The 71,305-nt window shown below is 49.7% G+C and overlaps 2 protein-coding genes across 6 annotated transcripts in view; both read left to right on the forward strand.

The window, feature by feature from the left end:
* Window positions 1–5,226: 5,226 nt before the first annotated feature.
* LOC140736091 (erlin-2-like) lies at window positions 5,227–59,515 on the forward strand. 4 transcript variants are annotated; one of them, XM_073061847.1, is made up of 12 exons: window positions 5,227–5,259; window positions 6,497–6,613; window positions 9,503–9,584; window positions 21,180–21,226; window positions 22,318–22,379; window positions 32,199–32,324; window positions 32,857–32,930; window positions 36,937–36,995; window positions 38,578–38,669; window positions 53,394–53,483; window positions 53,740–53,819; window positions 55,159–59,515. In XM_073061847.1, exons 2-12 carry the CDS (start codon window positions 6,507–6,509, stop codon window positions 55,357–55,359), a joined length of 1,020 nt encoding a protein of 339 aa, XP_072917948.1. In that variant the 5' UTR covers window positions 5,227–5,259; window positions 6,497–6,506; the 3' UTR covers window positions 55,360–59,515. The 4 variants fall into 4 exon arrangements, with proteins under 4 accessions (XP_072917948.1, XP_072917966.1, XP_072917958.1 ...); XM_073061865.1 differs by lacking the exon at window positions 5,227–5,259 and adding an exon at window positions 5,269–5,298; XM_073061857.1 differs by lacking the exon at window positions 5,227–5,259 and adding an exon at window positions 5,273–5,362.
* Window positions 59,516–65,051: 5,536 nt separating this feature from the next.
* The window catches only part of plpbp (pyridoxal phosphate binding protein), a 19,832-nt gene continuing 13,578 nt past the window's right edge, over window positions 65,052–71,305 (forward strand). The window contains exons 1-3 of one of the 2 annotated variants that reach the window (XM_073061888.1): window positions 65,052–65,182; window positions 66,888–66,995; window positions 69,364–69,399. In XM_073061888.1, coding sequence (XP_072917989.1) covers window positions 65,078–65,182; window positions 66,888–66,995; window positions 69,364–69,399 — 249 coding nt within the window. In that variant the 5' untranslated portion in view covers window positions 65,052–65,077. The remainder of the gene's footprint in view (window positions 65,183–66,887; window positions 66,996–69,363; window positions 69,400–71,305) is intronic. The other variant, XM_073061897.1, reaches the window with a different exon arrangement.

The following is a 71,305-nucleotide window of genomic DNA, read 5'->3' on the forward strand; positions in this document are numbered from 1 at the left end:
TCTGGTAAACCTCTTCTGCTCCCTCACCAAACCCTCAACATCCTTCCTATGGTGGGGTGAGGAGAACTATATACAATACTCCAGCTGTATTCAGGCCTAACCTGGCTTTTACACAGCTGCAATGTGACAACTGGAAGGCAGGACTATCAGGATAAAATGTAAATGGCAGGATTCTTAGCGGTTCGGAGGATCGGAAGAACCCAAATCCCCAACATCAAACCTCCTCCACAACCCAAACCCCAAAACCAACATCCTCTCCTCCAGAACACAAACCCAATGGGACATTGGAAAAAAGTTGAATTTCCCCATGGGGATGAATAAAGTATCTATCTATCTATCTATCTATCTATCTATCTATCTATCAAAACCAACATCAACCCTCCTTCACACCCCAAACTCAAAACCCCAACATCAAACCTTCTCCAGACCCCAAACCCCAACATCAACCTTACTCCAGACCCCAAACCCCAACATCAACGCTCCTCCAGACCCCAAATCCCAACATCAACCCTCCTCCAGACCCCAAACCCCAAAACCAACATCCTCTCCTCCAGACCCCAAACCCCAACATCAAACCTCCTCCAGACCCCAAACCCTAACATCAAACCTCCTCCAGACCCCAAACCCCAACATCAACCCTCCTCCAGACCCCAAACCCCAAAACCAACATCCTCTCCTCCAGACCCCAAACCCTAACATCAAACCTCCTCCAGACCCCAAACCCCAACATCAACCCTCCTCCAGACCCCAAACCCCAACATCAACCCTCCTCCACAACCCAAACCCCAACATCAAACCTCCTCCAGACCCCAAACCCCAACATCAAACATCCTCCAGACCCCAAACCCCAACATCAACCCTCCTCCAGACCCCAAACCCCAACATCAAACATCCTCCAGACCCCAAACCCCAACATCAACCCTCCTCCACACCCCAAACCCCAACATCAAACCTCCTCCAGACCCCAAACCCCAACATCAAACATCCTCCAGACCCCAAACCCCAACATCAAACCTCCTCCAGACCCCAAACCCCAATATCAAACCTCCTCCAGACCCCAAACCCCAACATCAAACATCCTCCAGACCCCAAACCCCAACATCAACCCTCCTCCAGACCCCAAACCCCAACATCAACCTTACTCCACACCCCAAACCCCAACATCAAACATCCTCCAGACCCCAAACCCCAACATCAAACATCCTCCAGACCCCAAACCCCAACATCAAACATCCTCCAGACCCCAAACACCAACATCAAACCTCCTCCACACCCCAAACCCCAACATCAACCTTACTCCACACCCCAAACCCCAACATCAAACCTCCTCCACACCCCAAACCCCAACATCAAACATCCTCCAGACCCCAAACCCCAACATCAACCCTCCTCCACACCCCAAACCCCAACATCAAACCTCCTCCAGACCCCAAACCCCAACATCAAACATCCTCCAGACCCCAAACCCCAACATCAACCTTACTCCAGACCCCAAACCCCAACATCAAACCTCCTCCACAACCCAAACCCCAAAACCAACATCCTCTCCTCTAGAACACAAACCCAAAACCAACATCAACCGTCCTCCACATGTCAAACTCAAAACCCCAACATCAACCTTACTCCAGACCCCAAACCCCAACATCAACCCTCCTCCAGACCCCAAACCCCAACATCAAACATCCTCCAGACCCCAAACCCCAACATCAAACATCCTCCAGACCCCAAACCCCAACATCAACGTTACTCCAAACCCCAAACCCCAACATCACTTACTCCAGACCCCAAACCCCAACATCAAACATCCTCCAGACCCCAATCCCCAACATCAAACCTCCTCCAGACCCCAAACCCTAACATCAACCTTACTCCAGACCCCAAACCCCAACATCAAACATCCTCCAGACCCCAAACCCCAACATCAAACCTCCTCCAGACCCCAAACCCCAACAGCAAACATCCTCCAGACCCCAAACCCCAACATCAACCCTCCTCCAGACCCCAAATCCCAACATCAAACCTCCTCCAGACCCCAAACCCCAACATCAACCCTCCTCCAGACCCCAAACCCTAACATCAACCTTACTCCAGACCCCAAACCCCAACATCAAACATCCTCCAGACCCCAAACCCCAACATCAACCCTCCTCCAGACCCCAAACCCCAACAGCAAACATCCTCCAGACCCCAAACCCCAACATCAACCCTCCTCCACACCCCAAACCCCAACATCAAACCTCCTCCACACCCCAAACCCAACATCAACCCTCCTCCAGACCCCAAACCTCAACATCAAACATCCTCCAGACCCCAAACCCTAACATCAAACATCCTCCAGACCCCAAACCCCAACATCAAACCTCCTCCAGACCCCAAACCCCAACATCAACACTCCTCCAGACCCCAAACCTCAACATCAAACATCCTCCAGACCCCAAATCCTAACATCAACCTTACTCCACACCCCAAACCCCAACATCAACCCTCCTCCACACCCCAAACCCCAACATCAACCCTCCTCCACACCCCAAACCCCAACATCAAACCTCCTCCAGACCCCAAACCCCAACATCAAACATCCTCCACACCCCAAACCCCAACATCAACCTTACTCCACACCCCAAACCCCAACATCAAACATCCTCCAGACCCCAAACCCCAACATCAAACATCCTCCAGACCCCAAACCCCAACATCAAACATCCTCCAGACCCCAAACACCAACATCAAACCTCCTCCACACCCCAAACCCCAACATCAACCTTACTCCACACCCCAAACCCCAACATCAAACCTCCTCCACACCCCAAACCCCAACATCAAACATCCTCCAGACCCCAAACCCCAACATCAACCCTCCTCCACACCCCAAACCCCAACATCAAACCTCCTCCAGACCCCAAACCCCAACATCAAACATCCTCCAGACCCCAAACCCCAACATCAACCTTACTCCAGACCCCAAACCCCAACATCAAACATCCTCCAGACCCCAAACCCCAACATCAACCCTCCTCCACACCCCAAACCCCAACATCAAACCTCCTCCAGACCCCAAACCCCAACATCAAACATCCTCCAGACCCCAAACCCCAACATCAACCCTCCTCCAGACCCCAAACCCCAACATCAAACATCCTCCAGACCCCAAACCCCAACATCAACCCTCCTCCACACCCCAAACCCCAACATCAAACCTCCTCCAGACCCCAAACCCTAACATCAAACCTCCTCCAGACCCCAAACCCCAACATCAAACCTCCTCCAGACCCCAAACCCTAACATCAAACCTCCTCCAGACCCCAAACTCCAACATCAAACATCCTCCAGACCCCAAACCCCAACATCAACCTTACTCCAGACCCCAAACCCCAACATCAACCCTCCTCCACACCCCAAACCCCAACATCAAACCTCCTCCAGACCCCAAACCCTAACATCAAACCTCCTCCAGACCCCAAACCCCAACATCAAACCTCCTCCAGACCCCAAACCCCAACATCAACCTTACTCCAAACCCCAAACCCCAACATCAACCCTCCTACAGACCCCAAACCCCAACATCAACCCTCCTCCACACCCCAAACCCCAACATCAAACCTCCTCCAGACCCCAAACCCCAACATCAACCTAACTCCACACCCCAAACCCCAACATCAACCCTCCTCCACACCCCAAACCCCAACATTAAACATCCTCCAGACCCTAAACCCCAACATCAACCCTCCTCCAGACCCCAAACCCTAACATCAAACCTCCTCCACACCCCAAACCCCAACATCAACCCTCCTCCACACCCCAAACCCCAACATCAAACATCCTCCAGACCCCAAACCCCAACATCAACCCTCCTCCACACCCCAAACCCCAACATCAACCCTCCTCCAATCCCCAAACCCTAACATCAACCTTACTCCAGACCCCAAACCCCAACATCAACCCTCCTCCAGACCCCAAACCCCAACATCAACCTTACTCCAAACCCCAAACCTCAACATCAACCCTCCTCCAGACCCCAAACCCCAACATCAACCCTCCTCCACACCCCAAACCCCAAAACCAACATCAACCCTTCTCTACATCCCTAAACCCAAACCTCAACATTAACCCTCCTCCAAATCCTTAACCCTAAAACCAACATCAACCCTCCTCCACACCTATCACCTCAAACCCAACACCAACACTTCCATACCCCAAAACCCCAACATCTACCCTCCTCTATACCCTAAACCCAAACATCAACCTTCCTGCATACCCCAACACCAAACTCTAATATCAACCTTTTTTCACACCCCAAACCCCAACATCAATCCTTCTCCAGACCCTATACCCCCAAACCAATATCAACTCTCCTCCAGACCTCAAAAATTAAATTCCAAACACTAACATCAACCCTCTTCCACACTCCAAACCACAAACCCCGACATCTACCCTTCTCCAGATCACAAACCTCGATATCCACCTTCCTCCACACCCCAAATCCCAACATCAACCCTCCTCCACATACCAAACCCCAAACCCTAAAGTCAGTACTTCTTCACACCCCAAACCCCAACATTTTGAATGTTGAAGGGCATGGACCAAGTGGATGTGGCAAAGCTGTTTCCCATGGTGGGGGAGTCTAGTACGAGAGGACATGACTTAAGGATTGCAGGGCACCCATTCAGAACAGAGATGTGAAGAATTGTTTAAGCCAGAGGGTGGTGAATCTGTGGAATTTGTTGCCACGGGCGGCAGTGGAGACCAAGTCATTGGGTGTATTTAAGGCAGAGATTGATAGGTATCTGAGTAGCCAGGGCATCAAAGGTTATGGTGAGAAGGCGGGGGAGTGGGACTAAATGGGAGATTGGATCAGCTCATGATAAAATTGCGGAGCAGACTCGATGGGCCGAATGGCCGACTTCTGCTCCTTTGTCTTATGGTCATTCTATCTCTATCTATCATTCACCTTCCTTAACACTCCAAACCCCAACATTAACCCTCCTCCACAGCCCAAACCCCAATATTCTCCTTCCTCTATACCTAAACCCCGACGTGAACCCTCCTCCAGATCCCAGACCCCAAAATCATTCCTCCTTCACACCCTAACCCCATTATCAACGCTCCTCCAGACCTCAAAGTCCAACGTGCACCCTCCAGCACAACCTTCCCATTGAGGAACTGTAGTGTGTCTCTGTCACCAGGAGGCGTCGCTGTCGCCACGTTTTGAACTTTGGGTCGCGCTCCGAGACGTCATCAGTGGTCGCCGCTGGCGGGGAGGTGAGTAAAGGAGGGAGAGGAGTTTCTGGCCGGGACCTGGTAGGAAGGGAGAGCGGCGAGAGTAAAGGGAAAGGAACTCAGGACGGGGTTGAGGGCCGTCGAGGTACCGAGCCCGGGGATATCAGATAGGTGTTGGGGACCTGGGTGGGGTGGATGTGTGGCTGGGACTTTGCTCTCCTCCCATCATCCCATTCCCAACCCCACACTACCCTCCTCCTCTCCCGCGTCGCCCTCCCTCTCCTCTCCCACGTCGCCCTCCCTTGCCCTCCCTCTCCTCTCCCGCGTCGCCCTCCCTTGCCCTCCCTCTCCTCTCCCGCGTCGCCCTCCCTTGCCCTCCCTCTCCTCTCCCGCGTCGCCCTCCCTTGCCCTCCCTCTCCTCTCCCGCGTCGCCCTCCCTTGCCCTCCCTCTCCTCTCCCGCGTCGCCCTCCCTTGCCCTCCCTCTCCTCTCCCGCGTCGCCCTCCCTTGCCCTCCCTCTCCTCTCCCGCGTCGCCCTCCCTTGCCCTCCCTCTCCTCTCCCGCGTCGCCCTCCCTCTCCTCTCCCGCGTCGCCCTCCCTTGCCCTCCCTCTCCTCTCCCGCGTCGCCCTCCCTTGCCCTCCCTCTCCTCTCCCGCGTCGCCCTCCCTTGCCCTCCCTCTCCTCTCCCGCGTCGCCCTCCCTCTCCTCTCCCGCGTAACCCTCCCTTGCCCTCCCTCTCCTCTCCCGCGTAGCCCTCCCTTGCCCTCCCTCTCCTCTCCCGCGTCGCCCTCCCTTGCCCTCCCTCTCCTCTCCCGCGTTGCCCTCCCTCTCCTCTCCCACGTAGCCCTCCCTTGCCCTCCCTCTCCTCTCCCACGTAGCCCTCCCTCTCCTCTCCCGCGTCGCCCTCACTCTCACCCCCCGCGTCGCCCTCACTCTCACCCCCCGCGTCGCCCTCACCCTCCCCCCGCCACCCTCTGCCTCTCTCCTACCCGCCCCCCCCCACACTTATGCCTCCCTCCCTATTGCTCTCCCACAACATCGTATTCCCACAGTTTACCAACCCGACCGGTATGTGTATGGGAACTGGTGAGCCCGGGGAAACCCCACACGGCCATGGGGAGAATGTGAACTCCTGGCGGATTTCATTCCTGATCACTGGTAATGCCGAGTTTTAGCTTGTCAGCTGAGTGATTGGGTGGGGTTGCTGGTGGGAGATGTCAGCGCTAGTATGAGGCAGTTGGGCTGAATGGCCTTTGCATCACCTCCTGTCTGTCCGACAGACTGCTGAAGATGGCGCAGCTCAGCTCAGTCATGGCTGCAGCAGCGGCTGCTCTCGCTGCCGTGATCTTCTCCTCCGTGCACAAGGTGGAAGAGGGTCACATCGCCGTGTATTACAGGTGAGCCGATCAGCTCACCCCGCCCAGCTGCATTGTGTGTCGCATGGAGCGGCAGCACAGGCAGGGGTGGGGTGGGGTGGGGTGAGGTTACTGGGCTTGGAAATGTGTTGGTTGGGGGAACAACGGACAGCAGCGCGTAAACACAAAATGCTGGAGGAACTCAGCAGGTCAGGCAGCGTCTATGGATAGGGATAAGCAGTCGATATTTCTGGTTGAGACCCTTCATTGGGACTGGACAGGAGGGGAGTGGGAGGGGAAAGAGTGCAGTTAGCAGGTGAGAGCGAGAAGGCGTGAAGGAAGAAGCTGGGAGGTGATAGGTGGCAAAGGAAAAGGGCTGAAGAAGAAGGAATCGCATGGGAGAGGAGCGTGGACCATGGGAGAAAAGGATGGAGGTGATGGGCTGGTGAGCAAAAGGGAAGATCATAAGATATAGGAGCAGAGTTAGGCCATTTGGCCCATCGAATCTGCCCATGGCTGATCAATTTCCCTCTCAATCCCATTCTCCTGTCTTCTGCCCATATCCTTTCATAACCTGCCTAATTAAGAACCTATAAACCTCCATTTTAAATATGCCCAGTGACCTGGCCTGGCCTGGCCTCCACAGTTGTCTGTGGCAACAGATTCGTCACCTCTAGCTTAAGAAATTGCTCATCACTGTTCTAAATGGACCAGAGACTACGGCCTCTGGTCTTAGGCTTCCTCACTAGAGGAAATATGCTCTGCACAGCGATCCTGTCAAGGCCTCTCAATATTCGATAGGTTTCAGTGACATCCCCTCCAGTGAGAACAGGCAGAGAGAAGCAGAATAGGGAGTAGAAACACAAAGAAGGGTGGCGGGAGTTCGAGAAATCCATTTTCATGACGTTAGGTTGAAGGCTACCCAGACAGAATATGAGGTGTTGCTCCTCCAACCTGAGCTTGGCCTCATGCTGGCAGTGGGTAACGTTGGCACAGTGGCACTGTCCAGGGAGGTAGAACCAGTGGGCGATTCACAGGCTCCACAGCTGACAGAAGAGAGCCGGAATGGGGCACTCAGCTCTTCGATATGGTGGTGGAACCACATCTGAGTACAGCGTTCAGTCCAGGCCACCCTGCTGTAGGAAGGGTATTAAGGAGGCATCAAGTATCCACTGGGGCGCTGGAGATTTGAGAGACTGCATAGGGAGGGGCTGTTTTCCCTGGAGCCTGGGAGGATCAGGGGTTATAGAGGTTTATAAAGTCATGAGGGTCAAGGATAAGGTGAAGGGTCTTTTCCCTGGTGTAGGGAATAGATTGAAGATGAGGGGGAAAGATTTAAAAGGGACCTGAGGGAGAGGGTTTTTACATAGAGGGTGGCGAGTGAATGGAACGAGCTGCCAGAGGAAGTGGTTGGGGTGAGAACAATTTCAACGGAAGACGTTTGGACGGTTATTTAATTTTATTTAGGGATGCACTGTGGACAGACCCTTCTGGTCTGAGCCACACTGCCCAGCATCCCGCCGATTTAACCCTCGCCTGATCCAGAACCATTTACAATGACCAATTAACCTACTCGTCACCGGAGCACCCGGAGGAAACGCAAGTGGTCATGGGGAGAACGTGCAAACTCCTAACGGACGGCATTGGAATTGAACTACAGATGTCAACGCCCCAAGCTATGACAGCGTTGCACTAACCCATACACTAGAGTGGTATCCTAACGTGGACAGGAAAGGATTCGATCGGGGATCCTATCCAGGTCCACGGACTCCTCGATTAATGGTAGGGGCCCATGGCATAAAAAGGGTTGGGAGCTCCCGGTTTGGAGGGACGGAAGGTAAATGGGAATAGCTCAGATAGACAACACGGAATAGAAGGGCCGAAGAGCCTGCTTCAGTGATGTAAGCACTGAACCAGCTGATGCTGTCAGTGGCTGGATGTGGACGAACTCATCACAGCCACGGAGTGAACTTCAGCTTCCTGATCCTGCCAGCTCCTCCTCGGATCCGCCTGGGCTTACGGCAGCAACCACCCAGGGGAGGCGGAGGCGGAGGAGGAGCTGTTGTCAGGAGGGGAGGCGGAGGAGGAGGAGGAGCTGTTGTCAGGAGGGGAGGCGGAGGTGTTGTCAGGAGGGGAGGCGGAGGAGCTGTTGTCAGGAGGGGAGGCGGAGGAGGAGGAGGAGCTGTTGTCAGGAGGGGAGGCGGAGGTGTTGTCAGGAGGGGAGGCGGAGGGCGGAGGAGGAGCTGTTGTCAGGAGGGGAGGCGGAGGGCGGAGGAGCTGTTGTCAGGAGGGGAGGCGGAGGGCGGAGGAGCTGTTGTCAGGAGGGGAGGCAGAGGAGGAGGAGGTGTTGTCAGGAGGGGAGGCGGAGGAGGAGGAGGTGTTGTCAGGAGGGGAGGCGGAGGAGGAGGAGGTGTTGTCAGGAGGGGAGGAGGAGGAGGAGGAGGTGTTGTCAGGAGGGGAGGAGGAGGAGGAGGAGGTGTTGTCAGGAGGGGAGGCGGAGGGCGGAGGAGCTGTTGTCAGGAGGGGAGGCGGAGGAGGAGGAGGTGTTGTCAGGAGGGGAGGAGGAGGAGGAGGAGCTGTTGTCAGGAGGGGAGGCGGAGGGCGGAGGAGCTGTTGTCAGGAGGGGAGGCGGAGGAGGAGGAGGTGTTGTCAGGAGGGGAGGCGGAGGGCGGAGGAGCTGTTGTCAGGAGGGGAGGTGGAGGAGGAGGAGGTGTTGTCAGGAGGGGAGGAGGAGGAGGAGGAGGTGTTGTCAGGAGGGGAGGCGGAGGGCGGAGGAGCTGTTGTCAGGAGGGGAGGCGGAGGGCGGAGGAGCTGTTGTCAGGTTGTGGCAGGATGCAGAACCAGAAGTTTATCGCTTGGACTGAAGCAGGTCGATTTGTTTTCTTCCACTGTGAGTTGGTCCCCTGACGATCCCTATCCCTTGTTCCTCAGGGGCGGAGCGTTGTTAAAGGCCACAAGCGGCCCTGGGTTCCATCTGATGCTTCCATTTATTACCACCTTTAAGGCAGTGCAGGTTGGTCTCCTGTGTGTGTGCGTGTGCGTGCGTCTGCGCGTGTACGAGCGTATGCAAGGGTGCAATGTTTTGTAAAGTTAATTCTGCCACTGCGTGTCTTTTCATCATGAATTCAGCGGCGAGGGAAATGTTAACAGATCAGTCTTTCTGCCCCTGAGAAGGAGATGGTAAGCTTCTGCTGGAGCCTGCTCCATGTGGTGAGGTTTTCCAAAGCAAGAATTTATTTGTGTCTGTGGACTGTGGGAGGAACCCAGACTGTGGGGAAAACACAGGCATTCCACTGGGCGGACGTGCAAATTCCTTACACAGAACACTGGGATTGAACTCTAAACCCCCGAGCTGTAATTTTGTCATGCTAGCTGCTACGCTTTCCTGGTACCCAGAAAAAGTCAAATCAAAGTATATTTATTATACGTATATGTCACCATAAACTACCTTGAGATTCCTTTTCTCATGGGCAATTACAGGGAAATAAGTAAATAGTGCATGTTGACTTTGCACCAGTCATTATTTGTACCTTTGCTCTTTACCTGGACTCTTTTGGAAGTTTTCTTTAATTCAGTCTTGGCAGTGAATTCAGAACCTTGCAACTTGTTAATTTGGTCTTGGCAGTGAATACAGAACGTTGAAACTCAGTGGTCGCCTTAAAAATCCGGCATATCCATGTGTGCCCTGTCAGACATCTTAAGCACCAAACCAGAGAATGATTAAAAATTGGATTATCACAGTCTGAGGATGTGCTGGGGGCAGCCCGCAAGAATCACCGTGCTTCCAGTGCAAGCTCACAATTTACAAACCCCAACCTGTACGTCTTTGGAATGTGAGAGGAAATGGGAACACCTGGAGGAAATCCATGGGTCACACGGATAATGTACAAGCTTCTTGTGGACAGTAGTGGGAATTGAATGCTGGTACTGTAAATTTTACGCTAACCACAATGCTTCTGTGTCCCCTAAACTGTTAGTTTGCTCCCTGGCAAGTCCCAGCAGTGTCTTACAAAGCCTCAGTATCAAATCCCTGCTCTTGTATTGAGGCTCTCTAAGGCACTCATGAGACCACACCTGGTGTATTGAGTGCTGTTTTGGGCTCCTTATTTTAGGAAGGATATACTGACATTGGAGAGGGTTCGGAGAAGTTTCACGAGAATGATTCCAGGAATGAAAGGGTTACTGTATGAGGAACGTCTGGCAGCTCTTGGGCTGTATTCCCTGGAGTTCAGGAGAATGAGGGGGGATCTCATAGAAACATTCCGAATATTAAACCTGAACAGATTAGATATGGCAAAGTTATTTCTCATGGTAGGGGAGTCTAGGATGAGAGCACAACTTTAGGATTGAAGGAAGTCCATTTAGAACAGAGATGCAGAGAAATTACTTAGCCAGAGGGAGGTAAATCTGTGGAATTTGTTGCCACGAGAGGCTGTGGAGGCCAAGTCATTGGGTGTATTTAAGCAGAGATAGATAGGTTCTTGATTAGCCAGGGCATCAAAGGGTATGGGGAGAAGGCAAGAGAGTGACTGGAAGAATTGATTGAATGGTGGAGAAGACTCGATGGGCCAAATGGCCTACTTCTGCTCCTATATCTTATGGTCTTACGTTCTAGATCTCTTGAAATGTTTGCTAATGTTGCATTAGCCTTCCTCACCACTGTCTCAACCTGCAAATTAACCTTTAGGGTACTGCGCAAAGACTCCCAAGTCCATTTGCAACTCAGATTTTTAGATTTTCTCCCCATTTAGAATATAGTTTGGATATTTATTTCCTCTACTAAAGTGCATGATCATGCATTTTACAGTGTTGTATTTCATTAGCCACTTTCTTGCCTGTTCTAATCTAAGACCTTCTGCAACCTACCTGCCCCTCCACCAAACTTAGCAACAAAGCCATCTATTCCATTGTCTAAATCATTGATAGACAGTATTAAAATAAGCAGTTCCAACACTGATCCCTGCGGAACACCACCAGTCACTGGCAGCCTACCAGAAAAGGATCCTTTTATTCCCACTGGCTGCCTCCTTCCAAACAGCCAATACTCTAACCGTGCTACTAACTTTCATGTAGTACCATGGGCTCATAGCTTGGTAAGCAGGCTCATGTGTGACACTTTGTCATAGGCTGCCTGAAAATCCAAATTTACAATATCCACTGCATCCCCTTTAACTTGTAATATCCTTGAACAATTCCAACAGGTTCATCTGGCAAGACTTTCCCTTAAGGAAACCATGCTGACTGTCTAGAAGTAGAATCTGTTGAAGCTGACAGCAATCATGTAGAAATGAAGTTTGGCTCTCTGAAGGACGCCTTGGTAGAATCAGCAAAGTCAGTGATTCCTAAAAAAGAAAAAAGCACAACGAATAACTGGATGACAGATGAAATCAAAAATCTGATGGAAGGAAGCAAATCCTATAGAATATGTCCTTAGATAAAAAAGTTGAAAGCTTATGTCAAAAAGCCAATGAAGAATGGTTAAACCAGGAATGTGAGCAACTAGAAAGGATCCCTATTACTGATCCAAAAAGGTTACATCAACAAGTCAAGAATATCACTGGTAAAAAGCTCCTCCGTTCTTCAGGTGGATGTTTGAAAGCAAAGGACAGTACCATTATCATAGAAAAAGATGAGATTATGAACAGATGGACTGAGTATATTCAGGAAATGTTTGAAGACAATCGAGGTGAAAAACCGGAAATTAAGAAGAACATTGAAGGTCCAAGTATTTTAAAATCTGAAGTTCATAATGCAATTAATAAGATGAAGAAAGGAAAGGCAGCAGGTCCTGATGAAATAGTAATAGAACAAATTATCGCCCTTGAAGATTATGAAATTAAAAAACTTACTGATTTAATCAATGACATTTATGAGACTGGAATAATACCAGAAGAGATGAAAAAAATCAGTATGTATCACTCTTCCTAAGAAACCTGGGGCAATAGAATGTGAATTAAAACATACGACCATAAGTTTAACGCGTCATATCACCAAGATACTTCTAAGAATTTTGATGCCAAGAGCTAAAAGTAAGATACAAACTGAAATAGGTAAAGAACAATGTGGTTTTGTGAAAGACAAAGGTACAAGAAATGCGATATTGATGTTAAGGATACTATCAGAACAAGCTATTCAAGCACAAAAAGATTTGTTTGTTTTATCGACTACACAAAAGCGTTTGGTAAAGTGAAGCACAATAAGTTATCTGAAATATTACAGGAAACTAGATCTAGATTCAGGAGACCTCTGCCTAATCAGAGATCTGTACTGGGAACAAACTGCTGCTGTGAGAATAGATGGAGAAGTGAGTCAGTTTATGAAAATCAAGAGAGGCGTTAGACAAGGGTGTGTTTCTCCCCTGATTTGTTTAATGTGTACAGTGAAACAATATTACAAAAACTAAGAGACATCTTGGGAATCAAATTTGGTGGTGAAAACATCAATAATTTCAGATATGCGGATGACACTGTGTTAATTGCAAGTATGGAGGAAGAACTACAAAACGTAATTGATATAGTTGTTGAAGAAAGTGTGAAAATGGGTCTATCCATCAATTGCAAAAAGACAATATATGGTGATATCTAAAAAGGAGAATCCTATCTGTAGGCTGAGAATAAACGGGGAAGACATCAAGCAAGTACAGAACTTTTGCTACTTAGGAAGCTGGGTGACATCAGATGACAGGTGCGACATGGACATCAAAAGAAGAATAGGGATGGCAAAAGACATCTTCATGAGAATGAAAAGTATACTGACCAACACTAAACTAGGCATGACAACCCACCTCAGAGTACTGAATTGTTACGTTTATCCAGTTATGTTGTATGGTTCAGAATGTTGGACAATATCTAGTAACATGAGGAAATGAATTGAAGCAGCAGAGATGTGGTTTTTGTGGAGGATGCGAAGAATATCATGGATGAAATGAATATCTAAAGATGTCATGAACAGAGCAAGCACAAAAGAGAGAAATACTGTATGAGATCATGAAAAGGCAATGTAATTTCACTGGACACGTGATTAGGAAAGAGGAGTTAGAATGCACAGTAATTATGGGAAAGATTGAAGGGAAGAAAGCAAGAGGAAGGCAAAGACGAATGATGATGGAGAGAGCAGCCAGAGAACTGGAAATGAATACCAATGAATTGATCCACTTGACCCGAAACAGGAGTGTGTGGGACATGGCAGCCAAAGCTCAAACTGGGCACGGCACCTGGTGATGATGATGCTGACTGTCTTGTCCTGTGTCACCAAGTACTCCATAACCTCATCCTTAACAATTGACTCCAACGTCTTCCCAAACACTGAGGTCAGGCTAACTGGTCTATAATTTATTTTCTGCCATCTCCCTCCTTTCTTAAAGAGTGGAGTGACATTTGCAATTTTACGGTCCTCCAGAACCATGCCAGAGTCCAATGATTCTTGAAAGATCATTACTAATGCCTCCATAATCTCTACAGCTACCTCTTTCCGAACCGTAGGGTGCAGTTCACCTGGTCCGGGTGACTTATGTACCTTTAGGTCTTTCAGCTTTTTGAGCACCTTCTCCCGTGCTATAGTAACTGCACTCACTTCTGTTTCCTCACACCCTTCAACACCTGGCACACTGCTAGTGTCTTCCACAGTGAAGACTGATGCGAAATACTCAGTTCATCTGCCCTCTCCTTGACCCCGTTATTATTTCTTCGGCATCATTTTCTAGTGGTCCTATATCCACTCTCGTTTCTCTTTTATTTTTCACTTACTTGAAGAAGCTTTTTCTATCCACCTCAATATTGTTTGGTAGCTTGTTTTCATGTTTTACCTTTTCCCTCTTAATGATTCTTCTAGTTGCTTTCTGAGGGTTTTTAAAAGCTGCGCAATCCTTGATCTTCCTGCTAATTTTTGCTTTGTTGTATGTCCTCTCTTTTGCTTTTACATTAGCTTTGACTCCCCTTGTCAGCCACTATTTTGCCATTTGAGTATTTCTTTGTTATTGGAATACATCTGTCCTCCACATTCCTTATTTTTCCCAGAAATGCACACCATTGCTGATCTGCTCTCAGCATCTCCTTCCAATTTACTTTGGCCAACTCCTCTCTCAAACCGCTGTAATGTGACTTGTCTTGACTTGAAATACTGCTACATCAGACTTTACTTTTTCCCTATCAAATTTCAAGTTGAACTCAGTCATATTGTTATCACTGCCTGCTAAGGGTTCCTTTACCTTAAGCTCCCTAATCGCTTCCAGTTCATTACATAATGTATAGCTGATCCCCTAGTAGGCTGAATGACAATCTGCTCTAAAAAGCTATCTCATAGGCATTCAACAAATTCACCCTCTAGAGCTCCATTACAACCTGATTTTCCCAATCTATCTGCATGTTAAAATCTCCCACGACTACCAAATATTGTCCTTTTGACAAGCCTTTTCCATTTCCTGTTGTGATCTGTACTCCACATCACAGCTACTGTTTGGAGGCCTGTAGCGGTGTGCTACACGCAGCGCTGAAATAACGACACGTAGTCGGTGAGCTGCAGTTACAAAAGTGGTTTATTCAAACTTCGCGGCCTCGCTTTAAAGTCTTCCTGATCCCGCCCTCCCTGGGCTGGAATGCTGTATCCACAGTCCCGTCCCGCGTGTGGGCTTTTCCCCTTGCTGGTGAAGCAGGCTTGGCTCCCTCTTTGGGACCGGCCTCAATGCCGGTGCGCGCCGCTTTGTGAGCCGGTTCGAGTGCGCTGGGAAGTGGGTCACCACATAACCCCCCCCAGAACCGGCGATACACCCCCCAATGTCCACAGTCTGGGTCAGACTCAGTTTGGGGGGTCTGCCTATGCGCCGCGGTGCCTGAATCTCGACCGGCTGCGCCAAGTCCACATGGGCCGGTTTGAGTCGGCTCACCGTGAAAACCTCCTCTCTCTCCCCAATGTCCAGCACGAATGTGGACCCGTTGTTTCTGATCACCGTAAATGGCCCCTCGTAGGGCCGCTGTAGTGGTGCCCGATGTCCGCCCCGTCGTACAAAAACAAACTTACAGTTTTGCAGGCCTTCGGGTACACAGGTCGGGTTCTGCCCATGCTGTGAAGTGGGTGTGGGGGCCAGGTTACCGAGCCTCTCGCGTCCTCTGCCCAGGACTGCTGCGGGTTCTTCCTCTTGCCCCCTTGGGGCTCGTATGAACTCTCCTGGGACGACCAGGGGTGCGCCGTACACCAACTCGACCGACGAGGTGTGCAGATCCTCTTTGGGCGCCGTGTGGATTCCGAGCGGGACCCGGGGAGCTCGTCCACCCGGTTAGGCCCTTTGAGGCGGGCCATGAGAGCCGACTTCAGGTGACGGTGGAAACGCTCCACTAGTCCGTTCGACTGTGGGTGGTAGGCAGTTGTGTGGTGCAGCTGTGTCCCCAAAAAGTTGGCCATAGCTGACCACAGGCTGGAGGTGAACTGGGCACCTCTGTTGAAGGTAATGTGGGCCAGTACACCAAAGCAGGATACCCAGGTGGGGATCAGTGCCCGGGCGCAAGATTTGGAGGTGGTGTCGGTGAGCGGGACCGCCTCTGGCCATCTTGTGAACCGGTCCACGATAGTCAGGAGGTGCCGCGCTCCTCGCGACACTGGCAGGGGGCCCACGATATCCACATGAATATGGTCGAAACGCCAGTGGGTGGGGTGGAACTGCTGCGGCAGAGCTTTGGTGTGCCGCTGTACCTTGGCTGTTTGGCAGTGCATGCACGTTTTGGCCCATTCACTGACCTGCTTGTGGAGTCCGTGCCAAACGAACCTGTTGGCTACCATCCGGACGGTTGTCCTGATGGAGGGGTGCGCTAAGTTGTGAATGGAGTTGAAAATGCGCCGCCGCCAGGCTGCCGGGACGACGGGACGGGGTTGGCCGCTGGTGACGTCACAGAGTAGGGTCCTCTCACCTGGGCCTACGGGGAGGTCCTGGAGCTGCAAACTGGAGACTGCAGTCCTGTAACTAGGGATCTCCTCGTCTGCCTGCTGCGCCTCCACCAGCGCTTCATAGTCTACCCCCTGGGACAGGGCTTGGATGTTAGGGCGGGAGAGGGCATCTGCCACGACATTATCCTTTCCCGAGACATGCCGGACATCCGTTGTGTATTCGGAGATGTAGGACAGATGTCGCTGCTGGCGGGACGACCAGAGGTCGGATGCTTTCGTGAACGCAAAGGTAAGAGGTTTGTGGTCCGTGAACGCGGTGAAGGGCCTACCTTCTAAGAAGTACCTGAAATGCCGGATTGCCAGGTATAGCGCCAACAGTTCTCGGTCGAAAGCACTGTATTTGAGCTCGGGTGGTCGTAGGTATTTGCTGAAAAACGCCAGGGGTTGCCAGCGACCCTCGAGTTGTTCCAGCACCCCACTGACTGCCGTGTTAGATGCATCCACTGTGAGGGCGGTAGGGACGTCCGTTCTGGGGTGCACTAGCATCGCGGCGTTTGCCAAGGCTTCTTTGGTTTTAATGAAAGTGGCGGCGGACTCCTCGTCCCAGGTAATGTCCTTGCCCTTACCCGACATCAGGGTGAACAGGGGGCGCATGATTTGGGCAGCTGAAGGGAGGAAGCGGTGGTAGAAATTCACCATACCCACGAATTCCTGAAGGCCTTTGATCGTGGTGGGTCGGGGGAAATGGCGGACCGCGTCTACCTTGGCGGGCAGAGGGGTTGCCCTGTCTTTAGTAATCCTGTGGCCCAGGAAGTCAATGGTGTCGAGCCCGAACTGGCATTTGGCCGGGTTGATTATCAGGCCGTATTCACTCAGTCGGGCGTAGAGTTGACGGAGGTGGGACAGATGCTCCTAACGACTGCTGCTGGCTATGAGGATGTTGTCCAAATAGATGAAAGCGAAGTCCATTAACCGCTGAAACGTCTGTGGCATTCTTTAGGCCGAACAGCATGCGGAGGAACTCGAAAAGGCCAAATGGGGTGATGAGTGCCGTTTTGGGGACGTCGTCCGGATGCATCGGGATTTGATGGTATCCTCGGACGAGGTCTACCTTGGAGAAGATCCGTGCACCGTGCAGGTTTGCTGCAAAGTCCTGAATGTGCGGCAAAGGGTAGTGGTCCGGTGTTGTAGCCTCGTTCAGCCTGTGGTAGTCACCGCATGGTCTCCAGCCCCCTGTTGCTTTGAGCACCATGTGCAGGGGGTGGCCCATGGGCTGTCGGACCGCCGTATGATCCCCAATTCCTCCATCCTCTTGAACTCCTCCTTCGCCAGCCGGAGCTTGTCCGGGGGAAGCCTTCGAGCACGGGTGTGGAGGGGTGGTCCTTGTGTCAGGATGTGGTGCTGTACGCCGTGTCTGGGCATGGCTGCTGTGAACTGCGGTGCCAGAACCGATGGGAAATCCGCCAGGAATCTGGTGAAGTCATTGTTGGACAGCGTGATGGAGTCCAGGTGTGGGGCCAGCAACTGGGCTTCACCCAGGGAGAACGTCTGAAAGGTCTTGGCATGGATCAGTCTCTTCCTTGGCAGGTCGACCAGTAGGCTGTGAGCCCGCAAAAAATCTGCTCCCAGGAGAGGTTGGGCTATGGCGGCCAGTGTGAAGTCCCACGTGAACCGGCTGGAGCCGAACTGTAGCCGTACTGTACGGGTGCCGTAGGTCCTTACTGTGCTGCTGTTCGCGGCCCTCAGGGTGGGACCCGGTTCTCTGTTGCGGGTGTCATAACTCATCGGAGTTAAAACACTGATCTTGGCTCTGGTGTCGACCAAAAAGCAGCGTCCTGATTGCTTGTCCCAGACATACAGGAGGCTATCCCGATGGCCAGCCGCCGTAGCCATCAGTGGCGGCTAGCCCTGGCGTTTACTGGGAACTTGCAGGGCGGGCTACAGCGGTGGGCTTCTGTGCCCCACCGCTAGTGGTAGAAGCACCATTGTTCGTTGGTCTCCTCACTCCTGCCTCTGGGGTTAGCGGGCTCTGCGGCTGGGCCTGGTCTGGTCTGCTGCTAGGAGCGTGGCCTGGTGATCTGTGCAACGGATGCCCCACTCTCCTTGGCTTTCCACAGCATGTCCACCTGGGCCGCAAGCTTCCGGGGGTCGCTGAAATCCGCGTCGGACAGCAGCAGGCGTATGTCCTCGGACAGCTGCTCCAGGAACGCCTGCTCAAACATGAGGCAGGGCTTGTGTCCTCCGGCCAGGGACAGCATCTCGTTCATCAAAGCCGACGGTGGCCTGTCCCCCAAACTATCCAGGTGCAGTAAGTGGGCAGCTCGCTCGCGCTGTGAGAGTCTGAAAGTTCTTATGAGCAAGACTTTGAATTCTGTGTATTTGCCGTCCTCCGGGGGCGACTGTATGAACTCCTCAACCTGGGTGGCTGTCTCCTGGTTGAGTGAGCTCAGCACGTAGTAGTAACGTGTGGCATCCGAGGTTATCTGCCGAATGTGGAATTGGGCTTCTGCTTGCTGAAACCATAGGTGAGGTCGCAGCGTCCAGAAGCTTGGCAGTTTCAACAAAACTGCATGAACAGATGCGGCGTCGTTCATCTCCAGTCCAAGTATCGTTTGGGCCGTCGGGGTCACCAATTGTAGTGGTGTGCTACACGCAGCGCTGAAATAATGGCACGTAGTTGGTGAGCTGCAGTTACAAAAGAGGTTTATTCAAACTTCGCGGCCTCGCTTTAAAGCTTTCCTGATCCCGCCCTCCCCGGGCAGGAATGCTGTAGGGGGTGCGTATTCACAGTCCCGTCCCGTGCGTGGGCTTTTCCCCTTGCTGGTGAAGCAGGCTTGGCGCCCTCTTTGGGACCGGCCTCAATGCCGGCGCGCGCCGCTTTGTGAGCCGGTTCGAGTGCGCTGGGAAGTGGGTCACCACAGGCCTGTATATAACTGCCATCAGGGTCCTTTAACCTTTGCAGTTTCTTAACTCAACCCGCATTTCTTGATGTTCAGATTTATCAAATTTCTTGGTGTTCACCTGGCGGAGAATCTCAGCTGGTCCCTCAACACCAGCTCCATAGCAAAGAAAGCCCAGCAGCGTCTCTACTTACTGCGAAGGCTGAGGAAAGTCCATCTCCCACCCCCCCCATCCTTATCACATTGTACAGGGGTTGTATTGAGAGCATCCTGAGCAGCTGCATCACTACCTGGTTCGGAAATTGCACCATCTCGGATCGCGAGACCCTGCAGCGGATAGTGAGGTCAGCTGAGAAGATCATCGGGGTCTCTCTTCCCGCCATCACGGACATTTACACTACAAGCTGCATCCGCAAAGGAAACAGCATTATGAAGGACCCCATGCACCCCTCATACAATCTCTTCTCCCTCCTGCCGTCTGGGAAAAGGCACCGAAGCATTCGGGCTGTCACGACCAGACTATGTAACAGTTTCTTCCCCCAAGCCATCAGACCCCTCAATACCCACAGCCTGGACTGACACCAACTTACTGCCCTCTACTGTGCCTATTGTCTTGTTTATTATTTATTGTAATGCCTGCACTGTTTTGTGCACTTTATGCAGTCCTCAGTAGGTCTGTAGTCTAGTGTAATTTTCTTTCTGTGTTGTTTTTATGTAGTTCAGTGTAGTTTTTGTACTGTTTTATGTAGCACCATGGTCCTGAAAAACGTTGTCTCATTTTTACTGTGTACTGTACCAGCAGTTATGGTCGAAATGACAATAAAAAGTGACTTGACAAGGATTCAAAATCTTCCAATCCTATGTCGCATCTTTGTAATGACAATGCCATTCTTTACCAGTAGAGCCACACCACCCCCTCTGCCGACGTTTCTGTTCCTCCGATACAACGTGTAGCCTTGGACATTCAGCTCCCAACTACAATCATCCCTCAGCCACGATTCAGTGATGGCCACAGCGCCATACCCCACAATCTGTAAAAGTGCAACAGGATCATCCACCTTATTTCTTATACTCCGTGCATTGTGATACTGTATTTGCTCTCCTTTTTGGCTCTGCATCTCTAATGCACTGATGCTCACCCTGCTGGCTGCAAGTATGTCCTGTCATCTGCCTGCCCTTTCTGACAGCTCACTACCTTTGCTTTTTCACCATCCGTCCTACCTTGAGACCCGGTTCCCAACCACCTGCCAAGTTAGCGTTACCCCTCCCCAACAGCTCTAACAAACCTACCCGCAAAAATATTGGTCCCCCTCTGGTTCAGGTGCAACTCATCTCTTTTGAACAGGTCATACCTCCCCCAGAAGAGATCCCAATGATCCAAGAACCTGAAGCCCTGCCCCCCGCACCAGCTTCACAGCCACTCATTTATCTGCCAAATTATCCTGTTTCTACCCTCGCTGGCATGAAGCCTTTCCCATGAGTGGGTATATCTGTATATATGGTGCACTCAAACAGTTGTGTTTTATCAGATTTCTTTTATATCTATAGTGTATTTTATGTTTACTGTTTTTTTATGCTTCATAATCATTTTGTTCTCCTTTATGCTTGTGCACTGTAGACTGACAATAAACCACCTTGATTCAATACAGTTAGAAACATGTTTCTTGATACCAGTGTCTGGAAATCAGTGATTAAAGAGCCCCTGATGACTTTCATTCGGTTCAAGATTAATGTCATATCTTGGCCTCGGGTATAAGGAGAATGAAAATAATTGTCCACATTCAGCATGAAACTGTTTCTTTCCCATGTTTGACTGAAAGTTTATATTTCAGACCACTCTGCAGACCGATGAAGTGAAAAATGTTCCCTGTGGTACAAGGTAGGTGTGATGCTGGCCTGCGTGTGTCACCTGCTAGCTCTCCCTCCCAGTAAAACAGCGCTTGAAGCAGAACTGATTTAATTGCATGGTCTATTTCTATCTTCTGCTATGAATTCTGCATACATTTGCATATCTGTGTCACCGGCTTGATGTGGCTGAATCAGATTTCGGTTTAGCCTGAGCAGGTGATCTCTTGGTAGTTTCAGCTGACTCCTGAGGATTGATGTTGGGCCCTGGTGATTACTATTCCACAGTTACAGGTGCACGTCGACAAAAATATTGTTTAAAATTCATTCCGTGTCTTTTCTGATTCAGCAGCAAGGGATATCTGCAAACAAAGGAGGCACTATATACCTGTTAACCATATAACAATTACAGCATGGAAACAGGCCATCTCGGCCCTTCTAGTCCGTGCCGAATGCTTACTCTCACCTAGTCCCACCTACCTGCACTCAGCCCATAACCCTCCATTCCTTTCCTGTCCATATACCTATCCAATTTTTTTTTTTAATGACAAAATCGAACCTGCCTCTACCACTTCTACTGGAAGCTCGTTCCACACAGCTACCACTCTCTGAGTAAAGTTCCCCCTCGTGTTACCCCTAAACTTTTGACCCTTAACTCTCAACTCATGTCCTCTTGTTTGAATCTCCCCTACTCTCAATGGAAAAAGCCTATCCACGTCAACTCTGTCTATCCCCCTCATAATTTTAAATCCCTCTATCAAGTCCCCCCTCAACCTTCTACGTTCCAAAGAATAAAGACCTAACTTGTTCACCCTTTCCCTGTAACTTAGGTGCTGAAACCCAGGTAACATTCTAGTAAATCTCCTCTGTACTCTCTCTATTTTGTTGACATCTTTCCTATAATTCGGTGACCAGAACTGTACCCAATTAGAAGGAATTATCTTGTCAAAGTGATATAAATACAGAAAGGAAGAAAACTTGTTAATAATGTAGACAAAGTAATGAAGTGGTCAGCGAGTAACTCCACACGATGTACTGCTTGAGGCAACCACAGATTACTTGACACTTTCTGTCACTCACCCACATTTCTGTGTTAACTTTGCTTTTTATCTCCCTCTCTCTCAGTGGTGGTGTAATGATCTATTTTGATCGAATTGAAGTGGTGAATTTCCTCATACCAAGTGCAGGTAATGAGTTTATAATACTTGTATGCATAGCACATCACTTGTCTCCTTTCACCCCCCCCACCCCCTGCCCTGCTTGTTCCGTAATGTGTACCAAGTCTTGACCCGCCCTCTCCTCACTCCTGTTCCAGATTGACAGCTGCATTTTAAAATATTCACCTTGGATTCCAGAAAGATACAATTGAACTGTCTTTTGCCCTCTTGCTTTGGATATGCCTACCGGGGGGTGGGGGGGGGGGACGGTGATCATCTCCCTTACTGGGTCTGTTGTATCTATCAAGCCACTCCACAGACTCCTTTGTTCCGACATTCAATATCGTTTACTGTCATTTCCAGTGCAGAAGTGGAAAGGAGAATGAAATAATTGTTACCCTGGATCCGATGCAGCACAGAAAAAACACAGTAAAATAACAGTAAATACACAATGCCTATAAAAAGTATTCACCCCCCCCCCCCCCCGGAATTTGTCATGTTCTATTGTTTTTTTTAACCGTTTTACGACATTGAATCACTGAATTTAATTTGGCTTTTTTTTTGACACTGATCAACAGAAAAAGACTTTCATGTCAAAGTGAAAACAGATCTCTACAAAGTGAAGTAAATTAATTGCAAATTGAAAACACCCCAAATCATCACTGGTAAAGTCAATTGGTTTTAGAAGTCACATAATTAGTTAAATAGAGATCACTAGTGTACAGTCAAGCTGTTTCAATTGATTGTATTAAAAATACACCTGCATCTGGAAGGTCTAGCGGCTGGTGAGTCAGTATCCTGGAAAAAACTATTCCATGAAGACAAAAGAACACACCTAGCAACTCTGTGAAAAGGTTATCGAAAAGCACAAGTCAGGAGATGGACACAAGAAAATTTCCAAGTCACTGAATATCCCTTGGAGTAAAGTCATCAATCATCAAGAAATGAAAATAATATGGCACAGCTGTAAATCTGCCTGGAGCAGGCCGTCCTGAAAAACTGTGACTCTGCAAGAAGGGGACTAGTGAGGGAGACCTATGACAACTCTGGAGAGGTTACAAGCTTCAGTGGCTGAGATAGGAGAGACTGCGCATATAACTTACCTGAGTGCTTCACCAATCACTCAGTGGCTTTATGGGAGAGTGGCAAAGAAAAAGGCACTGTTTTAAAAAAACTCCCATGAAATCTTGGCTAGAGTTTGTCAGAAGGCATGTGGGAGACTCTGAAGTCAGCTGGAAGAAGGTTCTCGGGGCTGCTGAAACCAAAATTGAGGCTTTTGACCGTCAGACTAAATGCTACGTTTGGTGTCAGCCAAACACTGCACATCTTCAAAAACACACCATCCCTACCGTGAAGCAAGGTGGTGGCTGCATCACGCTGTGGGGATGCTTCACTGCAGCAGGCCCTGGAGGGCTTGTGAAGGTAGAGGGTAAAATGAGTGCAGGGAAATACAGGGAAATCCTGGAGGAAAATCCGATGCAGTCTGCAAGGGAATTGCGACTTGGAGAAGATTTGTTTTCCAGCAAGACAGTGACCTCAAGCATAAAGCCAAAACTTAAGAACAATAAAGTTAATGTCCTAGAGTGGCCAAGTCAGAGTTCAGACCTCTATCCAATTGAGAATTTGAGGCTGGATTTGAAAAGGGCTGTTCACTCACAACCCCCATGCAATCTGACAGAGCTTGAACAGTTTTGTAAAGAAGAATGGGGAAAAATTGCAGTTTCCAGATGTGCAAAGCTGATAGAGACCTATCCACACAGGCTCAAGGCTGTAATTGCTGCCAAAGGTGCATCTACTAAATACCAACTTGAAGGGGGTGAATGCTTAAGCAATCAATTATTTTGTGTTTTATATTTGTAATTAATTTAGATCACTTTGTAGAGATCTGTTTTCACTTTGACATGAAAGAGTTTTTCTGTTGATCAGTGTCAAAAAAGCCAATTTAAATCCGCTGTGATTCAATGTCATAAAACATGAAAACTTGGGGGTAGTGAATACTTTTTATAGGCACTGTAAATGCAGATTAGCTTGTGTACATAGACATTGTACGTACATAAAGTGACACCAGATACAGATGTAAGGTGACTGACAGGAAATGATGGTCATATTGGTCAGAGTCAGTTTACTATCACCTGCATACAGTATGTTGTGAAATATGTTGTTTTGCGACACATAAGGGCCGGCGTGGTAGCGTAGTTAGCACAACATATTTCTCTACGACGCCAGCGACCTGGGTTCAATTCTCACCGCTGTCTGTAAGGAGTTTGTACATTCTCCCTGTGACTGTGTGGGATTAAATCAAGGGTTACTTTGGGGTGTGGTGGGAAGGGCCTATTCCACGCTGTATCTCAATAAATAAAATTAAACAAAAATACTGTGGATTACAATAAGAAATATATATATATAAAAAATAAACAAGGGTAGTGTTTATAGGTTCACTTATTCATTCAGAAATCTGATAGCAGAGGGGAAAAAGTCATTTTGAAAATGTTGAGTGTGAATCTTCAGGCTCCTGTGCCTCTTCCTTGATGAGGACAATGAGAAGAGAACGTGTCCTTAATGATGGATGCTGCCTTTTTGAGGCATCACTTTGTAAAGATGCCCTGGATGCTGTGGAGGCTAGTGCCCATGATGGAGCTGGCTGAGTTTACAAACCTTTGCAGTTTTCTCTGATCCTGTACAGTGGCCCCTCAATTCCAGATGGTGATGCAATCAATTAGATTGTCATCCGTCGTACATCTGTAGAAATGTGAGAGTGTCTGACGACATACCAAATCTCCTCAAACTTCTAATGAAATATAGCCGCTGCCATCCCTTCTTTGTAATTGATCCAGGATAGGTATGGAGGAATGGGCCAGCGGGTGGAGGTGTTTATCAGCCTTACTGCTTGGGGAAAGTAGCTGATTTTGAATCTGGTAGTCCTGGCGTGAATGCTTTGTAGCCTCTTCCCTTAGGAGAACAAAGCCAGGCTCGCTAATCGCTGCTCGTGTCTAAAGTTCTCCAGTCCAGGCACCATCCTGGTAAATCTCTGCTCTCCCTCCAATGCAACCGCATGCTTCCCTTAGTGCAGTGACCAGAACGGTGGACAGTACTCCTTGTGCGTTCACTTACTGAAACCACGTAGAAAAACATCCAAATGGCAGAGATGGCCAAATTTGGTCCAAGGAAGGAAGCATCTAAACAGAGATTCCCAACCTTTTTATGCCATGGATCCCTACCATGAACCAAGGGGTCAGTGAACCCCAGCTTGGGAACCCCTGATCTAAGAAGAATGACAGAGGAGTTTTTTTCCAGAGCTTGGCACAGGTTTCAATGATGAAGCAACTGAATTTAAGAGATTAAAAATGATTAGCTTTATTTGTGGTAATTAAATAAGAGGGAAGGTTAAATCAGGGATCCACAGACCCATTGCTTAATAGTATTGGTCCACGGCAGAAAAAAGGTTGGGAACCCCTGGGTTAGATTGATCTTAGAGTGGTTAAAAGGCCAGCACAATGTCGTTGGCTGAAGGGTCTGTACTGTGTTGTTATGTCCTATGTTCTATGCTTTGTTTGTCAGTATCTAAACTCTTAAGTTTGCACACTTAAATAAACAAGGCATAAAAGATACAGTCCTAATGTATCTCGTTACCTTGTCTGCTGAGGGCATCATGGGAGTGTAGCACTATTAACACTATTACAATAGCAACAGTTGGAGATTCAGTTCCTGCCGCTGTAAATAAGACGTTTGTATGTTCTCCCCATGACCGCATGTGTTTCCTCCCACATTCCAAAGATATATGGGCTCGGGTTAGTGAGCTGTGTGCATGTTATGCTGGTGCTGGAAGCATGGTAACACTTGCAGGCTCCCCCCCACCACATCCTTGCTGATTTGTTTCACTGTACAAAGCTAGTCCTTTCTAAATGTGGAAATGGTATTCATGTAGATGTGTAGAAAGATCAGCATAGACACGGTGGGGTTGAAGACCTGTTTCTGTGCTTGAGGGGATGACCATAGTTGCAGGCTTCAGCCACTGGATGGCAGCAGCGAGCTGTCTGAGAGGCCACCGAAACGCAGCCACCCCACCCAGCAACACACCGCGGTGTTTAACCTTAGTGTAATCTCAGGACAATCTGCACACATACGTCTTTGCACAGTGGGAGGAAACCCATCTGCACAAGTCCATGAAAGGCTCATTTGCAGCAACATCACAGGCACAGAGCATCAGATACACAACATTCACATGAGTTCAAATTTTTGACAGAAGGTGGTGAATCTCGAATTCGTTGCCACAGGCAGTTGTGGAGGCCAGATCATTGGGTATGTTCAAGGCAGATATTGATAGATTGTTGATTAGTCAGGGCATGAAGAGTTACGGGGAGAAGGCAGGAGATTGAGGCTGAGAGGGAAATGGATCAGCCATGACGAAATGGTGGAGCAGACTCGATGGGCTGAATGGCCTAATTCTGCTCCTATATTATATGGTCTTAATCATTAGGTACACTCGGCTTTTACAAAAGAGAACACAACCAGGGCAGCAACAAGTGAGCAAAGTCCTTTCTAGTGCCGAATGATGGAAGTGGTCGTACTGCTGTAACGAGATAGATTGAGAGGTTGGGAGTCTATCTTACTGTACTAGGACGTGGTTCAAGAGTCTGTTTGCAGTGGGTTAGAGGCTGTTCTTGAGCTTGGTGGTACATTCTTTTAGGCTTTTATATTTTCTGCCCGATGGGGGTGGGGAGGAGAGAGACTATCCAGAGTGGGTGGGGGGGCTTTTGATTATGCTGTCTGCTTTACCGAGGTACAGGCTGGAGTAGAGCTGGGGAGGACGTGCTGAGCTGCAGTTTCTGGTGGCCTTGTGTAGAACAGTTACCGTATGAGGCCGTGGTGCGTTGGGATAAGTTTGCAGAACTGTCTGTAGTTTCTGTTACCCTGTGTAGACCAGTTACTATACCAGGCCAAGGTGTGTTTGGATAGGATGCAATATGGTTTCTTTTCTATTTCTCTTCTCTTTTTATCCAGCTTCTTATTTAATGTTTTTCTTTTCAGGCTCAGCTTCCCCCTTTTACCCTCCCACTGCTCATAGCCCCCATGGCTGGTTGCCCATCGTATCCGATGGGAAAGTTTTTAAAGTGGAAGAGCTATAGTACTGGGACAGTTGCACTCTCAACCTCGGACGTACGAGTAGTTGTCACAAACCGGGGTCTTCCTTGGTTGCAGAGGATCACCGTGACATCTTCTGTGCCTTTTATGCCCTTTGCTCTCCACAAAGTATTGCAGAGTTGTCTTCCTGGCCGTCGTATTTCATTGCTGATCTCATCTGCCCAGCCCACTGGAGCTGACTTCGCATGCTAGGTCAGGTGTGTCCCTATCCCACCGGCCACCCTCACCTGGTTTAGCCCATCTGTCGAAACAGTGTAGGGTGTGGCCACTGTTGCAGGCAAACAGCAACTAGGAGCCACAGGTGAGAGCTGCATGTCCAGTTGGGCCCAAAGATGAATGGGCTGCCCCAGAGGTGCTACCCCATACACTCCACTGTAGCACAGAAACAAGCTCTCTTGAAGGAGGAAATAAACCCCTGGGGAAACCCACACAGTCACAGGGAGAATGTGGAAACTCCACACAGACAGCACCCCAGATCAGGACCAAACCCAGGTCTCTAGCACTGTATCAACTGCTGTAATATAGACATAGCTTCTCGAGAATCACACAATTTTCTGTTGGATTGATTAAGGTCCGTTTTATGTTGACGCATTACGTTTTCACCTGCTGCATCCCTCAGTCGGGTGCTGACAGCCTCTACCTCTGTTCAATTCTGGTCACCTGATTTCAGGAGGGAATCTGAAGCTTTAGAGAGGATGCAGAGGAGTTTACCAGGATGCTGCCTGGATTAGAGAGGGTGCAGAGGAGATTGACCAGGATGCTGCCTGGATTAGAGAGGGTGCAGAGGAGATTGACCAGGATGCTGCCTGGATTAGAGAGGGTGCAGAGGAGATTTACCAGTATGCTGCCTGGATTAGAGAGGGTGCAGAGGAGATTTACCAGGATGCTGCCTGGATTAGAGAGGGTGCAGAGGAGATTTACCAGTATGCTGCCTGGATTAGAGAGGGTGCAGAGGAGATTTACCAGGATGCTGCCTGGATTAGAGAGGGTGCAGAGGAGATTTACCAGTATGCTGCCTGGATTAGAGAAGGTGCAGAGCAGATTTACCAGGATGCTGCCTGGATTAGAGAGGGTACAGAGGAGATTTACCAGGATGCTGCCTGGATTAGAGAGGGTGCAGAGGAGTTTACCAGGATGCTGCCTGGATTAGAGAGGGTGCAGAGGAGATTTACCAGGATGCTGCCTGGATTAGAGAGGGTGCAGAGGAGATTTACCAGGATGCTGCCTGGATTAGAGAGGGTGCAGAGGAGATTTACCAGGATGCTGCCTGGATTAGAGAGGGTGCAGAGGAGATTTACCAGGATGCTGCCTGGATTAGAGAGGGTGCTGAGGAGATTTACCAGGATGCTGCCTGGATTAGAGAGGGTGCAGAGGAGATTTACCAGGATGCTGCCTGGATTAGAGAGGGTGCAGAGGAGATTTACCAGGATGCTGCCTGGATTAGAGAGGGTGCAGAGGAGATTCACCAGGATGCTGCCTGGATTAGAGAGGGTGCAGAGGAGATTTACCAGGATGCTGCCTGGATTAGAGAGGGTGCAGAGGAGATTCACCAGGATGCTGCCTGGATTAGAGAGGGTGCAGAGGAGATTTACCAGGATGCTGCCTGGATTAGAGAGGGTGCTGAGGAGATTTACCAGGATGCTGCCTGGATTAGAGAGGGTGCTGAGGAGATTTACCAGGATGCTGCCTGGATTAGAGAGGGTGCAGAGGAGATTTACCAGGATGCTGCCTGGATTAGAGAGGGTGCAGAAGAGATTTACCAGGATGCTGCCTGGATTAGAGAGGGTGCTGAGGAGATTTACCAGGATGCTGCCTGGATTAGAGAGGGTGCAGAGGAGTTTACCAGGAAGCTGCCTGGATTAGAGAGGGTGCAGAAGAGATTTACCAGGATGCTGCCTGGATTAGAGAGGGTGCTGAGGAGATTTACCAGGATGCTGCCTGGATTAGAGAGGGTGCTGAGGAGATTTACCAGGATGCTGTCTGGATTAGAGAGGGTGCAGAGGAGATTCACCAGGACGCTGTCTGGATTAGAGAGCATGAGTTATGAGGATAGGTTGAGCGAGTGAGGGCTTTTCTCTTTAGAGTGAGGGAGGATGAGAGGTCACTTGATAGATGACAAGATAACAAGAGGTATAGATCGAGTGGATTGCCAGAGACTTTTACCCAGGGTGGAAATGACTAATACAAGGGGGCACAATTTTAGGGTGATTGAAGGTGGGAATGTCCGAGGTGGTTTTTTTTACTCAGAGTGGTGGTGACGTGGAACACGCTGCTATGGCCGGTGGTGGTAGGGGAAGCTGCATTTGGGGCATTTAAGAGACTCTTAGACAGGCACATGAATGATAGAAAAATGGAGAGCTATGTTGGATGGAATGGTTAGATTGATCTTGACTAGGTTAAAAGGTCAACATAACGTCACAGGCCGAAGGGCATGTATTGTTCCATTTTGGCCTCGCCATTCAACATCACCCAGTTTGATCTGTTCTCCTCTACATTTCTTTATGTCGCTCCTTTCAGTCCCTCAGTCAGGGCCTGTGTGCTCACGGAGAGAGCTTCTGGTCACCCAGGCTTTGTGCCACATATCTTTGGAGACATATGTTCCTCACCAGACCAAACCCGAAGTCTCTGGTGATGTCTGATCCTCACCAGACCAAACCCCACATCTCTGGATATGTCTGTTCCTCACCAGACCAAACCCCACATCTCTGGTGATGTCTGATCCTCGCTAGACCAAACCCCACATCTCTGCACATGTCTGATCCTCACCAGACCAAACCCCACATCTCTGGAGACATATTTTCCTCACCAGACCAAACCCCACATCTCTCGATATATCTGTTCCTCACCAGACCAAACCCCACATCTCTGGATATGTCTGATCCTCACCAGACCAAACCCCACATCTCTGGTGATGTCTGTTCCTCACCAGACCAAACCCCACATTTCAGACATGTCTGATCCTCACCAGACCAAACCCCACATCTCTGCACATGTCTGATCCTCACCAGACCAAACCCCACATCTCTGCACATGTCTGATCCTCACCAGACCAAACCCCACATCTCTGGTGATGTCTGTTCCTCACCAGACCAAACCCCACATTTCAGACATGTCTGATCCTCACCAGACCAAACCCCACATCTCTGCACATGTCTGATCCTCACCAGACCAAACCCCACATCTCTGCACATGTCTGATCCTCACCAGACCAAACCCCACATCTCTGGAGACATATGTTCCTCACCAGACCAAACCCCACATCTCTGGATATGTCTGTTCCTCACCAGACCAAACCCCACATCTCTGGATATGTCTGTTCCTCACCAGACCAAACCCCACATCTCTGGTGATGTCTGTTCCTCACCAGACCAAACCCCACATCTCTGGTGATGTCTGTTCCTCACCAGACCAAACCCCACATCTCTGGATATGTCTGTTCCTCACTAGACCAAACCCCACATTTCAGACATGTCTGATCCTCACCAGACCAAACCCCAGGTCTCTGGACATGTCTGATCCTCACCAGTCCAAACCCCACATTTCGGACATGTTTGATCCTTGCCAGACCAAACCCCACATCTCTGGAGATGTCTGATCCTCACTAGATCAAAACCCACATTTCAGACATGTTTGATCCTCGCCAGACCAAACCACAGGTCTCTGGATATGTCTGATCCTCACCAGACCAAACCCCACATCTCTGGTGATGTCTGAACCTTGCCAGACCAAAGTCACACTTGTGGAGTCAGGTCCTCACCAGACCAAACCCGAAGTCTCTGGATATGTCTGATCCTCACCAGACCAAACCCCACATGTCGGACATGTTTGATCCTTGCCAGACCAAGCCCAAAGTCTCTGGATATGTCTGATCCTCACCAGACCAAACCCCACATGTCGGACATGTTTGATCCTTGCCAGACCAAACCACACATCTCTGGAGATGTCTGATCCTCACTAGATCAAAACCCACATTTCAGACATGTTTGATCCTCGCCAGACCAAACCACAGGTCTCTGGATATGTCTGATCCTCACCAGACCAAACCCCACATCTCTGGTGATGTCTGAACCTTGCCAGACCAAAGTCACACTTGTGGAGTCAGGTCCTCACCAGACCAAACCCGAAGTCTCTGGATATGTCTGATCCTCACCAGACCAAACCCCACATGTCGGACATGTTTGATCCTTGCCAGACCAAACCCAAAGTCTCTGGATATGTCTGATCCTCACCAGACCAAACCCCACATGTCGGACATGTTTGATCCTTGCCAGACCAAACCACACATCTCTGGAGATGTCTGAACCTCACCAGATCAAGCCCACATCTGTGGAGTCAAGTGTTCACCAGACCAACCCCCCCCCCCCCCCCCCACCACCTTTTTGGAGGTATCTGGAGCTATCTGATCCTCACCAGACCAAACCCTACATCTCTGGTGATGTCTGAACCTTGCCAGTCCAAAGTCACACTTGTGGAGTCAGGTCCTCACCAGACCAAAGACCACACACCCCCACCCCCCTATCTGTGGAGTTATCTGATCCTCACCAGACCAAACCACATCTGTGGAGATGTGTGAATCTCCCTAGACTGATTAGGTTGGAGTCCAGGCATGTGAGAAATTACACCAGACCAAACGCCATATCTGTGGAGGTATCTGATACACTAGACTGATTTGGTTGGAGACTGACATTTGTTTGTAATTGTGTGCAGTGTACGACATAGTGAGAAATTACACAGCAGACTATGACAAGACTCTGATCTTCAACAAGATCCACCACGAGCTGAATCAGTTCTGTAGCATTCACACGCTGCAAGAGGTCTACATCGAGTTGTTTGGTGAGTGGGATTGACTTCAGTTGGCGGATGGAAATGTCAGGGAGGAGGGATACGGCAATGGCATGGTCGCATAGCGGCCTGACCCAGCACATTTTCAGACTGTGTTGGGAGTTGACATAAATGACACATTTCACTGTATGCTTCAATGTACATGTGACAAATCAAACTAACCTTTACTGTGGTGGGAAGGAGTGAGTGATCACTGGGAAAATCTCTCTGGTGATGTCCGATTCCTTGTCCCATGGATAGAAGGAGGATTGCAGGGTGGTGGGAAGGTGAGAGTGATTGGTGGGAAAACATAATCTCTGGTGACTGTGTCCTGTCAGGTTGGATGGATGTCAGGATTGTGGAGTGATGGGGGTATCCTGTGGTGGGAAGGTGAGAGTGATTGGTGGGAAAACATAATCTCTGGTGACTGTGTCCTGTCAGGTTGGATGGATGTCAGGATCGTGGAGTGATGGGGGTATCCTGTGGTGAGAAGGTGTGAGTGAAACCCATTCTCTCTGTGACGTTTTGCTCTTTGTCCCGTTAGATCGGATTGATGAAGACCTGAAGCTGGCGTTGCAGCAGGACCTGACCAGTATGGCTCCTGGACTCATTATTCACGTGAGTTGGCTCCTTCCAGCTGACTGCCACTGGCACAGCATTGTGCGGAGTTGTAGGGCACCGAGTGCCAGGCGCAGGGACGGGTGTGTTTTCCCAAACTCGCTCCATCGTTCAATAACATCGCAGCCACTTCTCTGCTGTGCCCATCTGTCTAACCGATCTTCACTCCGCTCTTCAAGAAGGGAGAGAGGCAGAAGAAAGGAAACTATAGGCCAGTTAGACTGACCTCAGTGGTTGGGAAAATGTTGCAGTCGATTATTAAGGATGAGGTCTTGGCGTACTTAAAGGCACATGATAAAATAGGCTGTAGTCAGCATGGTTTCCTTAAGGGAAAATCTTGCCTGACAAATCTGTTGCACTTCTTTGAAAAAATAACAAGCAGGATAGACAATGGAGAACTGGTTGATGTTGTGTCCTTGAATTTTCAGAAGGCCTTCAACAAGGTGCCACACCTAAGACCATAAGACATAGGAGCAGAAGTAGGCCATTCGGCCCATCGAGTCTACTCTGCCATTCAATCATGGCTGATGCAATTCTTCCAGTCATCCCCACACCCTGACCTCCCCCATACCCTTTGAGGCTGCTTAACAAGGTACGAGCCCATGGTATTACAGGAAAGATTCTAGCAAGGATAATGCAGTGGCTGATTGGCAGGAGGCAAATAGTGAGAATAAAGGGAGCCTTTTCTGGTTGACTGCCGGTGACTAGTGATGTTCCACAGGGGGCTGTGTTGGGATGGATTCCTTTCATGGTGTATATCAATAATTTGGATGATGGAATTGATAGTTTTGTTGCTAAGTTTGCAGACAATATGAAGATAGGTGGAGGGGCAGGTAGTTTTGAGGAAGTAGAGAGGCACAGAAGGGCTTGCACAGATTATGAGAATGGGCAAAAAATAGATGGAATATAGTATTTTTATTAATTAATCTCTCCCCACCGACCTCCCTCTGGGCACTCATCCCTGCAAACGGAAGAAGTGCTACACCTGCCCCCACACTTCTTCCCTCACCACCATCCCAGGCCCCAGACAGTCCTTTCAGGTGAGGCACCACTTCACCTGCGAGTCAACTGGGGTGATATACTGTATCCGGTGCTCCCGATGTGGCCATTTATACATTGGGGAGACCCGCCGCAGACTGGGAGACGTTTCGCCGAACACAGGCACTCAGTCCTCCAGCAGTGGTGGGATCTCCCTGTGGCCACACACTTCAATTCCACAGACCACTCCCACTCTGACATGTCTGTCCGTGGCCTCCTCTACCGTCGATGAGGCCACACGCAGGTCGATGGAGCAATACCTTATCTCCCGCCTAGGTAGCCTCCTACCTTCCGGCATGAACATCCAACTCACAGACCTCCGTTGATACCCCTGACCCCCCCCCCCCTTACCCCCATCCCTATCTATTATTTTAGTCTGGTTCTCTTTCTCTCTTTTCCCCCCTCACTATAATCTCCCCCCAGCCCTACCTTTTTTTCTCTTTTATTTCCCATAATTCTCCACCTTCCCCCTAGCCCATTTCCCTCCAGCCTATCACTTCCCAGCTCTCTACTTTATCCCTCCCCCCACTTCTTATCCCCCCTCGACCATCCCATGTTACTTCACTCCTGATGAAGGGTTTCGGCCCGAAACGTTGTAACTACCTCCTCCCATAGATGCTGTCTGGCCTGCTGAGTTCTGCCAGCATTTTGTATTTTTATTTCTTTATTAATTTTTATTTTTGTTTAGAGATACAGCGCAGAACAGACAATTCTGACCCCGTGGACCACACTGCCAAGCAACCCACCGAATTAATCCTAGCCCAATCACAGGACAATTTACAATGATCAATTAACTTACTAGCCGTATGTCTTTGGACTGTGGGAGGAAACCGGAGCACCGGGAGGAAACCCACACGCATAAGAGAAAAATGTACTAACTTTCTAACAGAGGACGTGGATTTGAACTCCGACCTCTGGCCTGAGCTGTAATAGCATCGCGCTAACCGCTACACTTCTGTGGCGCCCAAATATATATTCTGTCAGTCTCTCTTTGAAGTTTGTATGCTTCAGTGAGTTCATCTCTCATTCTCAAACAGTAGAAATTCTCTGTCCACCTTGGAGACCACCCACCACGCCCTGTCAGCAGGAAGCATTGTCCCTTCAGTAAGGAACCTCAGCTGTACACTATACAGCAAAGGTGTTTCTCGACAATAAGACTTACTTTATTTATTTATTGTGATGCAGTAGAGAGTAGATTCTTCTGGCCCAGCTATCACCAATTTAACCCTAGCCAAATCACAGCACAATTTGGAATGACCAGTTAACCCACCGACTGGTATATCTTTAGACTATGGGAAGAAGTGTTTGCGGGGAGAACGTACAAGCTCGTTGCAGACAGTGGCGGGAATTGAACCTGGGTCGCTGGAACTGTAAAGCGTTGTGCTGACCACTGTGTCATTGTGCCACCTAAGCCCTCGCACTAACTGTGAAGGTGCCATTCGGTGTCCTGATGTTCTTGGGTTCATATGTTCTGTCATTCATCTGTGACAACTCACCCACTCAACATTTGTTCCCCCATCACTCTATTGACCCAAAGCATCAGCTGTTCATTCCCCCACCACCCCGCTGCTTCCTGACTCAGGGTTCCTCCTGATTCCAGGACTCGTGGCAGCACAAAAGTGGAGCTTGAGGAACTCGTATGAAGAGTTTCAGCCTCATTGAAACCTATCGAATATTGAAAGGCCTGGATGCGGAGAGGATGGTTCCTACAGAGGGACGACCAGTTAGAACAAAGCTGAGGAGTTTCTTCAGCCAGAGAAGTGAATCTCTGGTGTTGGTTGCCAGCTGTGGAGGCCAGGTTATTGAGTATATTTAAGGCAGACGTTGATGAATTCTTAATTGGCCAGGCCACGAAGGGATACAGGGAGAAGGCAGGAGATTGGGGCTGTGAGGGAAATGGATCAGCCATGATGAAATGGGGAGCAGACTTGATGGGCCAAATGGCCTAATTCTGCTCCTGTGTCTTGTGGTCTTATTCCCCTCTCTAGATGGTGCCTGGCCTTCCAGCGTTTTGTGTGTGTTATGCTGGACAACTCAGCAGGTCGGGCAGCATCGATGGAGGGAAATGGACAATCTAAAAGTTTCAGGTTGAGACCCTTCATCAGGTCACTAATTGTGTCCAGCACCTGCACTCTTGTCTTTTATTCTTACTATTAAAATGGAAAGTTTCACATTTCTCCGTTTCAGCCCCTCTGCCCAACAACAGGACACACACCCAATGATATATCATCAGAGAAGGTGTGCGTTTTCACTGTCTTTGTTAATCGAAGAATTGTGCCTGGCAGGGAAACAGGCCCTCATCCATTCTGGCCAAAATATCTACCTGAGCTAGAGTCACTTGTCTGCATGTGGTCTGTATCTCTCTGAACCTTCCCTGTGCATGATTGGGGCAGTTAGAGGGAAGAGTGGTAAGGAGAGAGTAAGGGGTAGGGGGAGGAGGGGGATGGGTAGGAGAAGGGTGGGGGAGAGTGGATGGGGCAGTGAGGTCCAGGAGAGGGTAGGAGAAGAGGAAGGAGTGGGGCATGGCAGCCAACAACGTCAACTCCAGCTCACCGCCCTTTATTCTACGCTTTTTCCCGACCTGTTGGCCAGTCTTGAATCTGTGGTAATCCTGTGTAACTCTGCTCTGCACTGTGAAGGCTTCAGGTTATAGAAACATAGAAAACTTACAGCACAATACAGGCAGTCCGGCCCACAATGCTGTGCCAAACATGTACTTACTTTAGAAATGACTTAGTGTTACCCATAGCCCTCTATTTTTTTAAGCTCCATGTACCATGGAGACATTATGGAGATGTTTTCCTTCTACGGTTGAATCGGGGTGACCTGCAGTTGTTCTGGGGCTTTGTGTCAGCACCAGGCTTCCTTGCTCTTTATGAGTGGTGTGTACACCTCAGCGTTCCCCGCTCCCGAGTGACCACAGCAGAAGCCGGTAATGTTTTCCTGATCCCGTCTTGTTTCTCTGCAGGCAGTACGAGTTACCAAGCCAAACATCCCAGAAACCATCCGGAGAAATTATGAACTGATGTAAGTTCTGGGACAATGGATCTCCATTTAGTAACTGTAACTTCCACCCTGCCCTTGAACTCACTCAGTCCTTTTCTGACACCTCTCTTTTTCTCGACCTCTCTGTCTCCTATAAAAATGCTATTCCCTTTTCTTAGTTCCTTTGTCTCTGCTGCATGTTCCCAGGATGTGGCTTTCCTTTCCGAGACATTAGATGTGGCCTTCTCCTTCAAAAAACGGGGTTTCCCTTCCTCCACCATTGATGCCACGCTCACCTACATCTCCTCCATTTCCCAGACATCCCCGCTCACCCAATCTTCCCACCACCTCAACAATGATAGCGTTCCTCTTGTCCTTACCTACTACCCCATGAGCCTCTGCATCCAATACATCATTCTTCACAACTTCCACCATCTTCGAAGGGATCCTACCACCAAACATTGGTCTGCCCACCACCCCCCATTCTCCATTTCCTACAGGGATCGCTCCCTCTGTGACTCCCTTGTCCATTTGTCCCTCCCCACTAATCTCCTTCCTAGCACAAATTCCTGCAAGTGACAGAAATGCTGTACCTGTCCATTCATCTGACCTGCTGAGTTCCTCCAGCATTTTGTGTGTGTTACTCTGTCCATAGACACTGTCTGACCTGCTGAGTTCCTCCAGCATTTTGCGTGTGTTACTCTGTCCATAGACACTGTCTGACCTGCTGAGTTCCTCCAGCATTTTGCGTGTGTTACTCTAGATTTCCAGCATTGGCTGAATCTCTTGTGTATAAGGGAGAACTCTGTTGCAATGTGCTCTGTACTTAACTGTTGTAGTGACGTTGCTCAACTTCTGTCTCCTAAATGTTCAACTACCTGATGATTGATATAAAAACAGGAAATGTTTGGCAGGCTGGTCAGCGTCTGCAGCAAGAACATCATAATCTTCCAGATGAACACATTTCCAAACAGCTTTTCAGCCAATGAAGTATCACCCATCCTTGGCAGGGCGTTACACACCTACCACTCTCTGTGTTTTTAAAAAGAACACAGAACAGACTTCCTCTGACTCCCCCATAACTTCCTCCAAGCAGTTTAATTGCCTCCTGTTAGCCATTTCCACTCTGGGAAAAAGTCTCTGCCTGTCCACTTGATCTATGGGTCTTGTGACCCTGTACACCTTTATCAAGTCACCTGTCATCCTCCTTCACTCCAAAGAGAAAAGCCCTCGCTTGCTCAGCCTATCCTCATAGGAAATGTTCTCTAATCCAGGCAGCATCCTGGTAAATTTCCTCTGTACGCTCTCTAAAGCTTCCACATCCTTCCTACTGAACAGACGTAGAGACTCTTCTCAGGACCGGACTGAAGGAAACACCAGGTGAAAGGTAACACTGACATAAAACGGATCGTAATAAATCCAACAGATCGTATACGCATTTTAATCATGCACAGCGTTTTTATTCCTCTGACAACACCTGTAAGCCCATCCTCTTGTCTTTAGGACACGATGCTGCATACATGTCAATTATTTCTAATCTGAGTATGAGATGAACATTTCCTTTCTTTTGCTCGTGGTGCAGACTGTAACGATTGATCATGCCTCGTCCTTTGTCTTTGGCCAGGGAGAGTGAAAAGACCAAGCTCCTGATTGCAGCTCAGAAACAGAAGGTGGTGGAGAAGGAAGCAGAGACCGAGCGGAAGAAAGCTCTCATTGGTCAGTACATACCAGGGTTCAGGATCTCCCCTTTTCCTAATCCCTCTGCAACACCCACAAAATGCTGGAGGGATTCAGCAGGTCGGGCAGCATCGATGGCAGAGGTTCCCAGAATTTTTTTTATGCCACTGCTGTTGAGTACCTACTTTCTTGTACCAATATCCCAACCCGTCGCTAGGTATGAGCGTGAAGCAGCTGGACCCAGATTAGTCCCTCAGTACGACTCGGACTCTATCATCTTTCACTTGAACAAAAACCCTACACAATGATCAGTTCTAGTTTTGGAGCTGTCTGTCCGACTGTTCCAGAGTTTCAGACAGATAGGAAAAAGACTGCAGATGCTGAAAACAAAGTGTCCGGAGAGCTGACCAGTCGCGGCCCGGTGCTCGGTGTCCGGAGAGCTGACCAGTCGCGGCCCGGTGCTCGGTGTCCGGAGAGCTGACCAGTCGCGGCCCGGTGCTCGGTGTCCGGAGAGCTGACCAGTCGCGGCCCGGTGCTCGGTGTCCGGAGAGCTGACCAGTCGCGGCCCGGTGCTCGGTGTCCGGAGAGCTGACCAGTCGCGGCCCGGTGCTCGGTGTCCGGAGAGCTGACCAGTCGTGGCCCGGTGCTCGGTGTCCGGAGAGCTGACCAGTCGCGGCCCGGTGCTCGGTGTCCGGAGAGCTGACCAGTCGCGGCCCGGTGCTCGGTGTCCGGAGAGCTGACCAGTCGCGGCCCGGTGCTCGGTGTCCGGAGAGCTGACCAGTCGCGGCCCGGTGCTCGGTGTCCGGAGAGCTGACCAGTCGCGGCCCGGTGCTCGGTGTCCGGAGAGCTGACCAGTCGCGGCCCGGTGTTCGGTGTCCGGAGAGCTGACCAGTCGCGGCCCGGTGCTCGGTGTCCGGAGAGCTGACCAGTCGCGGCTCGGTGTCCGGAGAGCTGACCAGTCGCGGCCCGGTGCTCGGTGTCCGGAGAGCTGACCAGTCGCGGCCCGGTGCTCGGTGTCCGGAGAGCTGACCAGTCGCGGCCCGGTGCTCGGTGTCCGGAGAGCTGACCAGTCGCGGCCCGGTGCTCGGTGTCCGGAGAGCTGACCAGTCGCGGCCCGGTGCTCGGTGTCCGGAGAGCTGACCAGTCGCGGCCCGGTGCTCGGTGTCCGGAGAGCTGACCAGTCGCGGCCCGGTGCTCGGTGTCCGGAGAGCTGACCAGTCGCGGCCCGGTGCTCGGTGTCCGGAGAGCTGACCAGTCGCGGCCCGGTGCTCGGTGTCCGGAGAGCTGACCAGTCGCGGCCCGGTGCTCGGTGTCCGGAGAGCTGACCAGTCGCGGCCCGGTGCTCGGTGTCCGGAGAGCTGACCAGTCGCGGCCCGGTGCTCGGTGTCCGGAGAGCTGACCAGTCGCGGCCCGGTGTTCGGTGTCCGGAGAGCTGACCAGTCGCGGCCCGGTGCTCGGTGTCCGGAGAGCTGACCAGTCGCGGCTCGGTGTCCGGAGAGCTGACCAGTCGCGGCCCGGTGCTCGGTGTCCGGAGAGCTGACCAGTCGCGGCCCGGTGCTCGGTGTCCGGAGAGCTGACCAGTCGCGGCCCGGTGCTCGGTGTCCGGAGAGCTGACCAGTCGCGGCCCGGTGCTCGGTGTCCGGAGAGCTGACCAGTCGCGGCCCGGTGCTCGGTGTCCGGAGAGCTGACCAGTCGCGGCCCGGTGTTCGGTGTCCGGAGAGCTGACCAGTCGCGGCTCGGTGTCCGGAGAGCTGACCAGTCGCGGCCCGGTGCTCGGTGTCCGGAGAGCTGACCAGTCGCGGCCCGGTGCTCGGTGTCCGGAGAGCTGACCAGTCGCGGCCCGGTGCTCGGTGTCCGGAGAGCTGACCAGTCGCGGCCCGGTGCTCGGTGTCCGGAGAGCTGACCAGTCGCGGCCCGGTGCTCGGTGTCCGGAGAGCTGACCAGTCGCGGCCCGGTGCTCGGTGTCCGGAGAGCTGACCAGTCGCGGCCCGGTGCTCGGTGTCCGGAGAGCTGACCAGTCGCGGCCCGGTGCTCGGTGTCCGGAGAGCTGACCAGTCGCGGCCCGGTGCTCGGTGTCCGGAGAGCTGACCAGTCGCGGCCCGGTGCTCGGTGTCCGGAGAGCTGACCAGTCGCGGCCCGGTGCTCGGTGTCCGGAGAGCTGACCAGTCGCGGCCCGGTGCTCGGTGTTTGGACAGTGCTCCTCCTCCCCGGCATGACTGCTCGTTATTTATATTATCTGCAATTACTCGTGAGGTCATGGAAAACATAAAAGCTGAGATACTGTGATCAGGCTCCAAGTGAAGGCAGCCTGCCAAAGAGCAGTCACAGGGTCACAGGGTCAAACGGTCACAGGGTCAAACGGTCACAGGGTCACACGGTCACAGGGTCAAACGGTCACAGGGTCACACGGTCACAGGGTCACACGGTCACAGGGTCAAACGGTCACAGGGTCACACGGCACACTCCAGCAGCATGAAACTGAAAGTTAGGAGGTAAAGAATCACTATAAAAACAGGGCACTATTACAGAACTGGAACCCTCCACTCCTCCTTTGCCTTCCCCTCCACCTTCATTTTCTCCCATAGTCCACTGTCCTCTCCTATCAGATTCTTCCTTTTTTCAGCCCTTCACCTCTTCCACCTAACAGCTCCCAGTTTCTCACTTCACATACCCCTCCCCTTCACCTGGTCTCACCTGTCACCTGCAAGTGCTGCCATGCTTCTGCACCAACAAAGCGTGCCCAGTGTTACTAACCTCGGCCTGTATGCCTTTGGACTGTGGGAGGGAACAAAGCGTGCCCAGTGTTACTAACCTCCGTCTGTATGCCTTTGCACTGTGGGAGGGAACAAAGCATGCCCAGTGTTACTAACCTCAGCCTGTATGCCTTTGGACTGTGGGAGGGAACAAAGCGTGCCCAGTGTTACTAACCTCCGTCTGTATGCCTTTGCACTGTGGGAGGGAACAAAGCATGCCCAGTGTTACTAACCTCAGCCTGTATGCCTTTGGACTGTGGGAGGGAACAAAGCGTGCCCAGTGTTACTACCCTCAGCCTGTATGCCTTTGGACTGTGGGAGGGAACAAAGCGTGCCCAGTGTTACTAACCTTCGCCTGTATGCCTTTGGACTGTGGGAGGGAACAAAGCGTGCCCAGTGTTACTAACCTCGGCCTGTATGCCTTTGGACTGTGGGAGGGAACAAAGCGTGCCCAGTGTTACTAACCTCAGCCTGTATGCCTTTGGACTGTGGGAGGGAACAAAGCGTGCCCAGTGTTACTAACCTCAGCCTGTATGCCTTTGGACTGTGGGAGGGAACAAAGCGTGCCCAGTGTTACTAACCTCAGCCTGTATGCCTTTGGACTGTGGGAGGGAACAAAGCGTGCCCAGTGTTACTAACCTTCGCCTGTATGCCTTTGGACTGTGGGAGGGAACAAAGCGTGCCCAGTGTTACTAACCTTCGTCTGTATGCCTTTGGACTGTGGGAGGGAACAAAGCGTGCCCAGTGTTACTAACCTCAGCCTGTATGCCTTTGGACTGTGGGAGGGAACAAAGCGTGCCCAGTGTTACTAACCTCAGCCTGTATGCCTTTGGACTGTGGGAGTGAACAAAGCGTGCCCAGTGTTACTAACCTCAGCCTGTGTGCCTTTGGACTGTGGGAGGGAACAAAGCGTGCCCAGTGTTACTAACCTCAGCCTGTGTGCCTTTGGACTGTGGGAGTGAACAAAGCGTGCCCAGTGTTACTAACCTCAGCCTGTATGCCTTTGGACTGTGGGAGGGAACAAAGCGTGCCCAGTGTTACTAACCTCAGCCTGTATGCCTTTGGACTGTGGGAGGGAACAAAGCGTGCCCAGTGTTACTAACCTCAGCCTGTATGCCTTTGGACTGTGGGAGGGAACAAAGCGTGCCCAGTGTTACTAACCTCAGCCTGTATGCCTTTGGACTGTGGGAGGGAACAAAGCGTGCCCAGTGTTACTAACCTCCGTCTGTATGCCTTTGGACTGTGGGAGGGAACAAAGCGTGCCCAGTGTTACTAACCTTCGCCTGTATGCCTTTGGACTGTGGGAGGGAACAAAGCGTGCCCAGTGTTACTAACCTTCGCCTGTATGCCTTTGGACTGTGGGAGGGAACAAAGCGTGCCCAGTGTTACTAACCTTCGCCTGTATGCCTTTGGACTGTGGGAGGGAACAAAGCGTGCCCAGTGTTACTAACCTTCGCCTGTATGCCTTTGGACTGTGGGAGGGAACAAAGCGTGCCCAGTGTTACTAACCTTCGCCTGTATGCCTTTGGACTGTGGGAGGGAACAAAGCGTGCCCAGTGTTACTAACCTCAGCCTGTATGCCTTTGGACTGTGGGAGGGAACAAAGCGTGCCCAGTGTTACTAACCTCAGCCTGTATGCCTTTGGACTGTGGGAGGGAACAAAGCGTGCCCAGTGTTACTAACCTTCGCCTGTATGCCTTTGGACTGTGGGAGGGAACAAAGCGTGCCCAGTGTTACTAACCTCAGCCTGTATGCCTTTGGACTGTGGGAGGGAACAAAGCGTGCCCAGTGTTACTAACCTTCGCCTGTATGCCTTTGGACTGTGGGAGGGAACAAAGCGTGCCCAGTGTTACTAACCTCAGCCTGTATGCCTTTGGACTGTGGGAGGGAACAAAGCGTGCCCAGTGTTACTAACCTCAGCCTGTATGCCTTTGGACTGTGGGAGGGAACAAAGCGTGCCCAGTGTTACTAACCTCCGTCTGTATGCCTTTGGACTGTGGGAGGGAACAAAGCGTGCCCAGTGTTACTAACCTTCGTCTGTATGCCTTTGGACTGTGGGAGGGAACAAAGCGTGCCCAGTGTTACTAACCTTCGCCTGTATGCCTTTGGACTGTGGGAGGGAACAAAGCGTGCCCAGTGTTACTAACCTTCGTCTGTATGCCTTTGGACTGTGGGAGGGAACAAAGCGTGCCCAGTGTTACTAACCTCGGCCTGTATGCCTTTGGACTGTGGGAGGGAACAAAGCGTGCCCAGTGTTACTAACCTCGGCCTGTATGCCTTTGGACTGTGGGAGGGAACAAAGCGTGCCCAGTGTTACTAACCTCAGTCTGTATGCCTTTGGACTGTGGGAGGGAACAAAGCGTGCCCAGTGTTACTAACCTCGGCCTGTATGCCTTTGGACTGTGGGAGGGAACAAAGCGTGCCCAGTGTTACTAACCTTCGCCTGTATGCCTTTGGACTGTGGGAGGGAACAAAGCGTGCCCAGTGTTACTAACCTTCGCCTGTATGCCTTTGGACTGTGGGAGGGAACAAAGCGTGCCCAGTGTTACTAACCTCCGTCTGTATGCCTTTGGACTGTGGGAGGGAACAAAGCGTGCCCAGTGTTACTAACCTTCGTCTGTATGCCTTTGGACTGTGGGAGGGAACAAAGCGTGCCCAGTGTTACTAACCTTCGCCTGTATGCCTTTGGACTGTGGGAGGGAACAAAGCGTGCCCAGTGTTACTAACCTTCGTCTGTATGCCTTTGGACTGTGGGAGGGAACAAAGCGTGCCCAGTGTTACTAACCTCGGCCTGTATGCCTTTGGACTGTGGGAGGGAACAAAGCGTGCCCAGTGTTACTAACCTCGGCCTGTATGCCTTTGGACTGTGGGAGGGAACAAAGCGTGCCCAGTGTTACTAACCTCAGTCTGTATGCCTTTGGACTGTGGGAGGGAACAAAGCGTGCCCAGTGTTACTAACCTCCGTCTGTATGCCTTTGCACTGTGGGAGGGAACAAAGCGTGCCCAGTGTTACTAACCTCCGTCTGTATGCCTTTGGACTGTGGGAGGGAACAAAGCGTGCCCAGTGTTACTAACCTCCGTCTGTATGCCTTTGCACTGTGGGAGGGAACAAAGCGTGCCCAGTGTTACTAACCTTCGCCTGTATGCCTTTGGACTGTGGGAGGGAACAAAGCGTGCCCAGTGTTACTAACCTCGGCCTGTATGCCTTTGGACTGTGGGAGGGAACAAAGCGTGCCCAGTGTTACTAACCTCCGTCTGTATGCCTTTGCACTGTGGGAGGGAACAAAGCGTGCCCAGTGTTACTAACCTTCGCCTGTATGCCTTTGGACTGTGGGAGGGAACAAAGCGTGCCCAGTGTTACTAACCTCGGCCTGTATGCCTTTGGACTGTGGGAGGGAACAAAGCGTGCCCAGTGTTACTAACCTCCGTCTGTATGCCTTTGCACTGTGGGAGGGAACAAAGCGTGCCCAGTGTTACTAACCTCCGTCTGTATGCCTTTGCACTGTGGGAGGGAACAAAGCGTGCCCAGTGTTACTAACCTCAGTCTGTATGCCTTTGGACTGTGGGAGGGAACAAAGCGTGCCCAGTGTTACTAACCTCCGTCTGTATGCCTTTGGACTGTGGGAGGGAACAAAGTGTGCCCAGTGTTACTAACCTTCGCCTGTATGCCTTTGGACTGTGGGAGGGAACAAAGCGTGCCCAGTGTTACTAACCTCAGCCTGTATGCCTTTGGACTGTGGGAGGGAACAAAGCGTGCCCAGTGTTACTAACCTCCGTCTGTATGCCTTTGGACTGTGGGAGGGAACAAAGTGTGCCCAGTGTTACTAACCTTCGCCTGTATGCCTTTGGACTGTGGGAGGGAACAAAGCGTGCCCAGTGTTACTAACCTCAGCCTGTATGCCTTTGGTCTGTGGGAGGGAACAAAGCGTGCCCAGTGTTACTAACCTCCGCCTGTATGCCTTTGGACTGTGGGAGGGAACAAAGCGTGCCCAGTGTTACTAACCTCAGCCTGTATGCCTTTGGACTGTGGGAGGGAACAAAGCGTGCCCAGTGTTACTAACCTCCGTCTGTATGCCTTTGGACTGTGGGAGGGAACAAAGCGTGCCCAGTGTTACTAACCTCGGCCTGTATGCCTTTGGACTGTGGGAGGGAACAAAGCGTGCCCAGTGTTACTAACCTCGGCCTGTATGCCTTTGGACTGTGGGAGGGAACAAAGCGTGCCCAGTGTTACTAACCTCGGCCTGTATGCCTTTGGACTGTGGGAGGGAACAAAGCGTGCCCAGTGTTACTAACCTCGGCCTGTATGCCTTTGGACTGTGGGAGGGAACAAAGCGTGCCCAGTGTTACTAACCTCGGCCTGTATGCCTTTGGACTGTGGGAGGGAACAAAGCGTGCCCAGTGTTACTAACCTTCGCCTGTATGCCTTTGGACTGTGGGAGGGAACAAAGCGTGCCCAGTGTTACTAACCTTCGCCTGTATGCCTTTGGACTGTGGGAGGGAACAAAGCGTGCCCAGTGTTACTAACCTCAGCCTGTATGCCTTTGGACTGTGGGAGGGAACAAAGCGTGCCCAGTGTTACTAACCTTCGCCTGTATGCCTTTGGACTGTGGGAGGGAACAAAGCGTGCCCAGTGTTACTAACCTTCGCCTGTATGCCTTTGGACTGTGGGAGGGAACAAAGCGTGCCCAGTGTTACTAACCTCAGCCTGTATGCCTTTGGACTGTGGGAGGGAACAAAGCGTGCCCAGTGTTACTAACCTTCGCCTGTATGCCTTTGGACTGTGGGAGGGAACAAAGCGTGCCCAGTGTTACTAACCTCGGCCTGTATGCCTTTGGACTGTGGGAGGGAACAAAGCGTGCCCAGTGTTACTAACCTTCGTCTGTATGCCTTTGGACTGTGGGAGGGAACAAAGCGTGCCCAGTGTTACTAACCTCAGCCTGTATGCCTTTGGACTGTGGGAGGGAACAAAGCGTGCCCAGTGTTACTAACCTCGGCCTGTATGCCTTTGCACTGTGGGAGGGAACAAAGCGTGCCCAGTGTTACTAACCTTCGCCTGTATGCCTTTGGACTGTGGGAGGGAACAAAGCGTGCCCAGTGTTACTAACCTCAGCCTGTATGCCTTTGGTCTGTGGGAGGGAACAAAGTGTGCCCAGTGTTACTAACCTCGGCCTGTATGCCTTTGGACTGTGGGAGGGAACAAAGCGTGCCCAGTGTTACTAACCTCAACCTGTATGCCTTTGGACTGTGGGAGGGAACAAAGCTTGCCCAGTGTTACTAACCTCAGTCTGTATGCCTTTGGACTGTGGGAGGGAACAAAGCGTGCCCAGTGTTACTAACCTTCGCCTGTATGCCTTTGGACTGTGGGAGGGAACAAAGCGTGCCCAGTGTTACTAACCTCAGTCTGTATGCCTTTGGACTGTGGGAGGGAACAAAGCGTGCCCAGTGTTACTAACCTCGGCCTGTATGCCTTTGGACTGTGGGAGGGAACAAAGCGTGCCCAGTGTTACTAACCTCGGCCTGTATGCCTTTGGACTGTGGGAGGGAACAAAGCGTGCCCAGTGTTACTAACCTTCGCCTGTATGCCTTTGGACTGTGGGAGGGAACAAAGCGTGCCCAGTGTTACTAACCTCGGCCTGTATGCCTTTGGACTGTGGGAGGGAACAAAGCGTGCCCAGTGTTACTAACCTTCGCCTGTATGCCTTTGGACTGTGGGAGGGAACAAAGCGTGCCCAGTGTTACTAACCTCAGTCTGTATGCCTTTGGACTGTGGGAGGGAACAAAGCGTGCCCAGTGTTACTAACCTCCGTCTGTATGCCTTTGGACTGTGGGAGGGAACAAAGTGTGCCCAGTGTTACTAACCTTCGCCTGTATGCCTTTGGACTGTGGGAGGGAACAAAGCGTGCCCAGTGTTACTAACCTCAGCCTGTATGCCTTTGGACTGTGGGAGGGAACAAAGCGTGCCCAGTGTTACTAACCTCCGTCTGTATGCCTTTGGACTGTGGGAGGGAACAAAGTGTGCCCAGTGTTACTAACCTTCGCCTGTATGCCTTTGGACTGTGGGAGGGAACAAAGCGTGCCCAGTGTTACTAACCTCAGCCTGTATGCCTTTGGTCTGTGGGAGGGAACAAAGCGTGCCCAGTGTTACTAACCTCCGCCTGTATGCCTTTGGACTGTGGGAGGGAACAAAGCGTGCCCAGTGTTACTAACCTCAGCCTGTATGCCTTTGGACTGTGGGAGGGAACAAAGCGTGCCCAGTGTTACTAACCTCCGTCTGTATGCCTTTGGACTGTGGGAGGGAACAAAGCGTGCCCAGTGTTACTAACCTCGGCCTGTATGCCTTTGGACTGTGGGAGGGAACAAAGCGTGCCCAGTGTTACTAACCTCGGCCTGTATGCCTTTGGACTGTGGGAGGGAACAAAGCGTGCCCAGTGTTACTAACCTCGGCCTGTATGCCTTTGGACTGTGGGAGGGAACAAAGCGTGCCCAGTGTTACTAACCTCGGCCTGTATGCCTTTGGACTGTGGGAGGGAACAAAGCGTGCCCAGTGTTACTAACCTCGGCCTGTATGCCTTTGGACTGTGGGAGGGAACAAAGCGTGCCCAGTGTTACTAACCTTCGCCTGTATGCCTTTGGACTGTGGGAGGGAACAAAGCGTGCCCAGTGTTACTAACCTTCGCCTGTATGCCTTTGGACTGTGGGAGGGAACAAAGCGTGCCCAGTGTTACTAACCTCAGCCTGTATGCCTTTGGACTGTGGGAGGGAACAAAGCGTGCCCAGTGTTACTAACCTTCGCCTGTATGCCTTTGGACTGTGGGAGGGAACAAAGCGTGCCCAGTGTTACTAACCTTCGCCTGTATGCCTTTGGACTGTGGGAGGGAACAAAGCGTGCCCAGTGTTACTAACCTCAGCCTGTATGCCTTTGGACTGTGGGAGGGAACAAAGCGTGCCCAGTGTTACTAACCTTCGCCTGTATGCCTTTGGACTGTGGGAGGGAACAAAGCGTGCCCAGTGTTACTAACCTCGGCCTGTATGCCTTTGGACTGTGGGAGGGAACAAAGCGTGCCCAGTGTTACTAACCTTCGTCTGTATGCCTTTGGACTGTGGGAGGGAACAAAGCGTGCCCAGTGTTACTAACCTCGGCCTGTATGCCTTTGGACTGTGGGAGGGAACAAAGCGTGCCCAGTGTTACTAACCTCGGCCTGTATGCCTTTGCACTGTGGGAGGGAACAAAGCGTGCCCAGTGTTACTAACCTTCGCCTGTATGCCTTTGGACTGTGGGAGGGAACAAAGCGTGCCCAGTGTTACTAACCTCGGCCTGTATGCCTTTGGACTGTGGGAGGGAACAAAGCGTGCCCAATGTTACTAACCTCGGCCTGTATGCCTTTGGACTGTGGGAGGGAACAAAGCGTGCCCAGTGTTACTAACCTCGGCCTGTATGCCTTTGGACTGTGGGAGGGAACAAAGCGTGCCCAGTGTTACTAACCTCGGCCTGTATGCCTTTGGACTGTGGGAGGGAACAAAGCTTGCCCAGTGTTACTAACCTCAGTCTGTATGCCTTTGGACTGTGGGAGGGAACAAAGCGTGCCCAGTGTTACTAACCTCCGTCTGTATGCCTTTGGACTGTGGGAGGGAACAAAGCGTGCCCAGTGTTACTAACCTTCGCCTGTATGCCTTTGGACTGTGGGAGGGAACAAAGCGTGCCCAGTGTTACTAACCTTCGCCTGTATGCCTTTGGACTGTGGGAGGGAACAAAGCGTGCCCAGTGTTACTAACCTCGGCCTGTATGCCTTTGGACTGTGGGAGGGAACAAAGCGTGCCCAGTGTTACTAACCTTCGCCTGTATGCCTTTGGACTGTGGGAGGGAACAAAGCGTGCCCAGTGTTACTAACCTTCGCCTGTATGCCTTTGGACTGTGGGAGGGAACAAAGCGTGCCCAGTGTTACTAACCTCAGCCTGTATGCCTTTGGACTGTGGGAGGGAACAAAGCGTGCCCAGTGTTACTAACCTTCGCCTGTATGCCTTTGGACTGTGGGAGGGAACAAAGCGTGCCCAGTGTTACTAACCTTCGCCTGTATGCCTTTGGACTGTGGGAGGGAACAAAGCGTGCCCAGTGTTACTAACCTCAGCCTGTATGCCTTTGGACTGTGGGAGGGAACAAAGCGTGCCCAGTGTTACTAACCTTCGCCTGTATGCCTTTGGACTGTGGGAGGGAACAAAGCGTGCCCAGTGTTACTAACCTCGGCCTGTATGCCTTTGGACTGTGGGAGGGAACAAAGCGTGCCCAGTGTTACTAACCTTCGTCTGTATGCCTTTGGACTGTGGGAGGGAACAAAGCGTGCCCAGTGTTACTAACCTCGGCCTGTATGCCTTTGGACTGTGGGAGGGAACAAAGCGTGCCCAGTGTTACTAACCTCGGCCTGTATGCCTTTGCACTGTGGGAGGGAACAAAGCATGCCCAGTGTTACTAACCTTCGCCTGTATGCCTTTGGACTGTGGGAGGGAACAAAGCGTGCCCAGTGTTACTAACCTCGGCCTGTATGCCTTTGGACTGTGGGAGGGAACAAAGCGTTCCCAGTGTTACTAACCTCGGCCTGTATGCCTTTGCACTGTGGGAGGGAACAAAGCGTGCCCAGTGTTACTAACCTTCGCCTGTATGCCTTTGGACTGTGGGAGGGAACAAAGCGTGCCCAGTGTTACTAACCTCGGCCTGTATGCCTTTGGACTGTGGGAGGGAACAAAGCGTGCCCAATGTTACTAACCTCGGCCTGTATGCCTTTGGACTGTGGGAGGGAACAAAGCGTGCCCAGTGTTACTAACCTCGGCCTGTATGCCTTTGGACTGTGGGAGGGAACAAAGCGTGCCCAGTGTTACTAACCTCGGCCTGTATGCCTTTGGACTGTGGGAGGGAACAAAGCTTGCCCAGTGTTACTAACCTCAGTCTGTATGCCTTTGCACTGTGGGAGGGAACAAAGCGTGCCCAGTGTTACTAACCTCGGCCTGTATGCCTTTGGACTGTGGGAGGGAACAAAGCGTGCCCAGTGTTACTAACCTCCGTCTGTATGCCTTTGGACTGTGGGAGGGAACAAAGCGTGCCCAGTGTTACTAACCTTCGCCTGTATGCCTTTGGACTGTGGGAGGGAACAAAGCGTGCCCAGTGTTACTAACCTTCGCCTGTATGCCTTTGGACTGTGGGAGGGAACAAAGCGTGCCCAGTGTTACTAACCTCGGCCTGTATGCCTTTGGACTGTGGGAGGGAACAAAGCGTGCCCAGTGTTACTAACCTTCGCCTGTATGCCTTTGGACTGTGGGAGGGAACAAAGCGTGCCCAGTGTTACTAACCTCAGCCTGTATGCCTTTGGACTGTGGGAGGGAACAAAGCGTGCCCAGTGTTACTAACCTTCGTCTGTATGCCTTTGGACTGTGGGAGGGAACAAAGCGTGCCCAGTGTTACTAACCATCGCCTGTATGCCTTTGGACTGTGGGAGGGAACAAAGCGTGCCCAGTGTTACTAACCTTCGTCTGTATGCCTTTGGACTGTGGGAGGGAACAAAGCGTGCCCAGTGTTACTAACCTTCGCCTGTATGCCTTTGGACTGTGGGAGGGAACAAAGCGTGCCCAGTGTTACTAACCTTCGTCTGTATGCCTTTGGACTGTGGGAGGGAACAAAGCGTGCCCAGTGTTACTAACCTTCGCCTGTATGCCTTTGGACTGTGGGAGGGAACAAAGCGTGCCCAGTGTTACTAACCTCGGCCTGTATGCCTTTGGACTGTGGGAGGGAACAAAGCGTGCCCAGTGTTACTAACCTCGGCCTGTATGCCTTTGGACTGTGGGAGGGAACAAAGCGTGCCCAGTGTTACTAACCTTCGCCTGTATGCCTTTGGACTGTGGGAGGGAACAAAGCGTGCCCAGTGTTACTAACCTCGGCCTGTATGCCTTTGGACTGTGGGAGGGAACAAAGCGTGCCCAGTGTTACTAACCTCGGCCTGTATGCCTTTGGACTGTGGGAGGGAACAAAGCGTGCCCAGTGTTACTAACCTCCGCCTGTATGCCTTTGGACTGTGGGAGGGAACAAAGCGTGCCCAGTGTTACTAACCTCGGCCTGTATGCCTTTGGACTGTGGGAGGGAACAAAGCGTGCCCAGTGTTACTAACCTCGGCCTGTATGCCTTTGGACTGTGGGAGGGAACAAAGCGTGCCCAGTGTTACTAACCTCCGTCTGTATGCCTTTGGACTGTGGGAGGGAACAAAGCGTGCCCAGTGTTACTAACCTCGGCCTGTATGCCTTTGGACTGTGGGAGGGAACAAAGCGTGCCCAGTGTTACTAACCTCGGCCTGTATGCCTTTGGACTGTGGGAGGGAACAAAGCGTGCCCAGTGTTACTAACCTTCGCCTGTATGCCTATGGACTGTGGGAGGGAACAAAGCGTGCCCAGTGTTACTAACCTCGGCCTGTATGCCTTTGGACTGTGGGGGGGAACCCGTGCGGTCGTGGAGAGAGCATACAAATTCCTTACAGACGCCAGCGGGAATTGAACCTGGGTTGCTGGCGCTGTAAAGTGCTGGCTAACCACTAACCTACTGTGCCACTGAAGCTGTCAAATGTTCAAATTAGTCTTTTTAAAAAGTTTCACATTTTAAACATTTGAAACAAGATTCCAGCATGGATAAAGCAGTGGCTGATTGGCAGGAGGCAAAGAGTGGGAATAAAGGGAGCCTTTTCTGATTGGCTGTTGGTGACTCATGGTGTCCACAGGAGTCTGTGTTGGGAGCGATTCATTTTACGTTATGCGTCAATGAGTTGGATGACGGAATTGATGGCTTGGTTACAAAGTTTGCAGACGATATGAAGATGGGTGGAGGGGCAGGTAGTTTTGAGGAAGTAGAGAGGCCTCAGAAGGACTTGGGCAGATTATGAGAATGGGCAAAGAAATGGCAGATGGAATAGTGTTAGGAAGGGTATGGTCATACACTTTGGTAGAAGGAACAACAAGGTTGACTATTTTCTAAATGGAGAGAAAATACAATAACTGAGGTGCAAAGGAACTTGGGAGTCCTTGTGAAGGATTCCCTAAAGGTTAATTTGCAGGTTGAGACTGTGGTGAGGAAGGGAAATGCAATGTTAGCATTCATTTCAAGAAGACTGAAATATAAAAGCAAGGATGTAATGTTCAGACTTTATAAAGTACTTGTGAGGCCTCACTTGGAGTTTTGTGAGCAGGTTTGGGCCCCTTAGAAACGATGTTCTGACATTGGAGAGGATTCAGAGGAGGTTCACAAAAATTATTCAAGGATTAAGCAACTTGTCATGTGAAGAGTGTTTGATGGCTCACGACTTGTATTCACCAGAATTCAGAAGAAAGAGGGGTGACCTCATTGAAATCTATTGAATGGTGAAAGGCCTTGATAAGAGTGGATGTGGAGAGGATGGTTCCTGTGGTGGGAGTCTAAGACCAGAGGACACAACTTCAGAATAGAAGGATGTCCTTTTAGAATGGAGATGAGCAATTTCTGTAGCCAGAGAGTGGTCAATCTGTGGAATTCTTTGCCACGGGTAGATGTGGAGGCCGAGGCTTTTTGTATATTGAAGGCAAAGGTTGGTCAGGGAATAAAGGTTTACGGGGAGAAGGCAGAAGATTGGGGCTGAGAGGAAAATCAGATCAGCCATGATGAAATGGTGGAGCAGACTCAATGTGCTAAATGGCCTGATTTTGCTCCTACATCTTATGGTCTTAAGGGATCTGAATGTGAGCAACAGGGCCTGTGAGGACTTGATCAGCTTTAGCTAAGGCTGGGCCAAATAGTCTGGCTGAATCTGAGGTTGTGTTGATTGTAAATGCAGCACACCTTTCAGTGTATGTTGTACGGTTCCATGTACACATGATAAATAAATCTCAATCTGACCATGCTTTTGTTCTGAAACATGACAGAGGCAAGCTGGTTTCTGTGCTGTTAGCTTCGCTCAGAGGTGTGTCCCCACCGCTGTAACCTCAACCTCTTCGCACTGTCTTGCAGAGGCCGAGAAGATCGCTCAAGTGGCTGAAATCAAGTTTGCTCAAATGATCATGGAAAAGGAAACGGAGAAACGGATATCAGAGATTGAAGGTGGGTGTAGTGTCTCATGCCACGTTACTGTCAGGCAGGAAAGCCCCAAGGTATCTCACACCGCACACTCTTCAGCTGTGACAGCAGGTTGGGCACTCGTTGGGTGATGGGAATCCCGCCTCACTGCTTCTGTTGTGTCAACCTTTGGAGCGGTTTAGTGGCTGCAGACAGAGGAAGAAACCGGTGTGTGTCTATATGGTCTTGTACTGCTACGCTCACCCCCATGTCTTCTGTCTCGCCCTCCTCCCTCCCACAGATGGGGCCTTTCTCGCACGGGAAAAAGCTCGAGCGGACGCTGACTTTTACACTGCCAAACGAGTGGCTGAGGCAAACCGGGTGAGAGCCTGGGGTGAGGGGAGAGAACTAGGTGGGGTGGGGAAGTGGGTGGCAGCATGCGGTGGTGGGGGGTGGAAGATCAGACGCAAGAGGAGTAGGGGAGGGGAGAGAACAGGATGGGGTGGGGAAAGAGGCAAGATGGTCACTGTACTGCGGAGGGGAAGAGGGAGGGGTCCCTTTATTGAGGAGGGGATAAGCCTTGAGGGGAGAGGGAGGGTCACTGATGAGGAGGGGAACAGCCTTGAACATTTGGGTGGATGAAGGGATTGCATCCTAGTTTTGAGTGTTTCTCAGCCCAACAAACCTTCCTGGCAGGGGGACTGTGGGGACCCCGCCAGCAGGGGGACTGTGGGGACCCCGCCGGCAGAGGGAATGCCAGGAATCAAGATGCTCTGTTATTTCTTTTCTCTCCGTTTAGCAGATGGTGTCTTTCCAGGTACTCAGGTATGCTGTTCTGACATTCATCTGTCTAATTAGTATCTAAAGGTCAGATGTAAATCTGGGATTAAAAATCAAACATAAAGCCCGAAAACAGTGAAAGCAGTGGAATGCCTTAAAGTCCCCTGGTTTAGATTTCAGAGTTAAATTTATTTATTACATTTACATTCAAAATGTACCACGAAATGTATCATTTGTGTCAACAGTCAACACCATCAGGGGTGAGTCGGGGGCAGTCCCCATTCTGGTGCCAACATGGCATGCCGATATTGTTCAGTAAAACGACACAGAACACAACAATAGTGTAACAAGGCCTTGCCCACACCGCCGGGTTCAGGAACAGTTATTAACCCTCAAGTCAAGTCAACTTTTATTCAACCATCAGGTCCCACACCACCAGGTTCAGGAACAGTTATTACCCCTCAACCATCAGGTCCCACACCACCAGGTTCAGGAACAGTTATTACCCCTCAACCATCAGGTCCCGCACCACCAGGTTCAGGAACAGTTATTACCCCCTTAAACATCAGGCTGCTGAACTGGTGTGGATAACTTCACTCACCTCTACTCAGAACTGAACTGACTGTGACCTACAGACTTACTTTCAGAGACTTTACAAGTTGCATTCTCAGTATTTTTTATTTGCACAGTTTGTTGTCGTTTGCACATTAGTTGTTTGTCAGTCTATGTTTGGTTTTATGCAAATTCTATTGTGTTATTACTTTTCCTGTAAAATGCCTGCAGGAAAATGAATCTCAAGGCATAAATGGTAACATGTACTTTGATAATAAATTTACTTGGAAACTTTGAACTGTTGGTGGAGTTATTAGTGACGCATGTTCTGTGAGCTAATGCGAGAGCTTCCCTTGTTGATGTTTTCCCCTTTGTTTTGTCTCCCCAGCTGAAGCTGAGTCCTGAGTATCTCCAGCTGCTGAGGTATCGTGCGATCGCCTCCAACAGCAAGATTTATTTTGGGAAGGACATCCCCAAGATGTTCTTGGACCTGAGCGCCTTTGCGCCAAACTCTGCGGGTAAATCATCGAATGAAGCAAGCTCCTCTCCTGAGCTCGAAAAGATGAAGGAATTTGAGGACAATCTGTAATAATGTGGATGGACTGGTGGGTGTAGTTCAGCCACTGTAAAACCAGCAGAAAATGCACTGAATCACTTCAGCTCATTTTGCCCCCCAAGTGGAGTCTCCTTAAATGTAATTACGTTGTCACCTCTGTACCGGTGGGTACGTTACAGACGCCTGTGAAAACTTAAGGTTCTGAGGGCACAGTCTTGCAGCCGGCACAGTATAGCTGCGGACTAAATCTGCACTGTGTCATAGTTATCTCCCGCCTTGGAGTCGGTGAACAGCCAAGTGCACGAGGGTGAGAATTGGCTGGCATTACACTCGGTACTGGCTCTTGCCTTTGCATGCCTGTTCACTCAGTGATAGCCTTTCTGCAGCCCTGCTCAAACCTGACACAAAGGTTCAAATTAAATTTTATTTTCAAAGTACGTACATGTCACCATATACAACACTGGAATTCATTTTCTCGAGGGCATACTCATTAAATCTATAGATTAATAACTGTGACAGAAACAACAAAATACTGCCCAACTAGTACAAAAGATAGAGAGCAGAGTACTGTACCTACCTGGTCAGCTGAGTCCTTCATGAAATCTGTAGTTTATAAAATTGATTTAGAAGTACATTGCTTAGAGGGAAGTTGCATACTGCAGATTGCAATGGGAATAATTCAAAAGAGGTACAGTATATTTAAAAGGATATTTAGAACTGTTGTCTGCAGCCTGCAGAACGTCGCTGACAATCACTGGTGCCATCTTGCTCAAATGTTTAGGTAATGTGGATATTCAGCCTTCCGGAGTCTTTGATGAACTAATTGAAGTTGGATCATTGCAAGCTTCAGTAAGTGTTGGATTACTGAATGTTTCCTGAACAGTCATCAACTGATGTAAAATCCCATCATCAGGTTCGAGCTTCTCTATTTCATTCTCTCCTCTTGATGCTTCTTGGCAGGAGATGTCTTGTCCCAGTCTGGAAAGGTCCACCTTACTGGGGAGACCTTTAGTTGACTCCATTCATGCAGCCAGCATCCCTCACTCCCTGACTATAGGTTCCTCCTCTGAAAAAACCTTCAGTCTGAACCCTGAGAAACCATGAAGTGAACAACACATTAAATACCAATAAAATTTGATTCCAGAAATCCACAGCCTACATATTGTGTGGCATGTTGATGCACATGCAGGCTTGCTGTAGTAGTGAGAATGTTTTAAAGCCAGCACACTAAGTTATGCAGGCAGCTCTCGGTTATGTACGAGAAACACCATTACACCAGCTGTGAGCTCAAACCAGGGGAAATTGTGGACAGTCGGGGTCAAATCTGACTCTGATTCATCTGTTTATCACATGTACATGGAAGTGTGCAGTGAAATGCATCAGCTCAACCTGTTGACGTGGGCTGGCCGCTGGTGTAGAGGCATCTGCACGGGACTTTGAGGTGAGTGATCCCGGGTTTGAATTCAGCCGGCTGCTTGCTTGCTTTCCATCTGTGCTGGGTTGACCGTCGAGCTCGCAACTTGGCCTCGTAAAAAACAGAGAGATGCTAAATAAACGGCAAGGTTGCTGCCCAGTGTGTGAAGGGTGGTGGGGGAGACCTGTAGATGTGCTGGAGGCACGTGTCACCACACTTGTGGGTGTACCTACACCTCAGGGACTGCAGCGGTTCAAGAAAGCCCTCTCAAGGGCATCTAGGGATGGGCAATAAATGCTGGCTTAGCTGGCGAAGCCCACATCTCATAAATGAATAAATAAAACAATACATTCTGACGCCAACATAGCATGCCCACAATGTTCAGCAGAACACACCAACAGCAAAACAAGCCCTATTCCTCTCTCCCTCCCATCCACTTATGTACACAGGCCTCTTCTGGGTCTCTAACCTCCAATGGACTTACGGACATCGGGCTTCCAACTTCTCCAGTGGACCTGCAGGCCCAAGACCTTGAATGTACCAAGGCATATTTTTTGTGCTGTAACTCGCTTTGCTGGCATGCTCTCTCTCGTCTTCTGCATTCATGTTTCTGCTGCCTTCTGATCGGCAGGTCTGCTTCCATCAGGAGTGCTCAGACCCGAGGCAGCAACTGGTGTACGTAACTTAGATCCTCTGTACTGTCCCATATCATGACTCTCTAATTGCTGTTGCGTGGACTTGGTTGCTGACCATGTCATTTTCCTTTGCCATGCACTCCAGATTCTCTCGTTACCTAAAGTGGTTTAATGTCAATGAGAGATTTGAACAGGCTCCTCCTGCTCGACCGCCAGGCTGCAGTGTGCACCAGATAAACGTGGGGCAGGATCTCTGACAGGTCTCGTTGCTGCACTGACTCCTAGCTCCTAGCTGTAACTGAGAATGTGAGGCTATCAGCAGCATGTGGATTTGTATCTTGTGCACGCCACAAGCCTGTGTTTCTAACACCGTCCCAGCAGGACCAGGCCGTGTGCACCCACACTTGCTGCCTGTTCCTGATTTGTCCTGCAGTGCTGAACGATCTGCATGGTCATCTCAATGGGGACTTCCCTTCTCAGTCACATCAGTAAGAGATCAGATTCCTGGTGTGGGCCTGTAACTCATGTCAGTGAAAGGACCAGGTGACAGTACTCTCCCAAAAAGTCAGTGTCCTGCCTGGTTTGCAGTCCAGCTCTGACCCTCCCCCCCTCACCATCGAGTCTCGCTCTGCTCCACACCCTTCCCCAAGTATTTTTTAAATTCTCTTGTTTCAGAATCATGTAACTTTTTTCTGCCTGTTGACATTGAGAATATCGAATCACTCTCTAAACAGCAATTTAATGAGAAAATATTCGCGTCTGTACACATATCTTGTCACATCCTGTTGTTTAAACTGCTTGTACTGTGGGTAGGTGCTCCATCTGCAGGCATAGAGATGTAGTCACAGTATGATCTGTTTGCATTGATGTTTAACATCATAAAAATTGTAATGAAAATCCAAGCTAACTTTAAAATGTCTGTTTTTTGCTCAGTCCTGAGATAGGGTCTCAGCCCAAAATATCGGCTCTATATTCCTTCCAAATTTGGGAAGTCCTAATGAAGTGTCTTGGCTCAAAACATTGACTCTTTATTCCTTTCTGTAGATGCCTGCTGACCTGCTGAGTTCCTCAGGCATTGTGTCGGTGTGTAGCTCTGGGTTTTGGTACAGTTGTGAATTGACACCAGCTTTCTCATTAATGCACAATGCCCGATCCATGTTTTGATTAAAGGTGTCTATATTATCTCAGTTTAAGACGATAAGATATGCTGTAGGAGCAAAGTTAGGCTATTTGGCAGTTTCAGGTTTGCTCCGTCGTTCCATCACAGCTGATCCATTCTGCTTCCTCCTCCCCATAATTTTTGACACCCTGACTAATCAAGAATCTATCAACCTCTGCTTTAAATATACCCAATGACTTTGTCTCCACAGCCGCCTATGGCAGTGAATTCCACAGATTCACCACCCTCTGGCTAAAAAAAAATTCCTCGTCTTCTCTAAAGGGACGTCCTTCTATTCTGCAGTTGTGCTCACTATACGGAGGCAACACACAAAATGCACAACAGGTCAGGCACTATCTATGGAGAGGAATAAACATTTGACATTTCAAGCTGAGACCCTTCATCAAGATGTAGGTTCTCTCCCCACAGATGCTTACTGACCTGCTGAGTGTTTCCAGCACCAGGCGGTTCTTGATGGCTGGTGAAGGCGAGCACTGGGTGTGAGATTTGGGAAAGAAATCTCTCCAGTAATCACCCCAATTTTTCCCTCTGTATCTTAAAACAAAACTAATTGTTGTTCACTCTTACTGATCCTTGCACTAAAGCAGGGGATTCCCAACCTTTGTCGTACCATGGACCCCTACCATTAACTGAAGGGTCTGTGAACCCTTGGTTGGGAATGCCCGCACTAAATGTAGCTGATGTGATCAAGCACAAACATCCCACACTTGAACGGTATCATACTTTTCTTTTTGGTTCTTAACCGCTCGTGACAGGAACTGAATGTGATCTAAGGTGTGTGTGTGTAAATGATTTAGATTAGGTGGTAGTCTGGCTGGAACCATTTCAACTGTGATCTCTGTTTTGGATTTTTTATCCTTATGTTCAAAGCGTCCAATTGTATTTGGAATATATTTTCTGTGAACCCTAATAGGTTCACTTCAAGATGTCCTGAAATCTTACAATAAAAGGAATGTCAGACTGGTGAGTGAGTGTATTTATTTATTTCAGGAATGGTTCCTCGCCCTCACCCTCCGTGCTGACGATTTCATTGCAGAGGGGATAGAACGAGCTGGAAGAACATGGAGCCGGTGGGATTCATCACGTAAACCCTCTTCAACAGACAATAAGGGAAAAGTCATAAAATTAGCAAATGTTGTACTCTTCACACCCTCGGGGTATATCAACACATTTTGTTGGTTGGTTGGGGAATGTGGCTCTGAACTTGTATTTGCTGGAGTGTAAGAATTTGGGGGGTGGGGTAGATTTCACTGAAAGCTAACGGATAATGGAAGGCCTAGAACAATCGGATCAGGATCGTCCATGTCATACAACACGACACATGATGATGGTGACTAAACGGCTTAGATAGAGTGGACATGGAGGGGATGTTTCCTATAGTGGGGGAGTCTAGGATCAGAGGGCACAATGTCAGAATAGAGGGATGTTCATTTAGAACAGAGATGAGGAAGAATTTCTTAGCCAGAGGGTGGTGAATCTGTGGAATTCATTGTCACAGGTGGCTGTGGAGGCCAAGTCATTGGGTATATTCGCAGAATTTGATAGGCTCTTGATTAGTCAGGGCATCAAATGTTACAGGGAGAAGTCAGGAGAATGAGGCTGAGAGGGAAAATAAATCAGCCGTGATGGAATGGTGGAGCAGGCTTGATGGGCTGAATGGCCTAATTCTGCTCCTATGTCTTGTTATGTTGTTTTCCACTTTCTACATGGTGTGTAAGAGGAAGCCCACGTAGTGACGGACAAACTCCGTCCAGACAATTGAACCCTGATTGCGAGCGCAGTAATGGCGTTACACTAACCGCAATCTAGTGACGAGGTAGGGCAGGTGGCTGAGCTATCAGAGGGAAACACTCTGAGACCGGTGAGCAAATTCTATTTGATTTAAAATAGTTATGGAAAAAGATATAACTATAAGATAGATTCAGAAAATGGAATCTGATATGAGAGGACAGTTAATATGACATTTCTTCAGCCCAACAAGTCCATGCTGGTTCTGAGAGCATCCACATCTAAACATTAGGGAGCTGGTTTCAACAGCTTGGAAATGTATGGATAAAGTTAAAGGGAAGGAGAGTGCAGGAGACGTTACTGGAGTCTCCGGAATAAACACAGAATACAGACATTTACAGCACATTACAGGCCCTTCGGCCCACAATGTTGGGCTGACCATGTAACCTACTCTAGAAACTGCCTAGAATTTCCCTAGTGCATAGCCCTCTATTTTTCTAAACCTATCTAAGAGGCTCTTAAAAGACCCCATTGCATCTGCTTCCACCACCTCCCTGTGTGAAAAACTTACCCCTGCGATCCCCTCGGTACCTCTTTCCAAGCACCTTAAAACTATGCCCCCCTCGCGTTAGCCATTTCAGCCCCAGGAAAAAGCCTCTGGCCATCCACATGATCAATGCCCCTCACCATTTTATAAATAAAGAATAAAGTTTAGAAAGGGATAATCATTTAACTTCTGGCATCATGGAGACAAAATTGAAAAATGTGTCAGGACTCAAGGTGCATACAGTATACGAAATAAAGTAGGTGATCTTATAGCACAGTTAGAGATGGGCAAATATGACGTTGTGGGCATCACTGAGTGATGGTTTAAAGAAGATCACGTTGTGAGCTTACATCCAAGGATAGATAGATAGATACTTTATTCATCCCCATGGGGAAATTCAACATTTTTTCCAATGTCCCATACACTTATTGTAGCAAAACTAATTACATACAATACTTAACTCAGTAAAAATATGATATGCATCTAAAATCACCCTCTCAAAAAGCATTAATAATGGCTTTTAAAAAGTTCTTAAGTAGTTTACTTAAATACATTGAGTCCTAACCCCGGCACTTTAACATATCTTACTCCTGGCGGTTGAATTGTAAAGCCGAATGGCATTGGGGAGTATTGATCTCTTCATCCTGCCTGAGGAGCATTGCATCGATAGCAACCTGTCGCTGAAACTGCTTCTCTGTCTCTGGATGGTGCTATGTAGAGGATGTTCAGGGTTTTCCATAATTGACCGTAGCCTACTCAGCGCCCTTCGCTCTGCTACCGATGTTATACTCTCCAGTACTTTGCCCACGACAGAGCCCGCCTTCCTTACCAGCTTATTAAGACGTGAGGCGTCCCTCTTCTTAATGCTGCCTCCCCAACACGCCACCACAAAGAAGAGGGCGCTCTCCACAACTGACCTATAGAACATCTTCAGCATCTCACTACAAACATTGAATGACGCCAACCTTCTAAGGAAGTACAGTTGACTCTGTGCCTTCCTGCACAAGGCATCTGTGTTGGCAGTCCAGTCTAGCTTCTCGTCTAACTGTACTCCCAGATACTTGTAGGTCTTAACCTGCTCCACACATTCTCCATTAATGATCACTGGCTCCATATGAGGCCTAGATCTAAAGTCCACCACCATCTCCTTGGTCTTGGTGATATTGAGACGCAGGTAGTTTGAGTTGCACCATATCACAAAGTCCTGTATCAGTTTCCTATACTCTTCCTGTCCATTCCTGACACACCCCACTATGGCCGTGTCATCAGCGAACTTCTGCACATGGCAGGACTCCGAGTTATATTGGAAGTCTGATGTGTACAGGGTGAACAGGACCAGAGAGAGCACGGTCCCCTGCGGCGCTCCTGTGCTGCTGACCACCGTGTCAGACCTACAGTCTCCCAACTGCACATACTGAGGTCTATCTGTCAAGTAGTCCACTATCCAATCCACCATGTGAGATACACATTGTATCAACAGGACAGACAGGTGGGCTGAGGTTGGCAACAAAAACGATATCAGATCCTTAGAATGATGTGATTTAGGATAAGAAGATGTAGAAACCTCGTGGGCAGAGTTATATACAGGTCTTCAAAAAGTTTTTAAAAATCAAAGTTATTTATTATCAAAGTGTGGCGACCCACTTCCCAGTGCACTCGAACCGGCTCACAAAGCGGCGCGCACCGGCATTGAGGCCGGTCCCAAAGAGGGCGCCAAGCCTGCTTCAGCAGCGAGGGGAAAAGTCCACGTGCGGGACGGGACTGTGAATACTTGCCCCCCACAGCATTCCCGCCCGGGGAGGGCGGGATCAGGAAGACTTTAAAGTGAGGCCGCGAAGTTTGAATAAACCTCTTTTGCAACTGCAGCTCACCGACTCTGTGTCGTTATTACAGCGCTGCGTGTAGCACACCGCTACAAAAGTACACGATATGCCACCCTGGGATTCATTTTCTTGCAGGCATTCGCAGTAGAACAAATACAGTAAATACAATAGAATCTGACAAAAAAAACTGCAAAAAGCAGAGAAAATACAAATATCTGATGATAAGTAGTACTGAGAACATGAGTTGTAGCGTCCTTGACAGTGGGTCTGGAGGTTGCGAAGTCAGTTCAGAGTTGTGGGAGTGAAATTATCCACACCGGTTCAGGAGCCTGAAGGGCGGTGGCTGGTCATTGTGCATTCACCTGGCGCATTCTAACCATTCATGATACAAATCTCCCGTATCATGCAGGTTATTCCAACTAATATGCCCAATAAATAAACGTGAAGTATAACAACTTCCCTCCTTATATATATCCATCTACTAGTTGAGTTCTCACCATCCTCTGAATTTTATATAAATGCCATCCCTTTTATTTTGCTTATCCCAATTTTGTTGCCACAGTGATTGAAAGGGCCTTTTTAATTAAGTCTCGCACCTCTCCCTTATACAAAGACAACAATACATTTACATCATTAATTTTTCTTGCTGGACTGTCTGCCACCCCGTTTCCTTCAAACCCAACATGGGCAGGGACCCGTAAGAATTGGATACACAAGCCTAGAGCCTGCAGTCTCGACAGATAGTGTCCACTCTCAAGAAGAATGTCTGGCTTACAATATGAAATACCTGATTATTAAATGTCAAAAATGATAGCAACCATCTCAGATGTGAATACTGATAAACTTTGTCTGATAATATTTTCTTAATCGTCGGTCGTCCACATCTGGAATTTCCAGTTGCTGGACGATTTCCCTCCAGGCCGCTCTGACATATTGGGAAATCATGTTCATGGCAAGTTACAACAGTGGTTTGCCTTTGCCTTCTGCCGGGTGAGTGATTTTTGAGAGATCACCAGCTCTTACCCCAGCACGGATGGAGAGCGTGCAAGGGAGCCGGCCGGATTCAAACTCGGGACGTCTCGCCCCGAAGTCCAGCGCTGATGCCGCTACCAGCCGGGCATCTTAATAGTCACCTGAAACTTTGGAACAGAAACACCTGAACGACCTGTCACTGGATCTTTCGAACCATCTGAGTGTGTGTGTATATATATATATATATATATATATATATATATGTGTGTGTGTGTGTGTGTGTGAGTGTATATATATGTGTGTAAAGGGGGGTTTCTTCTTTTTCTTTGTTACTGCGTATGTTAATCAAAATGGCTTCTTTGTTTTGTTAAAAGTAGGAATGCTTCTTTGTTGCGAGAGAGTGCTGGAAGCTTGTTTGGGTTAAAATTTACTGATAACGAGAATTGTATTCCTTTGTAAACCAATTGGGATTAATGTTGTTCTTTCTTCTGAGTCTGTAAGCTATTGTTGGCTGGCTTTTGGGGAGTGGGCGCGAGGGGGTGAGAGAGAGGACGCGATGCTGTAAACTGGGCGAGGAACGGACCCCAAGTGGGGGTCCGAGGCCAGGAGGTACCCCGAGGAGAGGAGATGAAGATAGATGTGCTTGGTTGACCACTTCGGATGGTCCTGAGCTGCGGGTCGAGGAGTTCGGAGGGGATCGAATGGTGGCCAGAAGACTTCAGTAATTGAGCTCCAACGGTTGTGCACGAAGTGGTTTGGACTTTGATAAGTTTGGGGCCTTTTCTTTATTTTCTTTTCCTTAATATATACTGTATGGTTATTAATCAGTTATAGTAATCTTTATAAATTGTAATCATTTAATCGCATATGGTGTCCTGTTTGTTCTTTGGCGAGGCGGGGACATCACACAGCATCCACACAAGCTGATTACCCAGTTTGGCGGGGCCGAACTAGACTCCCCCTAGACGAGAACGAGCTGAGGCGACCCAGGGGGTTACATATATATATATATATATAAAGCCATAATATCTGCCTTGCATATAATACTTAACTTCCTGTGCCACAAACTCCTCATCTTGATCTTTTATTGAAGGGCCAAAGCAACCATAGGCGAAGGGAAAAACCATGGAGGAGCGACAAGAAAGGGGTTCACTGGCACCGTATTTCATATTAAACAGCTCAAAATTTCGTGCTTATTTATTAACCATCCACCCAAAACTGAGGACCTTACTAATGCAGTGCTCCCACGTGTTGCCAGTGGTGGGTGACCAATTGTATGTCCGATTTTCAGCATCTGCGGCGCTTTCATTCGCTGATTAGTCAAGCCCTACTCGGCGTGTCAGTGGTCCGTCGTTGTGGGATATGATTGGTTGAGGGTCTGAGCAGTTCGTCAGTGCCTGCGATGTAATTGGTTTCGGTTTCACAGGCTGTGATTGGTCGGGCGTTGTGCTGATGCGATTGGTCAGCGCGGTTTGGTCGGAAATGGCGGGTGAAGTGGGCCGGAGGCTTCTTAGCGTCACCGAGAAGATCAGCAGCGCTGCGGCGCGAAGGGAGCGGGTGAGGCGGAGAAAGAGCTCTGGGGTCTGAGAGGATCCCGGGGGTGGGGCGTCCGATCACCCCATCTACCCATCCCAGACCTGACAGTCCTAACTCAACCCCCCCAGACCTGACAGCCCTAACTCAACCTCCCCCAGACCTGACAGTCCTAACTCAACCCCCCCCAGACCTGACAGTCCTAACTCAACCCCCCCCAGACCTGACAGTCCTAACTCAACCCCACCCCAGACCTGACAGTCCTAACTCAACCCCCCCAGACCTGACAGTCCTAACTCAACCCCCCCCCAGACCTGACAGTCCTAACTCAACCCCCCCAGACCTGACAGTCCTAACTCAACCCCCCCCAGACCTGACAGTCCTAACTCAACCCCCCCCCAGACCTGACAGTCCTAACTCAACCCCCCCCAGACCTGACAGTCCTAACTCAACCCCCCAGACCTGACAGTCCTAACTCAACCCCCCCCCAGACCTGACAGTCCTAACTCAACCCCACCCCAGACCTGACAGTCCTAACTCAACCCCCCCAGACCTGACAGTCCTAACTCAACCCCCCCCAGGCCTGACAGTCCTAACTCAACCCCCCCAGACCTGACAGCCCTAACTCAACCCCCCCGACCAGACAGCCCTAACTCAACCCCCACCCCCGACCAGACAGCCCTAACTCAACCCCCCCCCAGACCTGACAGTCCTAACTCAACCCCCCCCGACCTGATAGTCCTAACTCAACCCCCCCCAGACCTGACAGTCCTAACTCACCCCCCCAGACCTGACAGTCCTAACTCAACCCCCACCCCAGACCTGACAGTCCTAACTCACCCCCCCCAGACCTGACAGTCCTAACTCACCCCCCCCAGACCTGACAGTCCTAACTCAACCCCCACCCCAGACCTGACAGTCCTAACTCAACCCCCCCCAGACCTGACAGTCCTAACTCAACCCCCCCAGACCTGACAGCCCTAACTCAACCCCCACCCCAGACCTGACAGTCCTAACTCAACCCCCCCCAGACCTGACAGTCCTAACTCAACCCCCCCAGACCTGACAGTCCTAACTCAACCCCCCCAGACCTGACAGCCCTAACTCAACCCCCCCAGACCTGACAGTCCTAACTCAACCCCCCCCAGACCTGACAGTCCTAACTCAACCCCCCCAGACCTGACAGTCCTGACTCAACCTCCCCCCAGACCTGACAGTCCTAACTCACCCCCCCAGACCTGACAGTCCTAACTCAACCCCCCCCAGACCTGACAGTCCTAATTCAACCCCCCCCAGGCCTGACAGTCCTAACTCAACCCCCCCAGACCTGACAGTCCTAACTCAACCCCCCCGACCAGACAGTCCTAACTCAACCCCCCCAGACCTGACAGTCCTAACTCAACCCCCACCCCAGACCTGACAGTCCTAACTCAACCCCCCCAGACCTGACAGCCCTAACTCAACCCCCCCGACCAGACAGCCCTAACTCAACCCCCACCCCCGACCAGACAGCCCTAACTCAACCCCCCCAGACCTGACAGTCCTAACTCAACCCCCCCCAGACCTGACAGTCCTAACTAACTCACCCCCCCGACCAGACAGTCCTAACTCAACCCCCCCCCAGACCTGACAGTCCTGACTCAACGAATTTCATGACATATTGCTGATGATAGTCAACTTTTCTGATTCTGATTGCATTCTGATATTCTCTTTACTCTCACCTCCCCAGGCATTACCTGCTGTTGTACCACGTCTTGTGGCTGTTGGTAAGACCAAACCGCCATCCCTTCTGATTGAAGCTTACCGCCATGGCCAGAGACACTTTGGGGAAAACTATGTAAGCATGCTTTCAGTGAGCTGCAGGCGTCCTTGTGTTGTCTGTGCTTGGGAGGGTTACGTATTGAGGCAGGCAGAATGTGGTACCAATTCCATTTACCTACAGTCAGGAAGGACTAGAAGCAGTTCAGAGGAAACCTTTCACTTACAATATAGAACCTTACACCTGTTCAGACAACGATGCTGAGCCGAACTTATCTCCAGCTGTAAGATCAATTTAACCATGCCCTCCTATATAGCCCTCTGTTTTTCTATCATCTATGTGCCTATCTAAGAGTCTCTTAACTGTCCTTAATATATCTGCCTCTCCCACCACTCTGGCAAGGTGATCCACACACCCACCACTCCCAGTGTAAAAGACAACTACCTCTGACATACCCCCCTTTATTTTCCCCCAATCCCCTTACAACTATGTTCTCTTGTGATAGCTATTCCCGCCCTGGGAAAAGACTAACTCTGCACTCTATCTATGTCTCCCTCGTGTTGGGTCTGGTAATGTTTATCCTGTGGTTTTTCTGGAAGTAAAGAATAAGGTATAAAATTTGGAGGTTACAGCTGGTTTATTAAGTGTTAAAAGAACAAAAAACAAACAAAGGAAAGGAAATCGTAATTGTCTCATACACAAACTAGAGATAACAACATTGCAATTAACCTATGAAATAGCCAGGTTCAAATAGCATGACATCTGCTGGAGAGAAAAAAATACTGAGAAGCTTCTAGAAAATACTGAATACTGTAATTATCAGAACATTTACTGAACAGTTACGCATATATTGGGGACTATACGCTCAGTGGCCACTTTATTACGTATGTCTGATTGTTAAACCAAATATCTAATCAACCAATCATGTGGTAGCAACTCAGTGCGTTAAAGCGTGCAGATGTGGTCAAGAGGTTCAGTTGTTGTTCAGACCAAACATCAGAATGGGGAAGAAATGTGATCTAAGTGATTTTGATCGTGGAATGATTGTTGGTGCCAGATGGGGTGGTTTGAGTATCTCAGAAACTGTTGATCTTCTGGGATTTTCATACACAATAGTCTCTGCAGTTGTTCTCAACCTGGGGTCCACGGACCCCTTGCTTAATGGTGTTGGTCCAGGGCATATACAAGGTTGGAAACCCCTGCTCCAGAATTTACAGAGAATGGCGCAGGCAACAAAAAACATCCAGTGAGAGTAGCTCTATAGGTGAAAATGCCTTGTTAATGCGAGCAGTCAGAGGAGAATGGCCAGACTGGTTCAAGCTGACAGGAAGGCAACAGTAACTCGAATAACCACGTTACATTAATGGTGTACAGAAGAGCATCTCTGAACCCATGTCAAACCTTGAAGTGAATGGGCTACAATAGCTGATGACCACAAACGTGCACTCAGTGACAACTTTATTAGGTACAGGAGGTCACTGAGTGTGATATGTAACAATTCAAGCAAATGTAAGAAAGTTAAACTGCAAGAAAAATAAGTTCTACACCCCAATCTAACACTTGTTTGTCTTGACTTAGGAGAAGTGTTGGCAGCTGAACAGATCATCCCAGAGCTTTTTGTAGAAGTCACACAGTATATCCAGAGAGGAGCTTTGAGGGTAGATACTCACCAAGGGCTGCTTTGTCAATGGGTTGCAGCACTCAAAATGTTGGAAAAATTCAGTGGGTCAGGCAGCCCTGTCTTGATAATACGGCAGTGGTCAGACCGCACTTGAAGCATTGTGGGCAGTTTTGGGCCCTTTGTCTATGAAATGATATGCTGGCATTGGAGTGAATCCAGAGGAGGTTCATGAGAATAATCCCGGGAATGAAAAGGTTAACATATGAGGAGTGTTTGATGCTCTGTAGCTGTATTGATTGGAGTTTAGAAGAATGAGAGGGGATCTTATTGAAACATATCAAATACTGAATTGTCTGAATGTGGCAAGGATATTTCCTATAATGGAGAGTCTGGGGCCAGAGGGGATAGCCTCAGATTAGAGGGACGTCCCTTAGAACAGAGAAGAGAAGAAATTTTATTAGCCAGAGGGTGGTGAATCTGTGGAATTCCACCCAAGTCTGTGGAGGCCCTGTCATTAAGTATATTTAAGTGGAGGCTGATAGGTTCTTGATTGGTAAGGCTGTCAAAGGGTATTATCCCGCTCAATTCAATTCTCCTGCCTTGTCAGGGAGAAGGCAGGAGATTGGGGTTGAGAGGGATAATAAATCAGCCACGATGGAATGGCAGAGTAGACACATGGTCCAGTTCTGCTCCTCTGTCTTCTGCTGCGTGGCCCTCTGAATTCCACCACCATTTTGAGTGTTGCTTCACATTCCCAGTATCTGTGGTCTTCCTTCTCAAAGTTGTTAAGGCTCCGAGGTTCTGACTTGCTGTTTGTGTTTCTAGGTGCAGGAGTTGGTGGAGAAAGCTTCTGACAGCCAGGTACGGTAAAGATGTCCGTGGTCACAGGCTATGGCATTGTGTCTACACTCCATTAAGGGAAGCACCTTTATTTGTATATCAAGAAAAGACAATGATAAAAATTGGTTTTATTTGCCATATCTACATTGAAACATACGGTTTCTGTAGCGGTTACTGAAAACAAACCGAAACGGCTGAGAGACTGAGTACGGGTATTGACACTGTATGACATGCTTCCAAATAACTGAGATCCAAGTCGAAGAAAGATCTTAGCTAGAGACAAAAAACTAAATTAATGAAATGGAGTAATTAGTGTTCAAATTAGCGTAATTAAGTGGTCAACCAAAAAAAATAGCACTCCCCAAGCTCACTCCCTCTCAGCTAAACCAAACTAAGCAGGACAAAGCATGAATACGTAACTATACTCATTTGCTTCAACCACTTCCTAACCTACCTGACATATTACTGTGACCCTTAATCAACATGCAACACAAAATGCAAAATACAATCCAGACAGATAGATACATGGCTGCTACAATGTCAAGAGCCATCGCAATGCGAGGATGTGCTGCTGATAGCCCATGAGTGTTGCCATGCTTCCAGCATCAAAGTAGCATACCCACAAACTTTTTATTCTGCCCAATCCCAATCCTGACCTGCATGTAAACTCTGAACCTGAGTGAAGGGCTTAAAAATAGCGTCAAAGCCCCAATGATTTATCTCTGTGGTATTAATGGAAACTGGTGAAATTAACCCTTCTGCCCGTTGGAAAATGCAGGACAAAAGGACTCCTGGAAATGCACACAGTGGCCACGTTATTAGGTGCACCCGATCGAAAATGCAAATATCTAATCGGCCAATTGTGGCAGCAACTCAGTGCGTTAAAGCATGCAGACATGGTCAAGAGGTTCAGGTGTTGTTCAGACCAAACATTAGAATGGGGAAGAAATGTGATCTAAGTGACTTTGTCTGTTGAATGATTGTTGGTGCCATATGGTGTGGTTTGGGTATTTTGGAAACTGCTGATTTCCTGGATTTTCATAAACAGTCTCCAGGGTGGGGATTTCGAAGCTTTTTGATGCCATGGACCCCTTCCATTAACCGACGGGTCCATGGACTCAAGGTTGGGAATCCCTGCTCTAGAGTTTACAGAGAATGGTGCGAAAAACAAAAAAAAGTCTGGTGAGCAGGTGATAATGGTTTGTAAATGAGAGAGGTCAGAGGAGAATGGCTAGACTGGTTCAAGCTGACAGGAAGACAATAGTAATTCAAGTAACCACACGTTACAACAATAGTGTGCAGAAGAGCATTTCTGAACATAACATGCCGAACCTTGAAACAGAAGACTCATGGTCTCTTTTATTAGGTACAGGCTACTGAGTGTAGAGTGGTTCATTGGGATCAACCACATAAAACAAGTGACACCGGAGGCTGACTGGTCTGCTTATGGTCCCAGTTCTGAACATACTGACAACTTCTAGTCACCCTCAATGGTCAATGCTGTGCACAGAAAAATTACAGGTACTGCTGGGTACTTGCTACTATTCTTAAGAGATATTTTCTGTTGATCTCAGGGCAAAGGGGTGGTTCAGAATGCTGGTTACTTTGGATTTCCAGCATCTGCAAAATCTCTTGTGTTTGTGGTGGTTGAGGTTATCATCACATCCACAAGTATAGTGAGGGACTGGTACAGTGAAAAACTCACAGATGCATGGTCATTTGTTTGTTCGTGAAACAGTGAGAACCAGTCTTGTCATCCGTGATTAGTATGGACTGGACTGGTCTGTGGGTACACAGGTGGCTGGAGAGGCCAATACAGACTTGAAAAGTTCTTTGCCAGCATGGACAAAAGATGGCAGCCATATTGGTTTGGGGGTTTCTGGCTTGAGCTTTTCTAGCCAACTTGCATCTCTGCTGCAATTGTTCT

The sequence above is a fragment of the Hemitrygon akajei genome, chromosome 1, assembly GCF_048418815.1.
Source record: "Hemitrygon akajei chromosome 1, sHemAka1.3, whole genome shotgun sequence".
Classification (NCBI taxonomy): Eukaryota; Metazoa; Chordata; class Chondrichthyes; order Myliobatiformes; family Dasyatidae; genus Hemitrygon; species Hemitrygon akajei.

What these genes read in the sequence shown, in the direction of transcription:
- LOC140736091 (XM_073061847.1), top strand. Translation starts at nt 6,507, where the DNA reads ATGGCGCAGCTCAGCTCAGTCATGGCTGCAGCAGCGGCTGCTCTCGCT. An exon ending in CTCCTGGACTCATTATTCAC is followed by an intron (nt 32,931 to 36,936) that starts GTGAGTTGGCTC and finishes GTTTCTCTGCAG; the next exon opens with GCAGTACGAGTTACCAAGCC. An exon ending in GAGTGGCTGAGGCAAACCGG is followed by an intron (nt 53,820 to 55,158) that starts GTGAGAGCCTGG and finishes TTGTCTCCCCAG; the next exon opens with CTGAAGCTGAGTCCTGAGTA.